This window comes from Procambarus clarkii, chromosome 23 (assembly GCF_040958095.1).
Source record: "Procambarus clarkii isolate CNS0578487 chromosome 23, FALCON_Pclarkii_2.0, whole genome shotgun sequence".
Classification (NCBI taxonomy): Eukaryota; Metazoa; Arthropoda; class Malacostraca; order Decapoda; family Cambaridae; genus Procambarus; species Procambarus clarkii.
The window spans coordinates 42624944-42691371 of record NC_091172.1 but is presented as its reverse complement, the minus strand read 5'-3'; the positions used below and the strand labels follow the sequence as shown (position 1 = coordinate 42691371).

At 41.3% G+C, this 66428-nt stretch overlaps 2 protein-coding genes and 1 long non-coding RNA gene across 3 annotated transcripts; 1 reads left to right on the top strand and 2 right to left on the bottom strand.

The window, feature by feature from the left end:
- Positions 1-82: 82 nt before the first annotated feature.
- On the bottom strand, positions 83-2440 carry LOC138367838 (uncharacterized). The gene is made up of 2 exons (XM_069329819.1): positions 2404-2440; positions 83-1299 (listed from the first exon to the last, which is right to left on the bottom strand). Exons 1-2 carry the CDS (start codon positions 2438-2440, stop codon positions 83-85), a joined length of 1254 nt encoding a protein of 417 aa, XP_069185920.1.
- Positions 2441-18823: 16383 nt separating this feature from the next.
- Positions 18824-55984, top strand: LOC138367726 (methyltransferase-like protein 27). The gene is made up of 3 exons (XM_069329677.1): positions 18824-19087; positions 42844-42956; positions 55790-55984. The coding sequence occupies exons 1-3, from the start codon at positions 18985-18987 to the stop codon at positions 55865-55867; spliced, it is 294 nt and encodes a 97-aa protein (XP_069185778.1). The 5' UTR covers positions 18824-18984; the 3' UTR covers positions 55868-55984.
- On the bottom strand, positions 38575-40816 carry LOC138367725 (uncharacterized). The gene is made up of 3 exons (XR_011229418.1): positions 40102-40816; positions 39165-39291; positions 38575-38784 (listed from the first exon to the last, which is right to left on the bottom strand). It is a non-coding gene; the product is annotated as an uncharacterized lncRNA (long non-coding RNA).
- Positions 55985-66428: the final 10444 nt, after the last annotated feature.

Below are 66428 nucleotides of genomic sequence, written 5' to 3'. Positions count from 1 at the left end.
GTACATTTATGTCTTGATGCACTTTGCAATACTGTACTGAAGTAAATTTTGTAATTTTCTTATGAGGATTGGTTGATCTTGATTAATCACTACCACACAAGGAGTAATGGTGTCTACCCTTGGGGCACATACGTAAGGAGACAGTACAGCTATTGGGGTCATGAGGACCTGTGCACCTTGTGCCTCTGTGTAACTCTTGCAAACGATGAACTCGGGTGTTATGGTCTGGGTAAGTACTACACTTATAAGTAAGATGTTCATTATTGCAGAACAAACACTTCTTCAGTGTAGGAGAAGTCGTAGGAGTGTTGCTCACTACGGGGTTTGATGGGTTCACTGTGTATGCACCTACATTTCCAGATTTCCATTTCGGAGATGATTTATTGAAATCTGGTTTTACTACAGTAGTTGCAGTACGTTGGGGTTTATGATGAGAGTTAGTAGAGAAGTTTGAAACACTCTTCCCATCTTGGTTGGCTCTTTGTCTTTCGACTAGGGTATATAAACCTTCTGTGATCTCGTTTATGGTCAGAGAGGTTTTATTGTACATAGTAGACAATTTATCTAATGTTTCTCTCGGTAATTTGCGCCTTACAACTACCTTTGTCATCCATTCAGCAGTCTGAATTTGGACTTTATGGCTTAAGGCCTTGAGTAGAGACTCTAGCTCTAGTCTGAAAGTTTGGAGAGAATCTGTAGAATTATTAGCAGTTGGTAAATCCAGCAATTTTTGGACTAAGATAGTAATAGTTCTTTCCTTGTTATCGTAGTTGCTCTTAAGCAATTGAACATCTAGGTCGTAACCATCACTGGTCAGTGTTATGTTATAGATTACCTTCAAGGCTTTATTTCGTAACAAGCGCTGTAAATAAGTGAACTTAGTTGTTTTGGGGATGTTAGTTTTAGAGTCTACTGCATCCACGAATAAACTCCAGAAATCATCCCAGATCTCATTCTCGTTACCAGAGAATGTGGGTATACTGATCTGAGGTAATTTGACATCAGGATCTGGATGTGCAGCAGAGGTTGTTGTTAATTTGCTTTTAGCGATCTGCTTTTTGAAGGGTTGAAGTTTAACCTGTACATCATCTTCGTGCTGGGCTAAATCATTTACAATGTCCTCAAGTTCAGTTTCGCTTATTGAGGTTTGGTAAAGTTCTGTCAAGTACAGATTCATATGTTGTTTAATATGCTTGAAATTACTTTCGGCAACTTGAAGCAAGTCCTCTAATTCAATGTAGTCAACAGGTGACTGTTGTAACAGATTTTGACACTTGGTAATCTGTCGGGTCAAGTGACCTGTCGGAAAATCCGACACCATTTAATATATCATACAGACAGATAATAATTTCTGCTGTATTACCAACAAGTTACCCATAGAAAACGTAACTTGTAGTGGAATTACCATCTAAAGAAAACGGGATATCATCACCACATACTATTATAATTCACCAGCTATTTTGCTGGGAATTATTCTTAAATACATTAGTCTTTGGACTTTACCATCATAAAAACATCATATATAAATTAACTTAATTATCAATATTAAAGTAGAGTAAATGTGACCCTTCTATCACTTTCTGAAATCTGGACAAAGTAGGCCAGGCGTCAGTGGGGAAGGAGGGCAGCCATTGTTGTGTCACCTCCGAGACGTGTGGAGCAAATTCGGCTCCTATCATTCTGGACAATGTCGGCCAGTAACGTCAATAGGATGGAGTGTTAAACAGCCATTGTTTATATTGAGACCAGAGGCTCACACGGGAGCAAATTCGGCTCCTGTTAATTTACTTGGACGTAGTGTTATGGAAACCAAAGGTACCATCTCCAACACGATGTCTACAATTCAAGTTAAGTCTATCCGAAACCCGTTTATCATTCATTTATGGCCATTAATGTCAGGATATAGGGTGACCCGGTTAGATCGCGAAATCGCCTCAAACTAAAGGTAATTAAGCCAGGTCTTCATGTTCCATGTAGTGTTTTCTCTGATATACTTGTCATATATAGGATTCTGGCTTCACAGCTAGCGCACTTTTGACAGGTCAAGACGAGGATGCAAGATTATGTGCACCAGTTACTGGGTGATATGGAAGCTACCTCAAAGAGGATAATTTGGTGTCTACACCCTAGTTATACCTGGTAGACTAACCTGCTGTACTATAAGATAAGGAACCTTTTCAATGTATGTAGTTACTGTAGTTTGATTGGCTGCATATATATAAATATAAACCCCCCCTAATGTGTAGAGGATCGATTTGTGAGATTAAGAGATTATTGCAGAAATACAGTCCACTTATCATTATACAAATTGCTATCGAAGTATATAAATTAACGTAAATATAAATTCATATAAATTAAATAAATATAAATCTCACAGGTCGGTTCCCACATGACCTTTCAGACCGATAAGGGTCTTTTTCATTTTGTCAGCCACTTCCATCTTGCTGGGTAAGGGCTGGTCTGATAGTAAATAGTTGTTACTAATGTAACTGGGATATTGGCTCATTCAATGGAGCTCAATATCAATATAATAGCCTAATGTATTTGAATAGACTATATTACTTCATTTAAAGGTTAATTTACCTACCTAACAATAGCTAGCTAATATTTTGAGTAGTACTCGAATGCCACTATTGGAATTTCGTCCAGTTAGCTTCTCAATTATCACCATTCGATCCAACAGTGAACATTCAGCAGTACTCAAAAACTTAATACACGATATAATATGTTAAATGCACAATAAATGTTTTGCTGATCCCACCCTAAATTAGGGTCAGCACAATCTAAATAATATGTATGTACACCAGCACTGTCTAGTACAGTACTCGCTAAAGAATTCCTATTTAGGAATGACTAAATGGTTTAGGCTGCATTTGTACAAACATCAGTACAATTACAGTCTAAATATCCTACCTCATCAGAGGTTGGCATATATGCAATGGTGCAGTAATACGAATATATGGTGCTATGTTTTTGGGAGTTTTGGTTTTGATATATATGTTTGTGCTTAGAAATACAAGTGAAAAATTATAAATATATAACACTAAGTTTGACTTGCTAGCCACAACCGTTTACGATGATTAATAGTATTGATATGGTCTGGCGGTGAAATGAATATAAGTGGCTTCCAATCTCACCCTTTTTCTCAGCCGAAAGTTTATGTATTTAGCAGAACGCTGATAATGTTCAGGACTCACTTCCCAACGGTTATCACTTCTCAGTTGGCGAGGTTCCACCAATGTGAATACCACAGAGTTGCTAACTTATTTAAAGGAACTGATAATAGTTTTTAAATGGTTAATTATTTTGGTTGGTTGACGAGTGGGATGGATATCATTGCCACCTAGATTAATTATGGTTAAATGGTGAGGCTATTCTAACGCAGTGGTTAATATGAAAATAGTTTTAATGTAAAAAAGCGGTTGTTGTAAAAATTGTGAGCAGTTGCTCCAGGTGACCTAAAAATTCTCACCTCGGTGTGAAGTATAGGTCTAAGGGTTGTGGGCAATTGGCTATGTCCCACTAAGGCTACTTTACACATAAGTATTAATAGAAATGTTAATGATAATTAATGAGTTTTAGACTGTAATATGGGCAGTCTGCTGACAGCAGTAAATAACGAAATATACTGGTAAATAGCCTACGAGTAATAACACATGATAAATAGTGTTAGTAAATGGTTAATTGTGTGGGGCCAGTAATTTGGGTGAATATACTGTACCCTAAATGATTAATGGTACATCCAGTTCGGTGAACCAAAATTTTGTTTTGGACTCTGAGAACCGGTATAGATTTTAATATTAGTTGTGACTGATCCAGTTCGTTAAGGACCAAAATTTTGTGTGGGAAAATCTAACTCCAATATTTTGTAATTAAATAAAATAATTCGATAGCTGTGAAGGACCACCACTTTTTGAGAAAAGTGGAAAACAAAATGAGACAATGGATTAAACTGATACCAAGAACTAGTGTACTATGGATCTTAGCGAGACTGTATTTCTTATATAAAGGGAGACTAATTAACCTGCACAAAATTGGGGGGTTACATGCTAAAAGATTAATGCATCCCTAGCATTATTCTGGTGCTGGTTCTTCACCAGAGTAAATAAATTATGAAAGTAAATAAGGTTGATTATATAATATTAATTAGAGGTAAATACACATCAATATATTATTGGATAGAATAGTACAGTATGTAGTAAATCAATGGGTTAGTATAATTTATCTCGGGGGATCACTAATATAACTACAGAGTTATTACTACGGATAACATGATCAGCTTAGCTGTAAAACTAGAGAGATGTAATCGGTTGTCACGTTCCACCGATGACGTGTTGCATAGGGCAAATTGTTGCACGTGAAGGTGGGGAAGCCTAGCACTTCGGTTGGCGTCGACCCGGAGCTGGAAGGCAATTACATTGTAGAATTCCACTAATGGTAACTACAATTACATCCTAAATTAGGGAAATCTTCCTAAAGGATTTGATAGTCATTGTAGAAATCTCCTGCTAATATCTATGTAATTTATGTTCAAGCATTGTAAATTTCTTCTACAGAAATTTGAATATAATCGCCAATTTAGATTATATAACTGTTAGAGAAGACACGTACGGGAATTTGTTATTTTATATACGGCATAACGAAAACTAGCCTAAATGTTAACTGTGGCCACATGGTAACAAAAAGGAAATAATAGTTGCCGAGCCGCGTGTCCGTGATGTAGAGAACTGTGCATTCCTTGTCCTCCAGCTGCTGCTTGAAGGGCGTTGACTATGGAATTGCAGATATGCTAGCTCTGTGACACGGCTGTGACGTGCCAAAGGACGTGGCACCGCTCTACTGTTAGTGGGAACGAAATATATATATATATATATATATATATATATATATATATATATATATATATATATATATATATATATATATTAATTATATATATAATTAACCATATATTAATTATGGTTAATTATTAACCATATATATATAATTAACCATATATATATATATATATATATATATATATATATATATATATATATATATATATATATATATATATATATATATATATATATATGTCGTACCTAGTAGCCAGAACTCACTTTTTGGCCTACTATTCAAGGCCCGATTTGCCTAATAAGCCAAGTTTTCCTGAATTAATATATTTTTTCTAATTTTTTTCTTATGAAATGATAAAGCTACCCATTTCATTATGTATGAGGTCAATTTTTTTTTATTGGAGTTAAAATTAACGTAGATATATGACCGAACCTAACCAACCCTACCTAACCTAACCTAACCTATCTTTATAGGTTAGGTTTGGTTAGGTAGCCGAAAAAGTTAGGTTTGGTTAGGTTAGGTAGGTTAGGTAGTCGAAAAACAATTAATTCATGAAAACTTGGCTTATTAGGCAAATCGGGCCTTGCATAGTAGGCTGAGAAGTGCGTTCTGGCTACTAGGTACGACATATATATATATATATATATATATATATATATATATATATATATATATATATATATATATATATCGTAATTAAGTATGGAAAGAAGAGATAGTGACGAGTATTGATGTCACATTTAATTCTTCTGTGATAAAATATAATTTTGCGTAACATAAATTGGTTTATTAAAGTCACGTAGCTAATCGAGGAAATCAAGGTGAAATCATTTACATTAAATTAATTTACTCTAGAATGTTTGATATCAACTAAATAAAGGTGTTCCAGTAAGCAGTAGTATACTACGAAATTAAACTTATTAGTAAGTAACTAATTTTAGTAAAAGAAATGATAAACTGGACTCTGTTATAAATCCAACTAAATGTGGAAAGAATTCATGTTTCTGCCTGTCGTTCCTCGCGTCGTCACTGACTAGGAAGAACCTGGCAATATGTTTAATATAAATCATGATGTTGATTAAATCTACACGTTAGTAATTTTAGTAACTACTTGTGGTTAATACAAAAGTTGTATAAAAATATAAAGATGTATTAAACTGTTGGTTATTTCCAACAATCCTTCCATCCTTATGTGCATCCTACCATACTCAAGTACATCCTACCATCCTCGAGTAAATCCTACCATTCTCATGTTCATCCTCCCATCCTCAAGTACATCCTACCATCCTCAAGTACATCCTACCTTCCTCAAATATTTTTTACCATACCCAAGTGAATCCTACAATCCTCAAGTACATCCAACCATCCTCAAATAAATTCTTCCATCTTCAAGTACATCCTACCATCCTCATTTACTTCCTAATATCCTGAGGTATGTACTTTCATCCTCAAGTATATAATACTAATCTCAAGTATATCTTACCATCGAAAAGAATATCCAATCATATTCAAGTACATTATAAAATGCTCAAATACATCATACCATCCTCAAGTACATCTTAACCTTTTCAAGTATATCTTACTATCATCAAGCTCATCCTAGTATTCTCAAGTACATCCTACTGTCCTCAAGTACATCCTACCATCCTCAACTACATCCTACTATCCTCTAGTACATCCTACCAAACTCAGGTACATCCCACCTTCCAAAAACGCATCCAACCATACTCAAGTACAGACTACGATCCTCATGTATTTCCTTCCATTCACAAAAATATCCTATCATCCTCAAATACATTCTACCATCCTCAAGTACATCCTACCATCCTCAGGTACATCCTACCATCCTCAAGTACATCCTACCATTCTCAAGTACATCCTACCATCCTCAAGTACATCCTACCATCCTCAAGTACATCCTACCATCCTCAAGTACATCCTACCATCCTCAAGTACATCCTACTATCCTCAAGTACATCCTACTATCCTCAAGTACATCCTACCATCCTCAAGTACATCCTACCAAACTCAGGTACAACCTACCATACAAAAGGTCATCCAAATATCCTCAAGAACATCCTACCATCCTCAAGTACACCATACCTTCCTCAAGTACATCCTACCATCCTCAAGTAAATCTTTCCATCCTCAAGAACGTCCTACTACCTCAAGTACAACCTACCATCCTCAAGTACAGCCTACCATACTCAAGTACATCCTGCTATTCTCAAGTTCATTATTCAATCCTCGAATACACCCTTCCATACTCAAGTACATCCTACCATTCTCAAGTATATCCTATTATCCTCAAGTACATTCTTCTCTCATTGAATACTTTCTTCTATCCTCAAGTACATCCTACCATCCTCAAGTCCACACTACCATCCTCAAGTACATCCTACAATCCCCATGTAAATCCTACCATCCTCAAGTAAATCCTTCGATCCTCAAGTGCATCCTACCATCCTCATGTGCATCCTACCATCCTCAAGTACATAGTACCATCCTTAAGTACATCCTACCATACTTAAGTACTTAGTATAATCCTCAAATTTCATTCTACTATACACAAGTACATCGTATTATCCTCAGGTACATCCTACCATTCTCAAGATCATCCTAAAATGCAAAAGATCATCATACCATCCTCAAGTACATCCTACCATCCTCAAGTACATCCTTCCATCCTCAAGTACATCATACCATCCTCAAGTTCATCCTATCTTCCTCAACAATGTCATGCCATCCTCATATATATATACTGGCAAACTCAAAAATACTCTACCATGCTTAAGTAGATCCTGCCATACTCAAGTACATTCTAACAATATCAACACATATTACTATTATCAAGTACATATTACTATCCTCAAGTACATCCTACAATCTTCAAGTATATCCTACCATCCCTAAGTACTTCCTATAATACTCAAGTAAATCCTAAAATACTCAATTACATCATACAATCTTCAAGTACATCCTACTCTCCTCAAGAATATCTTACCATTCTCAAGTTCATCCTAGCATCCTCAATTACATCATACCATCCTGAAGTGCAATCAACCAGCCTCAAGTACATCCTACCATTTTCAACACATGCTAAAAACTCAATTGCATGACACTATTCTCAAGTACATCTTACCATCCAAAAGTACATCCTAACATACTCAAGTACATTCTAAGGTACTCAAGTACATCCTACATTCTTCAAGTACATCCTACTATCCTTAAGTGCATCCTACCGTACTCAAGTACCTCGTACAATCCTCAAGGTTCATTCTACCATCCTCAAGTACATCCTTCCATCCTCAATACATCCTACTATCCTCAAGTACATCCTATAATCCTCAAGCACATCCTACCATCCTCATCACATCCAAAAATCTGAATTACATCATGCTATTCTCAATTACATCCTACAATCCTAAAGTACATCCTACAATCCTAAAGTACATTCTACCATATTCAAGTACATCCTTCCATCTTCGAGTGCATCCTACCATCCTCCAGTACATCCAATCATCTTCAGGTTCATCCTACCCACCTCAAGGACATCCTACCATCCTAAAGTATATCTTATCATCCTCAAATACTTTCTACCATCCTTAAATACATCCTAACATCCTCAATTATATCGTAATTTGCCAATGGTAGCAAAGCATTGACAAAGAATTATAGACCAGTTGCAATAACGTCCCACATAATAAAAGTATTTGAGAGAGTGATCAGGAGTCAGGTCACTAGATTCATGGAAACCAATGACCTCCACTATCCAGGCCAACATGGATTTAGAGCAGGAAGATCATGCCTCTCACAGCTACTTGACCACTATGACAAAATCACTGAGGCATTAGAGGAAAAACATACTGCAGATGTCGTATACACAGATTTTGCAAAGGCATTAGACAAATGTGACCATGGAGTGATTGCACACAAAATGACGTCAATGGGTATAACTGGTAAAGTAGGACGCTGGGTACTCAATTTCCTGTCGAATAGTAACAGTCAATCAAGTAAAATCGAGTCCGAGCGCAGTTAAAAGCTCTGTACCTCTAGTTACAGTCCTTGCACCGCTGCTGTTCCCTATTCTCATATCAGATATAGACAAATACACAAGTCACAGCTTCGTGTCATCCTTTGCAGGTGATACAAAAATCAGCATGAAAATTACCTCTGCTGAAGACATTGATAAGCTACTAACAGATATTAACAAAGTTTTCGCTTGGGGAGCAAAAAATAACATGATGTTTAACGGTGATAAATTCCAGGTACTCAGATACGGCAAAAATGAGGATCTTAAACATAATACAGGGTACAAAACAATCGAATCTGCCCATAGTAGGAAAACAGCATGTCAAGGATTTGGGAATAATGATGTCCAACGACCTAACGTTTCGGGAGCATAATCAAGCAAGTATTGCGACAGCCAAAAAAATGATAGGATGGATTACGAGAACCTTCAAGTCCAGAGATTCCATGACAATGGTTTTACTCTTCAAATCACTTGTGTTGTCCCGTCTTGAGTACTGCTTAGTACTCACTTCCCCCTTCAAAGCAGGAGAGATTGCTGTAATTGAGGGAATACAGAGAACATATACGGCACGCATAGACGAGATAAAGCACCTAAATTATTGGGATCGTCTCAAAGCTCTCCAAGTGTACTCACTAGAAAGGAGACGAGAGAGATATCAAATAATATACACATGGAAGATACTGGAGGGACAGGTCCCAAATCTGCAAAGTAAAATAACAACGTACTGGAGTGAACGATATGGAAGAAAATGCAGAATAGAACCAGTGAAGAGCAGAGGCGCCATGGGCACAATCAGAGAACACTGTATAAACATCAGAGGTCCGCGGTTGTTCAACGTCCTCCAAGCAAGCATAAGAAATATTGCCGGAACAACCGTGGACATCTTCAAGAGGAAACTAGATTGTTTCCTTCAAGGAGTGCCGGACCAACCGGGCTGTGGTGGGTATGTGGGCCTGCGGGCCGCTCCAAGCAACAGCCTGGTGGACCAAACTCTCACAAGTCATCTTGTGAGAGTTTGGGGAGTAGAAGAACTCCCAGAAACCCATCAACCAGGTAATATCCTCGAGTATATCTTACCCTCTTTAGGTACATCCTACAATTGACAAGTACATCCAAATATCCTCAAAGTACATCCTACCATCCTCAAGTACATCCTACCATCCTTAAATACATACTACTATCCTCAAGTGCATCCTACCATCGTCAATTACATCCTATTATCCTAAAGTACACCTTACCATCCTCAAGTACACCTTGCCATCCTCAAGTGTATCTTACCATCCTCAGGTACATCCTTCCATCGAAAAGTACATCCTACAATCCTCAATTACATCCTATTATCCTCAAGTACATCTTACCAACCTCAAGTATCCTACCATCCTCAAGTACATCCTACCATTCTCAAGTACATCCTGAAATACTCAAGTACATCATACCATCCTCAAGTACATCCTACCCTCCTCAAGTATATCTTACAATCCTTCATTTCATCCTTGCATCCTCAAGTACATCCTACCATCCTCAAGTATATCATTCCATACTCAAGTACATCCTACCATCCTCAAGTTCATCCTGTTATCCTCAAGTACATCCTAACATCCACAAGTACACCCTACCATCCTCAAGCACATCCTACCATCCTCAAGTACATCCTACCATCGACAAGTATATCTCACCATACTCAAGTAAATCCTATCATCCTCCAGCATATCCTACCATCCTTTAGTACATCCTAAAATCCTAAAGTAAATCCTACAATCTTCAAGTACATCTTTCCAACCCCAAGTACATCCTACCATCCTCAAGTACATCCTTCCATCCTCAAATACATTCTACTATCCTCAAGTACATCCTTCCCTCCTCAAATTACATACTAATATTCTCAAGTATGTCACACCTTCCTCAAGTATATCCAACCTTCCTAAAGTACATGTTACCATCGACAAGTACATCCTACCATCCTCATGTACAGCTTACCATCCTTAAGTACACACTAAAAAATTAAATTACATCATACCATCTTCAAGTACATCCTACCATCCTAAAGTACATATTACCATACTCAAGAACATCCTGTTATCTTCAAGTACATCCTTCCGTCCACAAGTACATCCAACCATCCTCAAGTAAATCATTCGATCCTAAAGTGCTTCTTACATCCTAAGTACATCCAAACTTCAAGTAAACACTACTTTCCTCAAGTACATCCTACCACACTCAGGTACATCCTTCCAGGCAAAAGTTTATCATTCCATCCTTAAGTACATCCTACCATCCTCAAGTACATCCTACTATCCACAAGAACACCCTAACATCCACACGTATATCCTACCATCCTCAAGTACATCCTACCATTCTCAAGAACTTCTTAATATCCTCAAGTACATCCTACCTTACTAAAGTACATCCTAAATTAATAAAGTACATCATACAACCCTCAAGTACATTTAACTGTCCTCAAGTACACCCTACAATCCTCAAGTACATCCTTCCATCCTCGAGTACATCCTACCATCCTCCAGTACATCCTATCATCTTCAAGGTCATCCTACCATCCTCAAGTACATCCTATCATCTTCAAATTCATCCTACCATCCTCAAGTACATCCTACGATCCTAAAGTATATCTTATCATCCTCAAATTCATTCTACCATATTTAAGTACATCCTAACATCCTCAATTACATCGTAATATCCTCAAGTATATCCTACCCTCCTCAAGTACATCCTACCATCGACAAGTACATCCTACCATCGACAAGTACATCCTAATATCCTCAATTACATCCTACCATCCTCAAGTACACCCTACCATCCTCAAATACATTCTACTATCTTCAAGTACATCCTACCATCGTCAATTACATCCTATTATCCTCAAGCATATCCTACCATCCTCAATTACATCCTATTATCCTCAAGAACACCCTACCATCCTCAAGTATATCCTACCATCCTCAAGTACATCCAACCATCGACAAGTACATTTTACCATCCTCAAGTACATCCTACCTTCCTCAAGTACATCCTACCTTCCTCAGTTACATCCTATTATCCTCAAGTACATTTTACCATCCTCAAGTACATACTGAAATACTCAAGTACATCATACCATCCTCAAGTACATCCTACCCTCCTCAAGTATATCTTACAATCCTTCATTTCATCTTAGCATCTTCAAGTACATCCTACCATCTTCAAGTACATCCTACCATTATCAACAAGTATACAACCCAGGCCAACATGGATTTCGAGCGGGAAAATCGTGCCTCTCACAGCTACTTGAGCACTACTACAAAGTCACTGAGGCATTAGAAGAAAAACAGAATGCTGATGTGATATACACGGACTTCGCAAAGGCTTTCGATAAATGTAACCATGACGTGATAGCACACAAAATGAAGTCAATGGGAATAACCGGTAAAGTAGGACGCTGGATACTCAGTTTTCTGTCACACAGGACTCAGCGAGTAACGGTCAACCATATAAAATCTAGTCCAAGTGCAGTTAAAAGCTCTGTACCTCAGGGTACAGTCCTTGCACCGCTTTTGAATTGTTGCCGCCGAAGGCGGCTAGTTTATTGTGCACCCCATACTCATCCTGTGAGCGGTAGCGCAAAAGCATTACAGAGGGCACAAAAGGTCTTTATCAGACCTCATCTTAGATTATTACATAAACAATTTCTTCAATCCTTCACACCTTATAGATACAATGTCAGCTAGTTACAGAGAAAGTGCTATTACAAGAGCTACATATTTACAGTAAGTCATCATACATTAATGGTAGGTCTTGTCGTTAATACATAATAGTTTGGCCAATGGGGATATTACAGAGTCATAGGGGAGCTTCTGTTTATTATTAGTCCTCACAATACACTACTTGTTTCTGAATCTCATATGTCGTTCATCTACTGGAAGCAAAATGTGGGTACAGTGCAAGGATTTCAGGTAATTTATCCATGGTAATAAGATAGGTTGCCATATCATACAGAGTGAACTTAGATTTATCTCTAAAAGGCTCAATTTTACAACAATCCAAGATATAGTGTTCGAGTGTGTGTCCCTGCCTATGTCCACACACTTTACACTTTACTTCATCTAGATCCCTATACAAGCCGAACTGCCAGAGATACTTGTAGCCAAGTCTTATACGAGCTGTGACAACATCTGTTAGTCTACTGACTTTGTTACTTGCCCCATACACATGTTTTACTTCACACATTTCATTGTGATGAACAATGGACCTACTAGTTCCAGTTTGCACTGTTCTACTTTCTTCAAATCCATCTAGGAGTTCTCGTCTAATGACACTTTTAAGGGACCTATTTGATAACTCACGATTCCATTCAATACTGTCTTTATTTACTGCAGCCTTAGCAAGGGCGTCAACTTTGTCATGTTCCTGCATGCCAATGTGAGAAGGAATCCACAACATTTTTATATTTACCCTCTTGCTAAGTATTCTTACATATCTACGTCTAGCTTCAAAGACAAGCACGTTATTACTTGATTGCAAACTGTTCATTGCTCGTAGTGAGGATAGGGGAGTCAGAAATAATTAAGCTGTCTACATCAGTGTTATCAATAATTTCGAGTGCTACCAGTATCGCTACCAACTCGGCTTGCATTGTGGACGCCCAGTTACTAATTCGAATATTTCTTTGAATTATTCTGCCATCGGGCTGATGAGCAATAACAGCACTTCCTGCCCTCCCTGTAGCTGTATTGAGTGATCCGTCAGTGTATATGGTCTGTGCAATGTTGTTTTCAGCTTGTATATTGTGAATGTGTTCTATGGTGCTTAATTTAGCAGCAAGCTGAGCATGAGGGTTGCTTGTGATTAGTTTCTTGGTGGGGTATGCAGGGGTCAGGATGTCAAAAGGTACTACCTGCCAGGGTGGAAGGAAGTGCTGTACTCTTTCATCTGTATATACATCGTGCAGTCCCATCATTTTAATATGAGTGGCAGTTCTTTGAATCCATTTAGACTCGCTAGTTCCATTTCGTATGTGTTCTAACAGTGCAACTGACACAATGTTGTTTTTGTTATCACGCAGCAGCTTTAGTCCCATCATAAGATTAATTTCAAATATTCTATCTCGAATGCTAAGTATATTTAATTCTTTCCGCATGTTGAGAACTTTGGTAGTTATAGGACAGCCAAGTATAATTCTGAGTGCTTCATTTTGCATTTTTTCCAGTCTATCAATACTTTTGCCATTCTGCAGGACCAAAGCTGGTGCATGATAGTCTATCAGAGACCTTATATACGCTAAATACATCATTCTTGCTATTCTAATATTAACACCATATTTCGGGCTGTACCCCACTACAGTTCTGAGAGCCTTGAGTCTGTCTCTACATTGTTGATGTAACTTATTGACTGCAGTTGAGGTACAAGGGACAGAGACTCCAAGGTATTTGAAAGAAGAGACATAGTCTATTGGTATGTTGTCTATCTTAAGTTTTCGTGGTCCACTTTTGCGGTTGCCAATTTGTCTGTTAAATACCTTAGTTTTAGCAGCGTTGATTACAAGACCAAGGCTCTCACAAGCTGTATGTATACAATTTAAGACTGTTTGCATTTCGCGGTGGGTTTTAGTATGCACAAGGATGTCATCTGCATAGCTGATAGTGATGTTTGCCGGACTAGTTGGGATTGATTTTAGTAAAGCATTAATTAGAACATTAAACAAGGTAGGACTAAGTACTCCTCCTTGTGGGGTGCCTAGTTGCATTACTTTAGTTTCACTCTTGTAGCCTTGGAACAGTGCAGAGGACTTCCGGTTGGTAAGATAGCCTCGTATCCATTGTAATAAATGTCCCCCTATATCCATTCTCGCTAATTCATACATAATCACTTCCCTATTAGCAATATCAAAGGCATTTTTTAAATCAAGAAATGTTGTGTACTTGTGCCTTTTATCTCCATGAACAGTAAGAAAGATTGTGATACAGTCGCTTTTCCTTATTCTCATATCAGATATAGACAAAAATACAAGTCACAGCTTTGTATCATCCTTTGCAGATTACACATAAATCAGTATGAAAATTATCTCGGCTGAAGACACTGAAAAATTTCAAGCTGATATTAATAAAGTTTTCGACTGGGCATCAGAAAATAACATGATGTTTAACAGTGATAAATTCCAGGTACTCAGGTACGGTAAAAATGAGGACTTTAAACATAATACAGAGCACAAAACACAATCAAATGTACCCATAGTAGGAAAACAGCATGTAAAGGATTTGGGAATAATAATGTCTGACGACCTAACGTTTAAGGAGCATAACCAAGCAAATATTGCGACAGCCAGAAAAATGATAGGATGTATTACGAGAACTTTCAAATCTAGGGATCCCATCTCAATGGTTGTACTCTTCAAGTCACTTGTGTTGTCCCGTCTTGAGTACTGCTCAGTACTCACTTCCCCCTTCAGAGCAGGAGAGATTGCTGAAATAGAGGGAATACAGAGAACATATACGGCACGCATAGATGCAATAAAGCACCTAAATTATTGGGATCGTCTCAAAGCCCTCCAAATGTACTTACTAGAAAGAAGACAAGAGAAATATCAATAATATACACCTGGAAGATACTGGAGGGCCAAGTACCAAATCTACACAGTAAAATAACAACGTACTGGAGTGAACGATATGGAAGCAAATGCAGAATAGAACCAGTGAAGAGCAGAGGTGCCATAGGCACAATCAGAGAACACTGTAGGCATACAGTGTAGGCAACATGTAGGCAACATAGGCACACAGAGAACACATCAGAGGTCCGCGGTTGTTCAACGTCCTCCCAGCAAGCATAAGAAATATTGCCGGAACAACCGTGGACATCTTCAAGAGGAAACTAGATTTATTCCTCCAAGGAGTGCCGGACCAACCGGGCTGTGGTGGGTATGTGGGCCTGCGGGCCGCTCCAAGCAACAGTCTAGTGGACCAAACTCTCACAAGTCAAGCCTGGCCTCGGGCCGGGCTTGGAGAGTAGAAGAACTCCCAGAACCCCATCAACCAGGTATCAACCAGGTATATCCTGCCATCCTTGAGTACATCCTACCATCCTCCAGTACATCCTATCATCTTCAAGGTCATCCTACCATCCTCAAGTACATCCTATCATCTTCAAATTCATCCTACCATCCTCAAGTACATCCTACGATCCTAAAGTATATCTCATCATCCTCAAATTCATTCTACCATATTTAAGTACATCCTAACATCCTCAATTACATCGTAATATCCTCATGTATATCCTACCCTCCTCAATTACATCCTACCATCGACAAGTACATCCTAATATCCTCAATTATATCCTACCATCCTCAAGTACATCCTACCATCCTCAATTACATCCTATTATCCTCAAGTACATTTTACCATCCTCAAGTACATCCTGAAATACTCAAGTACATCATACCATCCTCAAGTACATCCTACCCTCCTCAAGTATATCTTACAATCCTTCATTTCATCTTAGCATCTTCAAGTACATCCTACCATCTTCAAGTACATCCTACCATTATCAACAAGTATACAACCCAGGCCAACATGGATTTCGAGCGGGAAAATCGTGCCTCTCACAGCTACTTGAGCACTACGACAAAGTCACTGAGGCATTAGAAGAAAAACAGAATGCTGATGTGATATAAACGGACTTCGCAAAGGCTTTCGATAAATGTGACCATGGCGTGATAGCACACAAAATGAAGTCAATGGGAATAACCTGTAAAGTAGGACGTGGATACTCAATTTTCTGTCAAACAGGACTCAGCGAGTAACGGTCAACCATATAAAATCTAGTCCAAGTGCAGTTAAAAGCTCTGTACCTCAGGGTACAGTCCTTGCACCGCTGCTTTTCCTTATTCTCATATCAGAAATAGACAAAAACACAAGTCACAGCTTTGTATCATCCTTTGCAGATTACACAAAAATCAGTATGAAAATTATCTCGGCTGAAGACACTGAAAAACTTCAAGCTGATATTAATAAAGTTTTCGACTGGGCATCAGAAAATAACATGATGTTTAACAGTGATAAATTCCAGGTACTCAGGTACGGTAAAAATGAGGACTTTAAACATAATACAGAGTACAAAACACAATCAAATGTACCCATACGAGGAAAACAGCATGTAAAGGATTTGGGAATAATAATGTCTGACGACCTAACGTTTAAGGAGCATAACCAAGCAAATATTGCGACAGCCAGAAAAATGATAGGATGGATTACGAGAACTTTCAAATCTAGGGATCCCATCTCAATGGTTGTACTCTTCAAGTCACTTGTGTTGTCCCGTCTTGAGTACTGCTCAGTACTCACTTCCCCCTTCAGAGCAGGAGAGATTGCTGAAATAGAGGGAATACAGAGAACATATACGGCACGCATAGACGCAATAAAGCACCTAATTTATTGGGATCGTATCAAAGCCCTCCAAATGTACTCACTAGAAAGAAGACGAGAGAGATATCAAATAATATACACCTGGAAGATACTGGAGAGCCAAGTACCAAATCTACACAGTAAAATAACAACGTACTGGAGTGAACGATATGGAAGAAAATGCAGAATACAACCAGTGAAGAGCAGAGGTGCCTTAGGCACAATCAGAGTACACTGTATAAACATCAGAGGTCCGCGGTTGTTCAACGTCCTCCCAGCAAGCATTAGAAATATTGCCGGAACAACCGTGGACATCTTCAAGAGGAAACTAGATTTATTCCTCCAAGGAGTGCCGGACCAACCGGGCTGTGGTGGGTATGTGGGCCTGCGGGCCGCTCCAAGCAACAGCCTAGTGGACCAAACTCTCACAAGTCAAGCCTGGCCTCGGGCCGGGCTTGGGGAGTAGAAGAACTCCCAGAACCCCATCAACCAGGTATCAACCAGGTATATCCTGCCATCCTTAAGTATATCATACCATACTCAAGAACATCGTACCATCCTCAAGTTCATCCTGCCATCCTCAAGTACATCCTACCATCCTCAAGTACAAGGAGCCGACCGAGGGAGTCGGTCGGCCGAGCGGACAGCACGCGGGACTTGTGATTCTATGGTCCTGGGTTCGATCCCAGGCGCCGGTGAGAAACAATGGGCAGAGTTTCTTTCACCCTATGCCCCTGTTACCTAGCAGTAAAATAGGTACCTGGGTGTTAGTCAGCTGTCACAGGCTGCTTCCTGGGGGTGGAGGCCTGGTCGAGGACCGGGCCGCGGGCCACTAAAAGCCCCGAAATCATCTCAAGGTTACATACTTCCTACCACCATCGACAAGAACATCGTACTATATTCAAGTACATTCTAAAATACTCAAGTACATCCTACTATCCTCAAGTGCATCCTACCATTCTGTAGTACTTTCAGCCATTCTCAAGTACATCTGTAAATACTCAATTACATCATACCATCCTCAAGTACATCCTACCCTCCTCAAGTATATCTTACCTTTTTCAAGTTCATCCTAGAATCCTCAAATACATCCTAGAATCCTCAAGTACATCCTATCATCTTCAAGTATATTCTAGCATCATCAAGTATACGCCTACCATCCTCAGGTACATCCTACAATACTCATGTACATCCTAAATTTCTCAAGTACATCCTACAATCCTCAAGTACATCCCTCCATATTTAAGTGAATCCTCCCATACTTAACTACATCCTACCAACCTTTAGTACATCCCACATACTTTCTACCATCTTCAAGTACATCCTACAATCCTCAAGTACATCCTACCATCCTCATGTACATCATACACTCTCCAAATACATCCTACCATCCTCAAGTACATCCTACCTTACACAAGTACGTCCTTTCTCAAAATATACTTTAATGTTAAAATGTAATAATTTGACAAATTGAATATAATAACGATGTTTTGAGTACTTTGTCAAGGGTAGAAATGTCCACTTATATATAATAAGCTGACTGAAAAATTCTGTATAATTATTATATTTATATTAAATATGATGTTTTATTTAAATGTCTCCTGTTTGATTTATATTTTTTTTATTTTTTAGGATTTCAGTGCAAATCATGTAATGACATCATGTGTGATCATGTCGCAATACTTGTGTTGATAATGTTGCTGCTGATTATGTTTATCTTGTGTGATGTTGCCAGACACATATGATGTGGTGGTGACCACTGGCAGCTTGGCTGAGAACCATATGCCTGTTCAATCCATCGATGAATTTATCCGGATCTCCAAGCCAGGTGAGAAGCCTTAAACTGTATTCCCAACCCACCCAATAACCATTACATAATACAGTGTCAGTGTCAGATAATAAATAAATAGTTGCAGTACCACAACACTGAGATATCGCTCCTTGTTTGTAATTTTTTATCGCCTTTACGTGACCGTAAGGCGGATAAAGTTCACTGTCCATCTACGGTGTTTCATTAATTTTATGTGAAATGATTGATAACTGTGGATAAATCTTTCATATGCGCCCACTTCACCTCGGGGCTCCCTGAGTGGGTTATACCTCAGGGGCTCCCTGAGTGTGACTAGACACCAGGGCTCACTGATTGGGTTCTAGACATCAGGGCTCATTGAGGGTGGTCACACACCAGGGTTCACTGAGTGGGACTAGACATCAGGGCTCACTGAGTGGGACTAGACATCAGGGCTCACTGAGTGGGACTAGACATCAGGGCTCACTGAGTGGGACTAGACACCAGTGCTCACATGAGTGGGACTAGACACCAGTGCTCACATGAGTGGGACTAGACACCAGTGCTCACTGAGTGGGACTAGACACCAGTGCTCACATGAGTGGGACTAGACACCAGTGCTTACATGAGTGGGACTAGACACCAGTGCTTACTGAGTGGGACTAGACACCAGTGCTCACTGAGTGGGACTAGACACCAGTGCTCACTGAGTGGGACTAGACATCAGTGCTCACTGAGTGGAGACTAGACATCAGGGCTCACTGAGTGAGACTACACACCAGTGCTCACTGAGTGGGACTACACACCAGTGCTCACTGAGTGGGACTACACACCAGTGCTCACTGAGTAGGACTACACACCAGTGCTCACTGAGTGGGACTAGACATCAGGGCTCACTGAGTGGGACTAGACATCAGGGTTCACTGAGTGGGACTACACACCAGTCCTCACTGAGTGGGACTACACACCAGTGCTCACTGAGTGGGACTACACACCAGTGCTCACTGAGTGGGACTACACACCAGTGCTCACTGAGTGGGACTACACACCAGTGTTCACTGAGTGGGACTAGACATCAGGATTCACTGAGTGGAACTACACCTCAGGATTCAGTGAGTGCAAACAGACATTAGAGCTCCCTGAGTGGCGCTATTCATCAGGGTTTTGTGTGTGTGTGTATGGGACTACACATCAGGGCTCCCTAAGGATGCTTATTGTTACGTGGACCATCATGCTCCGAATATTAACCACTGCTCTGTGCAGGGCGCCTTATGGCGCTGGATCGAGGCTGCACAGAGCGCCATAAGGCGATCTTAGGCATATTTTTAGGATTCAAAACTAGCACATGGAATCTTGGGTAACGAGATAGAGGCATCAGGCCTCCAGTGAGCCTCCGACATTTTTTTCTATTCCCAGCAAGCCCCACAGCAGTGTGGAGTCTCAGTTTCAAAGTAGCAACCATGTCTGACTCATCAGATATGGAAATACAGGACATATTGTTTGATGATGACCATATCAGTGATACTGAAGACTAGAAAAAAGACCTAACACAGGCGTCGGACACTAGTGATACAGACATTGAACTGGACAATGTGGGAGAGTGTGGGCACAGCCCGGCCTGCCGCACCGAACTGGGTCAACACCAGTGTTGGTACCATCCTCCTAGTAAAGTGCGACTAGAACCGCGCGCACCACCTGCGCAGGTGAGCCCAAAGGGTTCACCTGCACAGGTAGCTAGTCGCACGGTGTTTTGGGTGGTTCCCAGGGTGTTTGGCACGTGTCGGTGCATGGCGTGTGGGTGCACAGGGCCTTTGACCGAGGGTTGTGTTGGAGTGGGGGCGGGAGGCTATGTGGTTGTATGTGGTCATGAAGGGAGAGTAAAGGAAGAGGAGGAGAAAAGGAGAGGAATAGTAGTAGATGAATATGTATGAGTAAGTGCCATAGAGTTAATCCTGTGTGTAGATAGATAGATGGGAGTATGTAGGTTATGTAGAGGAGGGAGGGGCCCCCCTACCTGGCAAGGATATGTTGAGGAGGGAGGAGGTCCCACCCCCCTGAGAGGGCAGGAGATCAGGCTCTTAAGATGGGTAAGGGGTGGGAGAAGTAGGGGAAAGGGAAGGGAACAGGTGGCGGCGGCTTTGACTGATAGCGCGGGTCTCTGTTTTATGTAGTATAAATATTTCTTACCAATTCTTTGCCTGTGGTGGGGGTCTCCAATATCTTCATGTTGCAGTCAAGAGGTGTACACGGATGGAGGTCACAGTAACAAATGAGGGTGTGAATTTACCCATACTGTTTTTGTAATCAGGGTGGGTGGGGCATCCCTCTCCCTCCACTCCCTGACTTTCTAGAGTGGTAAGAAGCAGGACCACATACCGCCACATAGACCTGAGAAGTGTCACCACATGGCACATGGATGAGTGCAGAAGTCAATGTTTTGAACCGTTCTCCTCTTGAAGAGTGAGACGCATCTGCCGGAAATGACAGCAATACGGTGCACCATACTCACTCCTGTCACAGCTCTCTCTGCCACATAGCAGCAGCGGCACATAGGCCATGAGGCAGCCCACATACCTCAATATAGGAGAACTGTACTGGTGTGTGGTCTTTGATGCCCCGCGCGTTAAAGTGGTGTTATATGTCGCACCCTCCCACCACCCCCCTCCCGTGCAGGTGACAGTTATCGATTCCCCACTTCAGATTTTCCCAGGCTGGCATAAACGAGGTAAACACACACACACACATATATATATATATATATATATATATATATATATATATATATATATATATATATATATATATTATTAAATATGACCGAAAAAGTAAGATTAATAATTCTAACACGAATTTTCTCAATCTTTCGTACATTTCTTTTCACTGTTGGAGGTAATTCAAAAATCAATTCTGCAAAATTCATTTTTATTTCTAGTCTGACGCGACACTTGAGCGCGTTTCGTGAAACTTATTACATTTTCAAAGACTTTAGTTAACAAATACACAACTCAATAGAACTTACACATCTCCGATTTTGTTTATATCTACATTTGAGTGAGGTGGATGGGGTGAGGTGGTATTTAATAAGGTATTAATTTCATCAACACAAGCCAGAACATGAAACAATGGGTATTGAATAGAAGTGATTGTAGAAAGCCTATTGGTCCATATTTCTTGATGCTTCTATATTGGAGCAGAGTCTTGAGGTGGGTAGAATAAAGTTGTGCATTAATTGGCTGTTGATTGCTGGTGTTGACTTCTTGATGTGTAATGCCTCGCAAACGTCAAGCCGCCTGCTATCGCTGTATCTATCGATGATTTCTGTGTTGTTTACTAGGATTTCTCTGGCGATGGTTTGGTTGTGGGAAGAGATTATATGTTCCTTAATGGAGCCCTGTTGCTTATGCATCGTTAAACGCCTAGAAAGAGATGTTGTTGTCTTGCCTATATACTGGTTTTTTGGAGCTTACAGTCCCCAAGAGGGCATTTGAAGGCATAGACGACGTTAGTCTCTTTTAAAGCGTTCTGTTTTGTGTCTGGAGAGTTTCTCATGAGTAGGCTGGCCGTTTTTCTGGTTTTATAGTAAATCGTCAGTTGTATCCTCTGATTTTTGTCTGTAGGGATAACGTTTCTATTAACAATATCTTTCAGGACCCTTTCCTCCGTTTTATGAGCTGTGGAAAAGAAGTTCCTGTAAAATAGTCTAATAGGGGGTATAGGTGTTGTGTTAGTTGTCTCTTCAGAGGTTGCATGGCGTTTCACTTTCCTTCTTATGATGTCTTCGACGAAACCATTGGAGAAGCCGTTGTTGACTAGGACCTGCCTTACCCTACAGAGTTCTTCGTCGACTTGCTTCCATTCTGAGCTGTGGCTGAGAGCACGGTCGACATATGCGTTAACAACACTCCTCTTGTACCTATCTGGGCAGTCGCTTTTGGCATCTAGGCACATTCCTATGTTCGTTTCCTTAGTGTAGACTGCAGTGTGGAAACCTCCGCTCTTTTCCATGACTGTTACATCTAGAAAGGGCAGCTTCCCATCCTTTTCCATCTCGTAAGTGAAACGCAGCACGGAACTCCGCTCAAATGCCTCCTTCAACTCCTGCAGATGTCTGACATCAGGTACCTGTGTAAAAATGTCGTCAACATACCTGCAGTATATGGCCGGTTTCATGTTCATGTCGACTAAGACTTTTTGCTCGATGGTACCCATGTAGAAGTTTGCAAACAGGACACCTAGGGGAGAACCCATGGCGACCCCATCTACTTGCTTATACATGTGCCCATCCGGGCTCAAGAAGAGTGCCTCTTTAGTACAAGCTTGGAGTAGTTTCCTTAGGATATTTTCTGGTATGTCAAGAGGAGTACATGCTGGATCACGATACACTCTGTCGGCTATCATCCCGATTGTCTCGTCCACTGGTACGTTAGTGAACAGCGATTCTACGTCCAACGAGGCTCTTATCCCTGTGGCCCGTGTGCCCCACAGTAAGTCAACAAATTCCTTTGGAGACTTCAGGCTGAAAGCGCAAGGAACATAAGGAGTCAGCAGGCCGTTAAGTCGCTTCGCCAGTCTGTACGTGGGTGTGGGTATCTGGCTAATGATTGGCCGAAGTGGGTTTCCAGGCTTGTGTGTCTTGACATTTCCATACGCATATCCAGGTTTATATTCCCCAATGATCTTTGGCAGGTGGAGTCCGGATTTCTTGGCGTTCACAGTTTCGATTAGTTTGTTGACCTTTGCTTTCAATTCGGCTGTAGTGTCCTTCGTTACCCTTTGGAACTTAGTTTGGTCAGAGAGTATGACGTTCATTTTCGCCAGATATTCGTCTTTTTTAAGAATGACATATATTGGCGACTTGTCACCTCTCCTGACAACTATCTCCTTGTTCTCACGAAGGCTTTTAGCTGCCGCTTTGAGCTCGGGGGACAGTATGGTGCTTCTGTAATTGCCTCGATTCTTTCCTCCTTCTGCAATAAGTTCTGCTTGTAAGGTATCTTTGGTAGTGACCTTCTTTTGTGTCTCGAGGTTGAATATGTCGTCCAACAGAATTTCCAACTCTACTTTCCGGGCCATCTCACTCGGTCTGGACATAACGTGACAGTTTATGCCCAGATTTAGGAGAGTGACTTGGTCCTCAGTGAGGTTAATTCCTGCAAGGTTCAGGAAGCCATCTCTTGGTCGTGGAATTGCCATAGGTCCTCCATATAATGTTGTTAGTTTCTTGATAATCCTTGTTTCAGTGCTGAGGTGATGTCGGTCTGTGAGGATGTCGAGGTGTTGTTCAATGCGGGTACGGATACTTTCGTCGATGTTGCTATTTCTCCACTCGTTTGTAGCATGAAGTAGTTGCGTTTTGTTGTCTTTGATTTCATTCTCTGCCTTGTATATCTGATCACGAATCAGATCCTGGCGATATTTTATCGTAAAGGCTTGATTCCTTGCTGCTGGGTCGTGCGCTTTAATATTAGTATATTTTGGTAGCAGTCTTTCCTGTAGACATATATTATTAAATATGACCGAAAAAGTAAGATTAATAATTCTAACACGAATTTTCTCAATCTTTCGTACATTTCTTTTCACTGTTGGAGGTAATTCAAAAATCAATTCTCCAAAATTCATTTTTATTTCTAGTCTGACGCGACACTTGAGCGCGTTTCGTAAAACTTATTACATTTTCAAAGACTTTAGCTAACAAATACACAACTGAATAGAACTTACACCATCGAGCAAAAAGTCTTAGTCGACATGAACATGAAACCGGCCATATACTGCAGGTATGTTGACGACATTTTTACACAGGTACCTGATGTCAGACATCTGCAGGAGTTGAAGGAGGCATTTGAGCGGAGTTCCGTGCTGCGTTTCACTTACGAGATGGAAAAGGATGGGAAGCTGCCCTTTCTAGATGTAACAGTCATGGAAAAGAGCGGAGGTTTCCACACTGCAGTCTACACTAAGGAAACGAACATAGGAATGTGCCTAGATGCCAAAAGCGACTGCCCAGATAGGTACAAGAGGAGTGTTGTTAACGCATATGTCGACCGTGCTCTCAGCCACAGCTCAGAATGGAAGCAAGTCGATGAAGAACTCTGTAGGGTAAGGCAGGTCCTAGTCAACAACGGCTTCTCCAATGGTTTCGTCGAAGACATCATAAGAAGGAAAGTGAAACGCCATGCAACCTCTGAAGAGACAACCAACACAACACCTATACCCCCCTATTAGGCTATTTTACAGGAACTTCTTTTCCACAGCTCATAAAACGGAGGAAAGGGTCCTGAAAGATATTGTTAATAGAAACGTTATCCCTACAGACAAAAATCAGAGGATACAACTGACGATTTACTATAAAACCAGAAAAACGGCCAGCCTACTCATGAGAAACTCTCCAGACACAAAACAGAACGCTTTAAAAGAGACTAACGTCGTCTATGCCTTCAAATGCCCTCTTGGGGACTGTAAGCTCCAAAAAACCCAGTATATAGGCAAGACAACAACATCTCTTTCTAGGCGTTTAACGATGCATAAGCAACAGGGCTCCATTAAGGAACATATAATCTCTTCCCACAACCAAACCATCACCAGAGAAATCCTAGTAAACAACACAGAAATCATCGATAGATACAGCGATAGCAGGCGGCTTGACGTTTGCGAGGCATTACACATCAAGAAGTCAACACCAGCAATCAACAGCCAATTAATGCACAACTTTATTCTACCCACCTCAAGACTCCGCTCCAATATAGAAGCATCAAGAAATATGGACCAATAGGCTTTCTACAATCACTTCTATTCAATACCCATTGTTTCATGTTCTGGCTTGTGTTGATGAAATTAATACCTTATTAAATACCACCTCACCCCATCCACCTCACTCAAATGTAGATATAAACAAAATCGGAGATGTGTAAGTTCTATTCAGTTGTGTATTTGTTAAGTAAAGTCTTTGAAAATGTAATAAGTTTCACGAAACGCGCTCAAGTGTCGCGTCAGACTAGAAATAAAAATGAATTTTGGAGAATTGATTTTTGAATTACCTCCAACAGTGAAAAGAAATATACGAAAGATTGAGAAAATTCGTGTTAGAATTATTAATCTTACTTTTTCGGTCATATTTAATAATATATGTCTACAGGAAAGACTGCTACCAAAATATACTAATTACATATATATATATATATATATATATATATATATATATATATATATATATATATATATATATATATATATATATAATTAGTATATTTTGGTAGCAGTCTTTCCTGTAGACATATATTATTAAATATGACCGAAAAAGTAAGATTAATAATTCTAACACGAATTTTCTCAATCTTTCGTACGTTTCTTTTCACTGTTGGAGGTAATTCAAAAATCAATTCTCCAAAATTCATTTTTATTTCTAGTCTAACGCGACACTTGAACGCGTTTTGTAACAACTTATTACATTTTCAAAGACTTTAGTTTACACACACACAACTATAACCTGCAAACAGATTTCTTACTATGCTACAATTCAAACGGTTTTTCATTTTATATACCTGCATTTGGGTGAGGTGATATGTTACAACAGTTTTGGATGAAGTGAAAACAAACTTTCAACACAAGATAGAACACGAAATATTGGGTAATACTGGATAAAGTTAAAAGGGGAAGAATGGAAGTAAATGCAAAGGGCCTATTGGACCATATTTCTTGATGCTTCTATATTGGTGAGGAGTCTTGAAGTGGGTAGAATATAGTTATGAAATAATTGGCTGTTGATTGCTGGTGTTGACTTCTTAATGTGTAGTGCCTCGCAGATATCAAGCCGCCTGCTTTCGCTGTATATATCGATGATTTCCGTGTTTTTTGTTAAGACTTCTCAGGTGATGGTCTGGTTGTGGGAAGAGATTATATGTTCCTTAATGGAGCCCTGTTGCATAAGCATATATATGCAACAGCCCTGTTGCATAAGCAACAGGGCTACAGCAACAGCATCATGAGCAACAGGGCTCAAGTCGAGGACATTCTCATCGACTTGAGAATGGTCCAGGACGGACCGAAACGTCGTCGTCCCTTCAACTTCTAGTGTGTGGTCTGGTCAATATATATATATATATATATGTCGTACCTAGTAGCCAGAACGCACTTCTCAGCCTACTATGCAAGGCCCGATTTGCCTAATAAGCCAAGTTTTCCTGAATTAATATATTTTCTCTAATTTTTTTCTTATGAAATGATAAAGCTATCTATTTCATTATTTATGACGTCAATTTTTTTTTATTGGAGTTAAAATTAACGTAGATATACGACCGAACCTAACCAACCCTACCTAACCTAACCTAACCTATCTTTATAGGTTAGGTTAGGTTAGGTACCAGAAAAAGTTAGGTTAGGTTAGGTTAGGTGGGTTAGGTAGTCGAAAAACAATTAATTCATGAAAACTTGGCCTATTGGGCAAATCGGGCCTTGCATAGTAGGCTGAGAAGTGCGTTCTGGCTATTAGGTACGACATATATATATATATATATATATATATATATATATATATATATATATATATATGTATATATATATATGTCGTACCTAATAGCCAGAACGCACTTTTTGGCCTACTATGCAAGGCCCGATTTGCCTAATAAGCCAAGTTTTCCTGAATTATTATTTTTTCTCTAATTTTTTTCTTTTGAAATGATAAAGCTTCCCATTTCATTATGTATGAGGTCAACTTTTTTTTATTGGAGATAAAATTAACGTAGATATATGACCGAACCTAACCAACCCTACCTAACCTAACCTAACCTATCTTTATAGGTTAGGTTAGGTTAGGTAGCCGAAAAAGTTAGGTTAGGTTAGGTTAGGTAGGTTAGGTAGCCGAAAAACAATTAATTCATGAAAACTTGGCTTATTAGGCAAATCGGGCCTTGCATAGTAGGCTGAGAAGTGCGTTCTGGCTATTAGGTACGACATATATATATATATATATATATATATATATATATATATATATATATATATATATATATATATATATATATATATATGTGTCTTTGTATTCATATCAAATGAAGTTTATAGCCTGAGGTAGAGATCTTTTTTGAGTCTCGCTTATAATTTTGCTTGGACTCTGAGTAACGAACCTCCTCGTAGCATTGAGTGTGTCATTGTTCTTTCTCAAAGGTGAGCCATGACCTCAACATACAAATTCCAAATGCAGGCCTGGGCGGAGAGAGAGCCTTTGTGGGCGGCTCCCCTCTTAGGAGTTAGACACATAACTGGGGGTAAATGAGGTAATACCGCTCACCCAACCCATGCTCCAGCAGGCCCCCCACCCCTCTCCCTCTACACCTAGTACTCAAGTCTGTTTACTTTCCCCCTCAGAGGTTAAGGGGGGCTTACATGCATGTCTCTAAGTAAACTCAGTCAAAGTCAGTAGGTTAGCGTTTAATGAATTTTCTTCTATCTATCAAAATACTGCCCCCATTTAGCATCACTCAGTAAACTCAGTCAAACAAAGTCTGTAGGTTAGCGTTTACTGAATGAGGGAACCATTTTTAAAAGATGTCTACCTCTCTATCTCTCTCTCAGTGGTGTATCTCTCTCTCTCTCAGTGGATCGGAGATCTGCTAAGAGGGTTGACATTAGTTCATGTCTTAAAACACCCGTTCCTTTCCAATGACCCGTGAGCTCTCTCCCATAGGTGAGCCATCTTCCCCACATACAAAGTCCAACCATTTTTTTTTATCTTAAAGGTGACTACCAGTCTTCAATTTTCTTATAACAAATCCTACATGCTTTTCTCTCTCTCTATTCGTCAAAGTCAGTAGGTAGCCGTTTACTGAATGAATGAGGGAAACATTTTTAGTGGGGTTTGAGGTGTAGTGAGATGGGCGAGGTCGGCAAACACATCGCTGTCTGACCTCCGCTATACCTCAAACGCGCCAATCATTCTCTCTCTCTCTCTCTCCCATAGGTGAGCAATGTTACCCACACAAATTCCAAGCATGCGCTGTTAGCAAGTAAGCATATATATGACTAATGTGGAAAAACGCAGACAGAAGGGGAGAGTCATTCATCCACTCCATCGAACCATCTTGTCATCCTAGTCAACCATCCAATCTGTAGAAAGGGTTTAGCTAGTACACAGATGGGGGAGTTATCTCCATTTCATCTCTCTTACCAAATAAATATTACTGTGTTCACCATTACACACATCTAGGGCGGTTGTTTGAGGTGTACTGAGATGAGCGAGGTATTTGGGTGACCTTACCCTTGTTACCTATCGTTCGTTACGGCTCGTGACCCTACAGCAGCCAAGCTTTAGTTACGTCTAGGGATACGAGAAAACTGCTGTTCTCAAGAGCGGGTCACCAGTATAACCCCTTGATAAGTAATGAGCACATAAATAAAAATCTTCCTTTAGGACTGAAGAATAGATGCAAAATATTATATAGATATATATTCAAGACAGTATAATATAAAAACACAGATGGTAAAGTTAACTTATACAACAAACCAAAGTATTGTCATTTCACTTAATATAATATAATAAAATATGGCACAACAAGAAGTAACAGACTTATCTCCCACATGTTACTCCTCCTGGTTCCCCGAAGCTACTGAACTCACGCTCTGTCGCCACCCACATTCTCACCTCCCGTCTGCCTCATCCCAGGATGAGGGATGGAAACTAAAGACTTTTTAATATTTAAAACTAATTGAACAACCACTTGTTCTCAAAACACATAAGAATGTAAATTACAGATAATAGTTACTTACAAAATATATAAGTACAATGCCACCTGTTTAATTACAGAAAATAAACAATTACCTAAACTAAATAAAAGTGACATCTGGAACTTCCAAACTGAACAGGTCCAGCTTTCCCGTATCAGACAGGTACTAGACGTGTGCAACGCAACCGCGCTCCTGTCTCCACTAACGCTGCCACACCACACGATAATTTACAACCCAATATGTGTACATATACAGGCAATGATATAATGGAACATAAAAGTTTTTTTAAATTTATATACGTATTCTGCTAGGAGTACGTAACACTTCCACCTCCAAGAAAAAAAATGCAATAGATTGAAGATCAATGGCATTTTTTCAAAGGAAAATGTATGACACTTGAGATTTATGGTAGTAATTACACCAAACATGTGAAAGTAATTAGAACACATTTCTGGACAAAAATGAAAACACGCCATATATAGTCTTACAGGAAACTCAGAAATTTCAGTCTTATGACTATGTTCTACATATGTGTCACTGGAGTATGCAAATTTATCTCTCCAAGGTACTATCTCATTTATTTCACTTTGTTTCTGATCATATTTCACACTCCTATCTACATTATTATTATTAGCATGAATAGAATTGTCAATAAAGGTAGCTGCTTTCACACAGTTATCATGGCAATTTAGCTTTTCATATGTTTCTACTATTTCTCCAAGATCAGTTCCATTTTTCCATGTGATTCCTTTTCCACATGGTGAATTTTTCCAAAACAGACTCCATTTTCCATTTCTCCCCTTTTCTGGAGCTGAACTGCTTAAGTGAAGCTGACTGGATGTTGAGTAGATTTGGGACTTCTCCTGGGTATGCTCTGACACAGACATCTGCTCTTCATCACTCTGGATCCTCTGTGGAACACATACTCTCGCCCAATGGATACTAAAATTAGAGAAATTAGCATTAAACCTCACAATTATGCATAAAACTTTCCCATTCATAGAACCTTCCGAAACACAAGACACCGACTTAGCACACCGTTGACCTTCAAACCAAGAAATACAACCCAAGATAAGTGCAAAGACTACCTGATCGAACTGACTCAGATGATCCATAAGGAACACAGAAATCAATTGCCTCATAACTCTGTCATAACGATCAGTGAAAGAAAACAGGCATATGCCTAGGCACCATATCTCAATCATAACTCTCAAGACAAGTTCACACCTCCTGATGGTGAACTTGAACACAACACACACTATCATCAACCGTCTAGTCTTCCAAAAGACTAAATAAATCATGCCGAAAACTTTACAACCCTCACCATCACTTCCCAAGTGATTTACGTCTGATGACAACCAATCAACCAAGAGGTTTAAGGGTCTTAACATCTTGAAGATGCACAGCAGATTACCTGAGAAATGCCCAAGGACAATCTGAAACCCTTCACAATGATTAACACTAGGTAGGATAACCTTTTCCTCCAACTTGAAATACACACCTGGAGCCTCAAACATCTGCTCCCCAGTATGATTTAATCCTTCACCCACAATATGACTCTGAAAGTCAACACCACACTTAAGTGGAACATACACTTTTATCACTCGTGCATCAAAATAACCTGGATCTGAATATAGAGACACTGCTCTAGCATGACTCACCACTTCCTCAGAACTGGATGCACAACCTACTTGAGTAAACTCTCTCTGCTCAACCACAAGGCTTGACAAAGATGTCCCACAGTCCATTACTTCACAAGAAAATGGCTCCTGCAGAATAAAAGTAGATTTCAACATCCTACACACACTCTGACTCAATGTACCCAATGAGAAATACTTACTCCACATGGAATAAGAATCACAACTCCGCAACTTAGATCCAATTGCTACTTTACCACTCTCAATGATTTTGCCAAAATTTCCTCCCATGACTTCTGGAGCTGCTTGGAGTACTGTCTGCTCACAATCAATAATATCACTACCAAGCTGGGTCACATCCTCACAGACAACTGAAGAGGGAGGGTCAATGGGTCTCCATCTACTCAACAGAAGCTGATCCTCTGGCTGCTTTCCCACACTCTCCAAAACTGGATCTACAGTACAGACTGTCTCCTTGCTTCTCTCTGAAATCTTAGGGTCAGTTCTACTCAATGCACATAAATTAAGGGAATCTGAAACGAGCGGGCAAGTAACAGGTAGTTTGACCTCCTCCCCTATTATATCACCTTGACTAGGGTGAGGCGGGGCCTCTACAACAGACTTACTCTCGACAACTGATTCTAAACTTGGAGTGAGCGGGAATACTTCTGCCAACCCGACATCTGGTCCTAAACCATTCACTTGGCTGGAATACAATAGAGTCGTGGCTTTTAAGTTTCTCTCAACTCCTGGCACAAAGTTCGTAGTGAGCGGGCAAGACAATGGTACATGGACATCCTTTCCCAATTTATTGGAATAAAGCAGAGTCATAGTATCAGGCTTACTCTCAACAACTAAATCGGCTACACAGGAATCTGGAACAACCACATCCCACTTCTCCACTGAAGGGGTACTGGTTACTGGAACAAATGCTTGAGTAACATCAGAACTGACAACTGGATTTATAATAGTACTGACATCAGCACAGGTAGAATGGACAAAACCATCTTCTACAACAGGTTCATTCATAGAACTAACTTCAGCACAGGCAGAATAAACATGGTCTGCAACTGGCTGTTTACACAAACGGGGATCAATCTCACCCACAACATGATTTATGGCCACATCATTACCCAATATAACATCCACACCTGGGATGGGCAACTGTGTACTAACACCCACAGTGCATAAACTAGGTGTAATGGTGGATCTGAAATTAATGTCTATTAGAGGTACAGTTTTACATCCTGCAACACTCTGAAGAACAACAAACTTTCCAGTATCTCTCTTTTCAACATCAGAAAGAATACTGGATGAAATTATGGTTTGGGAAGCACCTGTATCACGAAGAATAACCACTGGCTTCCACTTCCCATTAATACACAAAACTTCACCTGAAGACATATATGGTGAATACTGTTTCACCCAATTGGGGTTTACAGTTACATGTTTATTAGTAAGTTTATTTTGCACACCTCTGCAATAAATGAGACCAGTTAGTCGTAACTCAGGGTGCAATATAAAACATGAATTAATTCCATGGCCTTTTCTCTTACAATGGGACCAGAACCTTACAGTGGACACACTGGTAGAACCAACTGTAGGTTTAGAAATAACCTTATTATTATTTGACATTCCTGACAAGGAAGTAGCAGGGTTAGGTTTTGTAAGAGGAGAGCTCATGGGAGTAACTGAAGCACTAGGACGGGATGGATTCTGATAAGGAGTTCGGGGAGCATTATAATTTACTCTACGACTAGGCTTAGGTGAAGTGGCCGTAAACTGGGCCCTAGTCAACAACTCATGCTCATCCGCGAGCTTTGACAGCTCATAAATGTCTGTTACATTCTTTTGTTCTGCCATAAAAGTAGACAACTGGTCTGGGAGACATGACAATACTTCTTCCATTATAAGAAGATTCTTTAGAGCATCAAAGTCAGTGACTGAAAGTGACTTTAACCATCTGTTGCAAAAATTCGTCTTCTGACGAGTAAAATCTGCTATTGTCTGATCACTTATCCTCCTTAGATTCCTAAACTTTTGCCTGTGTGCCTCTGGATTTAACTGATAAGCATTTAAGATGCTTTTCTTTACAAATTCGTAATCAAAACTATGAGCGTCAGGTAGGGATGTAAAAACCTCCTGACTACGCCCCTTAAATTGAGACTGCATAATGGCTACCCACTGATCCCTTGGCCAGTTCATACTGATGGCAATTTTATAAAAATGTGCAAAGAAAACCTCAGGATCCTCCTCATTGAACTTTGGTAACTCTATATACTTATGCGTCCTGATGGGATTATTATCACTATTTATTGAAACATTACTAGTATTTCCATGCCCAGCTGCCATACGCTGTGTTTCAAGCCTGAAGTTAGTGTCAGCCATTTGTTGTTGAATCTCTAATTGTTGCCTTTTTGTGGATTCTATTTGCAACTGTGCCTCAATTTCTAAACGTCTAGTCTCAAGCTCCCTCTGCTGAGCTTCAGCCTCTAATATTTGCTGTTGCTGTTGATCTTCAATCTCTCTTTGACGAGCTTCAGCCTCTAATATTTTCTGTTGCTGTTGAGCTTCAATCTCTCTTTGACGAGCTTCAACCTCTAATATTTTCTGTTCTTTTTGAGCTTCAAGTTCTAATATTCTCTGTTCTTTTTGAGCTTCAAGCTTAGCATTGGCTATTTGCGCTTCTAACTCAAGACGCTTTAACGTCATCTGATCACTCGACTCCTCTTTTAACTCTTCTAGAATTTCTTCATCTAACTCTCCATTCTCAACAAAATGTGTCACAATGACTTTCAATATTTGGGCTTTAACCATTCTATTGTTGGCTGTCAAATCCAACTGATTTGCCATTTGTATTAACTCAGTCTTTTTAAGGCTCTGAATCCCTTCAAAGTCTGGGTGAGCCACCAACGCTGCAACTTTCTCCTCCATCGTTACTAACGCTTGGCACTTGATTCACAACAATAATTAAAAACAATGGCACTGCACTACACTTCACTGTAAAATTGTCACCACACTGAAAATTCGCTTGGCCTCACTGCACAAACAAAATATATAGGATGACTTACCTCAAAATCGTGAAACGTTGTTACTTGACACACAGGAAGGCTTGCTTGGCACATGGAATAGTTCTTATAAAACACACAGACACTTAACACACTGGTACCTAGGAAGGCAAGGTTAGATTAGCATAGTTAAGATTAAGTGGGAACAATATATCCCGGACAGGCCCCCATAACTCTTTGTTACCTATCGTTCGTTACGGCTCGTGACCCTACAGCAGCCAAGCTTTAGTTACGTCTAGGGATACGAGAAAACTTCTGTTCTCAAGAGCGGGTCACCAGTATAACCCCTTGATAAGTAATGAGCACATAAATAAAACTCTTCCTTTAGGACTGAAGAATAGATGCAAAATATTATATAGATATATATTCAAGACAGTATAATATAAAAACACAGATGGTAAAGTTAACTTATACAACAAAGCAAAGTATTGTCATTTCACTTAATATAATATAATAAAATATGGCACAACAAGAAGTAACAGACTTATCTCCCACATGTTACTCCTCCTGGTTCCCCGAAGCTACTGAACTCACGCTCTGTCGCCACCCACATTCTCACCTCCCGTCTGCCTCATCCCAGGATGAGGGATGGAAACTAAAGACTTTTTAATATTTAAAACTAATTGAACAACCACTTGTTCTCAAAACACATAAGAATGCAAATTACAGATAATAGTTACTTACAAAATATATAAGTACAATGCCACCTGTTTAATTACAGAAAATAAACAATTACCTAAACTAAATAAAAGTGACATCTGGAACTTCCAAACTGAACAGGTCCAGCTTTCCCGTATCTGACAGGTACTAGACGTGTGCAACGCAACCGCGCTCCTGTCTCCACTAACGCTGCCACACCACACGATAATTTACAACCCAATATGTGTACATATACAGGCAATGATATAATGGAACATAAAAGTTTTTTTAAATTTATATACGTATTCTGCTAGGAGTACGTAACAACCTTCACCCCCATCCACCCACACCACAACCCCCCACCCCAGCCCAAACCATCAAGCATCACTTCACTCTTCCCAGACCGGATGTTCAATGCAAAGCCTTTAGTAGTAGTATTATTTCTGTTCATATGTAGAGTAGTGACCCAGTTCACAAACACACAGATGCCATCCCAATCCACACGTGCTCACCAGAGGACATACCACGCTGGAAGACAGAAGAGTTTGGGGAGACGTGATCACTACCTACAAACTCTAATATTTTTTGTTAACTGTGTGATTACCACATATACCTTACGAATCTTAGTCTAGATATTATTATTATTATTATTATTATTATTATTATTATTACTATATTTTAAAACCATCCCTCAGTAACTCAGTAAGTCAAACAGCAACAGTGGACTGAAGACTCTAATATGTTATGGGATAGACTGCTTCTCTCTCGAGTTGAGCCATTAATGAAATACCCGGCTTCAATTTGGTAGAACATAGGATCTACAGTTTCGTCAAGTTGACCTTATGCCATTAGCACTTTATGATAGTTTAGTTCACTTATTATGCACCCCATACCCATCTTGCGGGCGGTATTGGAAAGGGTTACAGAGGCACATAATGGGCTCAAGGACTGAACACCACAATTCATTTAGCTAAGCAAGTTACAATCTTAATGAGCTAGTTACAAAATTCAATATAAGTCGGCGCATCGACAATGGGTTCGAGATCGACCGCCCTCGACCCACCACAAGTACAGTTTCTAAATTAAGCAGTGTCAATTTCACTTTGCCTCAGATCTACAGGATCTTGGTGAAGTTCTCGGTGTACTGCTGCTCTCAGATTGCTCATTGACAGTCCAAGGTTACACTCAACGACTCCTCCTTTAAAGGCAGATTCTTTGGCTAACTTATCAGCTCTATCATGCATTCGGAGGCCAACATGAGATGGAGACCACATGAAATGGACTCTGTTACCATCGTTAATAATTTTGTTGTATTTTGTGTCTAGCTTCGGACACGATCATGTTACAGTTATGTCTTAAAGAGTTGAGAGCATTTAAGGATGATAAGGAGTCACTTACAATTAATGTATCAAGTTTGGAGACTTGTACACATTTCAGTGCAAGGAGCAAGGCAAATAGTTCAGTCTGAAGGGTAGAGGCCCAGTTGTTTATACGGACTCCCCATTCAAAGTACAAGCCATCGCCCATTGTCAGAACAACTGCACTTCCAGCTGCACCCGTGGTGCGGTGTAGGGAACCATCAGTGTATATGATTTGAGAGAGAGAGTGCTCTGTGGACAGAGCATCAATATGGCTTAAGGCGTTGAGCTTTGCCTCAAGACACAGCTTGGGCTCATCTCTAATTTGCTTCTTGGGTGGAAAGGGTGTAATCTCCCACGGTGCAGGAAAGTGCTGTTGTTGTTTCTCTTGGTGCAAATCATGAACCTGATACATTCTGAGTCGAGTTCCAGTTTTTTGTTATCCATTTGGAACAATGCTGATCTTCAATAAAGAAATTCTGGAGGGCTTCTATACAAGGGTTAGGATGAGTTAGCCTAAGCATTTTTTTATACCAATTTGACATAAGTTCCTTTCTCATACTAAGTATCTTTGTGGTACGAGACCACCCAAGGCTTTTCCTCAAGGCTTCGTTCTGCAATTTTTCAAACCCTCCAAGCTTTCTTACAGACATCAAACAAGCAGAGGTGCAGCATAATCCACTAAACATCTGATGTATGCAAGGTACATCATTTTGACAATTCTGACACCGACCCGCCTTAGCAAGAGGACTATGGGCAACAGTAGCCCCAGCGAAAACGTAGACTTTTAATATCGTAGCAAGACAATGACACAGAATGTTCACCACTCTTAATATTTTTATTCAAGCACTGATAACATAGCATAATTTGAGATTTTTTCTCATTTCATATCGCGTGTGTAGATTTAGTTTAAACAAAAAGTGAAACACGGGAACATGAACTAATAGGGTTGAGATAGGAGGAAAGACTGCGGAAGATAAAAGAGCTGAGGAGACATGTTCGCTACCTACATTTCTTCATGTGAGTTCATTTTAGTTTAATTTTTTCAATCGTAAAATAAAATACTACTGTCATAAACCTTGTATTGGGTGGCTCAGACATTCAGTTTGCAACTCAGTGTTTACTGAACGTGGAAATCACTTCATGTGTAATTATTTAGTTTAGTTTAAAGTTTGCCAATCTTAAAATATTACTATCAACAACAACAACGTATTGGGTGTCTTAGACATTCAGTTTACAACTCAGTAAGTGTTTACTGAACGTGGGAATCACTTCGTGTGTGGTCATTTTTGTTTAGTTTTAAGTATTTCCATCGTAAAATAAAATACTACTTGCATCAGCCCTGTATTGGGTGGCTCAGACATTCAGTTTACAACTCAGTAAATGTTCACTGAACGTGGAAAATCACTTCATGTGTGCTCATTTACTTTAGTTTAAAGTTTCCCAATCTTAAAATATTACTATCATCATCAACCATGTATTGGGTGACTTAGACATTCAGTTTACAACTCAGTAAGTGTTTACTGAACGTGGGAATCACTTCATGTGGGTTCATTTCTGTTTAGTTTAAAGCTTTTCCATCTTAAATTAAATACAACCATCATCACCCATGCATTGGGTTTCTGAGTCATTCAGTTATCATCATCTCAGCAAGTGTTTACTGAATGGGGAAATCACTTCTCGCGAGTTCATTTTTAGTTTAGTTTAAAGTTTTCCATCGTAAAATAAAATACTACTAACATCAACCATGTATTGGGGTCTCAGGCATTCGGTTAACCGCTCAGTAAGTGCTTACTGAACATCGAAATCATTTCATGTGAGCCCATTTTTAGTTGAACCCGTCTCCACTCCAAACCGGACCGGAGGTCCGAGTCTGGACCTACAGTCCTGACTGGTTTGGAGTGGAGAAGCAAAATTATAAGTGAGATTAAAAAAAGATCTCTACCTCGGGCTATAAACTTTATTTGATATAAATACAGAGACATTATATATATATATATATATATATATATATATATATATATATATATATATATATATATATATATATTATGCATATATATATATATATATATAAATATATATATATAAATATATATATAATGTGTTTACCTCGTTTATGCCAGCCTGGGAAAATCTGAAGTGGGGAATTAATAACTGTCACCTGCACGGGAGGGGGGTGGTGGGAGGATGCGACATATAACACCACTTGGGGGCATATCAAAACGCAAATTACAAATGTTCCGATTTTTTTGAAAATTTATTCATGGAATGGGTATAGAAGGGGCTGCCACGAGTCCAAGTTTCAGCATCACACCCTAAATAGAAATGGAGAAAGGAAATACAGAACGTATTATGCAACGAATTTTCAACATTTTCAAAAAATTTCAGGGAACACATGTGTCAACTAAAATCATTTCTATAACACTCAGATGTTAAAATTAGCATATAATAAAGGATTGATGTGAGCAGTTTTATCAAAGAAGTGTTTAGTGCAATAATATAATTATTCAAAGTTACCCTTCCAAAAATATGCAGTATATGATTATAAATTTTTATAAAATCAACAAATGGACTTTTGACTAAAATGTCTACATAGGGCTGTAGAAGCACAAACTCTACATATTAGGAGTAATTTGCATGTAAATTGATTAATAAATGAAAGCTGTGAAACACCTTGAAGTTGTAAATTACTTACCTGAGTAAAATAAGATCAAAGTTCGGCCACCTGTAGCTGAGTTTGACATCGACCTATTTCGTTCATAATTGGCACCCTTGCAGATAGGCATCCATTGAGCAAGGTATGCAAGTTCCAGGCAGATCCCCTGATAACAAACGAAAAAAAAAAATTGAAAAAAATTGTAAAAATATATATATATATATATATATATATATATATATATATATATATATATATATATATATATATATATATATATATTCTATTTTATTTTATTTTTTATTCTATTTTATTTCTATTTTACACAGAAGACAATGTCCAACATAATAGGCCAATTACACTGGATTAATCTTTGTGTTTAGATAGGAGCTGCCTCGTATGGGCCAATAAGCCTTCTGCAGTTACCCCTATGTATATATATATGCGAACAAGCCTGAATGGTCCCCAGGACAATATGCAACTGAAAACTCACACCCCAGAAGTGACTCGAACCCATACTCCCAGAAGCAACGCAACTGGTATGTACAAGACGCCTTAATCCACTTGACCATCACGACCGGACATAATGAGGGACCATTCAGGCTTGTTCGCATTTGTGTTCCTCACGTGTGCCCCAAAGAATGAGGTGATTTGGTAAAATGCTATGCCCAAGATTACTATCCGAGTGCCGGCGGTGGGGTGGTTCAAATAGCCTCAGCTATCACCTCATTATGTCCGGTCGTGATGGTCAAGTGGATTAAGGCGTCTTGTACATACCAGTTGCATTGCTTCTGGGAGTATGGGTTCGAGTCACTTCTGGGGTGTGAGTTTTCAGTTATATATATATATATATATATATATATATATATATATATATATATATATATATATATATATATATATATATATATGTATCCTGCACATACATATTACAATTATTACAAAATACCAAATTATAACACTAAAACATACTAACCTATTGACATTGGTCCGAATTGTGGGTCCTCAAGGTGGCACTGCATTGGGCACTAGTAGGCACCTGCATGATTGCTGGATCACCTTCCTCAGGAGCCTGTCTCGGCTTGTTGGAGGGAGGGAGGTCTAGGAAGGTGTGTGAGGAGGGTCTAGGAGGGTTGAGGAAGGTGTGTGAGGAAGGTTGAGAAGGTGTGTGAGGAAGGTTGAGGTGGTGTGTGAGGAAGGTTGAGGTGTGTGAGGAAGGTTGAGGTGGTGTGTGAGGAAGGTTGAGGAGGTGTCGGTGCGCCACCATCTCTCACTGGATATTACTCTTCGCGCTAAAGCGGCTTTCTTTCACTGATAAAGACGGCGACCGAGTGCCAGATTTGTTGCTCTTATCTTCTGGCACTATCTCTTTATAAGAGTTTGTGCAGTAGACGCAACAATGCGCTATTCCAGGAACGTTAATGGAGCGCGCGTCAGAACAGTGCGCACTCTATCGGACACACGAGGTGACTGGGGGCTGGGAGCTCCCTATAGCCCAACAAGGGATGAGAAGGTTGCCAATGAGTGTATATTTACTCCTTATGCATACATCGATATTTACGACGTTATTACGAAAATTTTGACGTTTAGAACGTACGACGCAATACTCTTGGCGCGCCACAGCCGCGGGGCACCGGATTCTGCACAATTAAGCATGCAAATGTACCATAAATACTTTAATTTATATCATAACATTATCCGGTTTGCGCCAAAGTGTTGCTAGAACGTTGTAGTCTTTTTATAAATATTTCAGAAATATTAGATTTTTTTCCGAATTTTTGCGTTTGATATGCCCCCTTCGCGCGGGGCATTAAAGACCACACACCAGTACAGTTCTCCTACATTAAGGTATGTGGGCTGCCTCATGGCCTATGTGCCGCTGCTGCTATGTGGCAGAGAGAGCTGTGACAGGAGTGAGTATGGTGCACCGTATTGCTGTCATTTCCGGCAGATGCGTCTCACTCTTCAAGAGGAGAACGGTTCAAAACATTGACTTCTGCACTCATCCTTGTGCCATGTGGTGACACTTCTCAGGTCTATGTGGCGGTATGTGGTCCTGCTTCTTACCACTCTAGAAAGTCAGGGAGTGGAGGGAGAGGGATGCCCCACCCACCCTGATTACAAAAACAGTATGGGTAAATTCACACCCTCATTTGTTACTGTGACCTCCATCCGTGTACACCTCTTGCCTGCAACATGAAGATATTGGAGACCCCCACCACAGGCAAAGAATTGGTAAGAAATATTTACACTACATAAAACAGAGACCCGCGCTATCAGTCAAAGCCGCCGCCACCTGTTCCCTTCCCTTTCCCCTCCTTCTCCCACCCCTTACCCATCTTAAGAGCCTGATCTCCTGCCCTCTCAGGGGGGTGGGACCTCCTCCCTCCTCAACATATCCTTGCCAGGTAGGGGGGCCCCTCCCTCCTCTACATAACCTACATACTCCCATCTATCTATCTACACACAGGATTAACTCTATGGCACTTACTCATACATATTCATCTACTACTATTCCTCTCCTTTTCTCCTCCTCTTCCTTTACTCTCCCTTCATGACCACATACAACCACATAGCCTCCCGCCCCCACTCCAACACAACCCTCGGTCAAAGGCCCTGTGCACCCACACGCCATGCACCGACACGTGCCAAACACCCTGGGAACCCCCCAAAACACCGTGCGACTAGCTACCTGTGCATCACCTGTGCAGGTGAACCCTTTGGGCTCACCTGCGCAGGTGGTGCGAGCGGTTCTAGTCGCACTTTACTCTACTCCTAACACAGCGTCATATGACTTGGTGGCCCGTCCCCCTAACACAGCGTCACATGACAAGGTGGCCCGTCCCCCTAACACAGCGTCACATGACTAGGTGGCCCGTCCCCCTAACACAGCGTCACATGACTAGGTGGCCCGTCCCCCTAACACAGCCTCACATGACTGGGTGACCCGTCCCCCTAACACAGCATCACATGACTTGGTGACCCATCCTCCTAACAGAGCGTCACATGACTGGGTGACCCATCCCCCCTAACACAGCGTCACATAACTGGGTGACCCGCCCTCCTAACACAGCGTCACATGACTGGGTGACCCGCCCTCCTAACACAGCGTCACATGACTAGGTGGCCCGCCCTCCTAACACAGCGTCACATGACTGGGTGACCCGTCCTCCTAACACAGCGTCACATGACTGGGTGACCCGTCCTCCTAACACAGCGTCACATGACTGGGTGACCCGTCTTCCTAACACAGCGTCACATGACTGGGTGACCCGTCCTCCTAACACAGCGTCACATGACTGGGTGACCCGTCCTCCTAACACAGCGTCACATGACTGGGTGACCCGTCTTCCTAACACAGCATCACATGTTGATGTATACTCTGTTAAAACCAAAAATTGTTGTTAGAGAAAATGGAAGCGGCTCGCAATATTGACATATTATCTCGTTTTCTTTTTTGGGTCCTGTGGTAGGTTAGGATAAGACACCTCAGTATGACAGTTCCTTGACGTTGGGAACGCCCACAAGAACGGGCGGGACCACCACCCGAAATGATTGAGAATTGTTGGACAGCATCTTCCACACTCACCAGTGGTGGTGGACAACACCGTCCACGCTCACGAACACTGTCAGGCAGGTCTAGTGCGCAGCGCCTACTAGCACTGGGTATTGAAAGGCAACACCTTTTTTAGGTACTAATACTCATCCTGTCCCGCAGGTGGTCTGGTGATAATTGTGACGGATGTGAAGTACCTGACGACAGTGGAGGCTTACAAGGACAAGCTGGAGCCATACATGGAGCGCCTCGAACAACAGGGATTGTGGCACAAGGTAATATTTCCTCTAGTGTTGTTGTAGTTGTTGCTGGTTGAGGGCGACGACCTAGGGGTCAGAGGCGCCCCGGTTGCCCGGGACCCGGAATATCCTCAAATGTTGTGGTCTTATTAGGAACAAAATGTACCATTCGTGAAAGATGGCAAGACGTAAACAAGCTAAATACATTTTATTATTCTGCATATATATATATATATATATATATATATATATATATATATATATATATATATATATATATATATAATAAAATATATAGTGAGGGTACCACCACTGGTGCCAATGTGGGGACCCATAAGTAAGTAAGTAATTATCAAAAGAAGGCACCAAACCGGGAAGGCTATGTAGCACCATCAAATACGCAAAATAATCAGAGGGCGCTAAATATCACCAAGGATGCCAATACGAGAACAAAAACGCATAAGGCGAACGATATCAAAAGTATCCGAGTCACCAAGAATTCTATCGAGGGACAGGTGACCGCGAGGGGCGGTCGGAAAGCAAGACACACGCTCGTCCTGGAAGTCAGGACATTCAAGAAGGACATGCACGACCGTAAGAGGGACAATGCAACTAGGACAATAAGGAGCAGGGCGGCGCTCCATCAAGTGACCATGGGTTAAGCGAGTATGGCCAATACGCAACCTCGCTAGAGCTGTTTCCCACCGCCGGTTACGGTGGAAGGAGGACGGCCACGAGGAAACACAACATTTAAGAGTACGTAGCTTGTTACCAGTAACAGACAACCAAGAAGCCTGCCAACGGGTAAGGACTGAGGAATGGATAACCGGGTAAAAGTCGGAATACGGAATGCCTTTACGAGAGATGGGACAAGAGCGGACAGCTTCCTTAGCGGCAGCATCCGCACGCTCATTTAAAGACACGCCAATATGGCTGGGAACCCAACAAAACTCAACCGACTTAAATTTACTGTGAACGAGAAACAGCCAATGCTGGATCTCGACAACTACCGGATGAACTGGATTAAAGCACCCGAGAGCCATGAGGGCACTACGAGAGTCAACAACAACCACAAAGGAAGACTGACAACGAGAAAGCAGGAGACGAAGAGCATAGAGAATAGCATAAAGTTCCGCTGTAAAGATGCTAGTCTCCGGAGGCAAGCGACACATATAAGTGCGATCAGGAAAAACAACAGAGTAGCCAACACCGTCCGCTGACTTAGACCCATCGGTGAAGACAGAAACGGAGCGGGAGTGAGAAGAAAAGTGCTCGAGGAAAAGGCGTTTTAGAACTGTAGGAGGGGTAAAAGCTTTAGTGATACGAGTCAAGGATGTACAAAACCGCGGAAGAGGGACCCTCCACGGGGGCAAAGAAGGAACAACACGAGGAGAAACATCAGAAATACGAACGGAAAGAGAATCCTGCAGGCGAGATAACCGGACAGAAAGAGGGAGGTGGTGAAGAGGAACAGGAACCGCAGGAGGGGTAAAAGTTAAAGCACGACAGAGACGAGAGGAAGGATGTTGCAAGGACCGCGCAAGATAGCGAAGACAGTAGCGATCACGGCGGTCCTGGAGAGACAGGAAGCCAGTGTCAACATACAAGCTAAGGACGGGAGTCGAACGAAAGGCACCAGAACTGAGGCGCAACCCAGTATGGTGCAAAGCATCAAGACGGCGAAGAGTAGAAGGAGAAGCAGACGAGTAAGCAGGGCAACCATAATCGAGCTTAGACAGGACGAGAGAGGAATGTAAAGCAAGGAGAGTGCGCCTATCTGCCCCCCCAAGAAGTATGGGACAAGACCCGAAGGAGGGTAAGGGACTTAGAGCACTCAACACGGAGGTAAGAGATATGGGGAGACCAAGACAAACGAGTGTCAAGGAATAACCCCAAAAGCTTCGCGGAATCTTTGTATTCAAGGGGATGACCATAAAGTGACAAAGAGGGACGAAGAACAACCCGTTTCCGCGTAAAAGTCATGGCACAAGTCTTAGAAGTAGAGAACTTGAAGCCATGACCTGCGGCCCAAGACGACACGGCATCAATCGCAAGTTGAAGCCGGCGTTGAAGGAGAGGCGAATCATCACCCTGACAACAAAGGGTAAGATCATCGACATAGAGAGCGGAGAAGACACCAGAAGGAAGAGAGGAAAGAAGACCATTGAGGGCAACCAGAAAAAGAGTAGTGCTCAGAACACTACCCTGGGGCACACCTTCGTATTGCTGAAAAGAGGGAGAGAGAGCGGTACCAAGGCGCACCCGAAAGGAACGACGAGAGAGGAAGCTGCGGAGAAAGAGAGGGAGATGACCACGAAGGCCAAAAGAATGAAGTTGAGATAGGATATGATTACGCCAAGTGGTGTCGTAAGCCTTTTCTAGGTCAAAAAGGACGGCAACAACGGAGGTCTTCGCAGCAAAAGCAGTACGTATATAGACCTCCAAGTTCACCAGGACATCTGTCGTGCTGCGGCACTTGCGGAAACCAAATTGAGAAGGGGAGAGGAGGTGATGGTGTTCCAGGAACCACATCAGACGAACGTTAACCATACGTTCAAAGAGTTTGCAGACACAACTTGTGAGAGCAATAGGGCGAAAGTCCTTAGGGGAAGTACCCAGAGACCCCGGTTTGCGAACAGGGAGGACAACGGCATCGAGCCAGTCCTCAGGGACTGACGACGACTCCCAAATCCGATTATACAGACTCAGTAAATACTGAGACGTGCTCGGAGGGAGATGGCGAAGCATCTCATAATGAATACCATCGGAGCCCGCCGCCGTAGAACCGCAGAGGGCCAGGGCAGAACGAAGTTCAGAGAGAGAGAAGGGATCATTATAGGGAAGCTGAAGATGAGTGCAGAAATCTAAAGGACGAGACTCAAGGACAGGTTTACGAAGAAGGAAAGATTGGGGAAGATGAAGACCAGAGCTAACAGAAGAAAAGTGGGAACCCAGTTCGGAAGCGACCTGCAACGGGTCCGCCACAAGAGTATCATGGAGGTGAAGGACCGGTGAAACATCGGGAACGAACTTACCCGCTATCTTGCGGATACGCTTCCAGATCTGGGCCAGAGGGGTTTCGGACGTAATTGTCGAGACATAAGATGCCCAACAGTCACGTTTAGCCGTACGGATGGCCCTACGGGCCACCGCACTCGCTTTCCGAAAGAAAAGAAAAGAATCGGTCGTCTGCCTACGGCGGTGCTTCTTCCAGGCTGCACGCTTACAGCGGACAGCCCGAGCACAGTCCGCATTCCACCAGGGAACGCACTTCCGTGGACCCCGAGAGGAAGAGCGAGGAATAGAGCGGAGGGCAGCGTCGAAGACAGTGTCATGAAAAAGGAGGAGAGCGCGAGAGAGGGGCAGAAGGGAGAGGTCAGAGAGAGTAGCACTGAGGGAAAATAGGGTGCAGTCCGCCTTAGCAAACTACCACCTAGGGAAAGAGAGGGAAGGGCGAAAAGAGAAAAAGGAAACAAGGATGGGGAAATGATCACTTCCATGGAGGTCATCAAGAACCTGCCATGTGAAATCTAAGTAAAGAGAAGAAGAGCAGAGAGAAAGATCAAGACAAGAAAGGGTACGAGTTCGAGAGTCCAAATGAGTGGGCTCACCAGAATTCAGAAGAGACAGGGAAGAAGAGAGGAGAAACGGCTCAAGGAGGCGACCCCGGGTATTCGTCAGAACGTCACCCCAAAGAGAATGACGACAATTGAAGTCACCCAGCAGGAGCACAGGCTCCGGCAAGGAGTCTAGGAGGTGTTTCAAATCAGGAAGAGAGAGCAGGACACTCGGGGGGAGATAAATGGAACAAACTGTGTACCATTTCCCCACAAAGATACGAGCAGCAGAACAATGGAGAGGCGAAGGAAAAAGTAAAGGAACAAAGGGAACATCAGCCCGAATCAAGAAAGCAGAAGAATTAGAAGCCCCAGCAATGGCTGGCGGGGGGGGAGAGAAAGGAATAGCCACGAAAACGACCAGGACGAGCACCAAGCATCGGCTCCTGGAGACAGACACAAAGGGGCGAAAACCGCGAAACCAGAAGTTGGAGTTCGAGGAAATTGGCGTAATAACCTCGAACGTTCCATTGAAGAATGGACAACGACGAGAAGAGAAAGGACAAAAACAGAGAACAAGGAAGAAACAGGCGAAAGACCAACAGAGCACGTTAAAGAATATCAGGGTCGGGATCAGGGTCAACAAAGTCAGGGTTAGGGGGCATGGGTAAACTGAGCAAAGACGGAGGGAAGGAAACGGGAGAACAGATCAGAGGTGGGCAGGCAGGGTCCGGAGGAGGAGGAGGAGGAGGAGACAACGGAGAGGAGCAGTCAAGGACAGCAGCAGGAAGAGGGGGAGTAGAAAGAGAGGAGCGCACCCCAGCAAGAGCAGCAACCGAAAGGGAAGCAGGGGCCAAAGAAACCTCCATAGCGGGAACAGGGGGCGCAAGCACTGAAACGGGAGTGGAAGGAGCAACAGAGCCAGGAGGAGGAGCTGAGGAAGAAAGCGAAGCCTTCTTACCCGCCGGGGAAGAGGAAGGAGAGGAGCCAGGCTTACGCTTCTGACTTAAAGAGACCGGTGTCCCAGCAACTACGTACCGGGCAACGGATTCCAGTGTCTCAACAGGAGAAGCCGAATGAGAGCACACACGACGGCCGTTAGGAGAGCGATGGACATCCGCCCGCACCGACAGGCGGTGGGGAGAGCCGATAGATGGAGGAAGAGGATGGGAAGGAGGATCGGAGGGGGACGAGGAAGGAGACACAGAAGACACGACAGACCGGGTAGAAGGAAGGGGAATCCCAGACAGAGGACCAGGAGGAGGATCCTTCGGGAGAGAACCCAAAGGGACAGAGGAGGGGGCAGTGGGCGCAGCAGGGTCCAAGGCCTGGAAACGGTTGTGAGTCTGAGGAAGGCGGGAAGGACGAGGAGAGGAAGAGCGCAACACGCGAGCATAAGAGATATTAGCATAAGGCGGGAGCCGGCGAACCTGGCGCCTCGCCTCAGGAAAAGATAAACGCTCCCGGTGCTTCAAGTTGAGGACGGCTGCCTCAAGCTTGTAATGGACACACGCACGGGAGAAGGTAGGATGGGCCTCACCGCAGTTGAGGCAACGAGCCTGGGGAGAAGCGCACTCCGACTTAGAGTGACCTTCGCCACCACACAAAGGACAGAGAGAGACAGTCCCGGAGCAGCGGAGGGCACCATGCCCAAACCTCCAGCACTTGTTGCAGAGCCGAGGAGAAGGAATGTACTCCTGGACAGAGCACCTGGCACCAGCAAGAATGACAGAGGGTGGAAGGGTCCTACCATCAAAGGTAATCTTCACAACCCGGAGGGGTTGATGGCGACTACCACGAGGGGGACGAGTAAACGTGTCCACCTGGAGAATAGAATGGCCCTGGGCAGCGAGGATATGTCGAATATCGTCGTGGCAGTCGCGTAGGTCCCGAACACCGGTCGCAACATGGGGCGGGAGCAAAATAGTGCCAACACTGGCATTCAACTGAACGTTCTTCGAGACCCGAACGGGGGTCTCGCCAAGGCAGGATAAGGCAGCCAAGCGGGAAGCAGCATCCTGAGAAGGAGCAGCAACGACACGTGTACCGAGACGAGTGGGGTTAAAAGTAATGGAGGCATCCACGGAATCAATGAGATGTCGATGAAGGGAGAAATCGTCAGGAGGCGCAGAATCAAGAGGGAGGAGATCAAAATATTTGGCCCACGAAGCGGGACCAAACAAGGCTTGATAGGTAGCAGAACTGGAAGGAATCGAGCGAGGGCGGCCGTGACGAGAACGGCGGTGAGAACCCCCAGAGAGAGAGGGGTTAAAAGGCGCAGTAGTTACAACTAGAGAAGGAGCCGCGCCAGGGGACGAGGTAGTCACCACTGGGGGCCTGGGGCTCGACCCAACCACAGAGGAGGGAGGGGAGCCAGGGGAAGGAGTCAGAGAGGCCAAAGGAGGAGCAAGGTCGGGGCCCAATGCAGCGGAGGCTACAGAGCCCGGTCTTCCAATACGGACCGACTCGGGGGCTTGGTCGCCCACCCCACGAGCCTGAAAAGGTAAGCCAGAAGCAGCCGAAACAGGGGTTATCATCTTGACGAAATTACGAATTCACTCACGAATGTGCCCCCACACCCACCATGGAGCCACAATTAGAGGCAGGACACCCAACAAGAAGCTATCGCCGATCTCGTCGGGGCCTCCTAGGGGTGCGTCGTGAGTATACGCCCCACAAACGCCACCTTAAGAAACCGACAGTCCGTCGAGATCGGGTTCAGTGACGAAGTGGGGATTGACAATAAAAGGTTCCCCTCGCTCTCGACGTCGGGTACTGCAGTTCTACGGGTGCAAGAGTATGCCTCCTCAAGCACCCGGGCGTCAAAGTAGAAGAAGTCCAAGGGAAGAACCAGAACGAGCAAAAGGTCGGCAGGAAACGGCAAGCAGATAGGAGAAGAGGGGGGAGAAAAACGAAACAGAAGGAAAAGGAAAAGATGCCCAGCAGAATTGGAGAGGACGGCAGCAGGAGCACAAGGCTAGAAAAGGACAGAGGACTGTCCCAAGGAGCATCACACTCCGGCAGCCGCCCACTAAGCCCCCAGACGGCGACAACGAGCTGAGCGGGGAGGGGGTGGGGACCCATAGCCTCGGAGAAGAAAATAAAAAGTATTCAGAGGAGACCTTGTGGTTTCTCACCGAACGCTAATATTATCTTCTCCTACCACCCCCATTCTTTTGTATGTACACATATATATTTGCTTTATTTGAACTTTGTTACAAAAAAGGAGTTACATATAGGTTACAAAGATGGTTATCATAGGTTGTCGAGTTCCTCCAGCTCCTCAGATGGCGGGCAGGAACCCTGGATGCAGTGCGCATTTCCCCTCTGTATCGCCACGCTGAGGCGCTGGAAAAGAAAGCTGGCAGCTCTAGGGTCCCTTGTTTCAATGAGCCTAGAACCCAGTTCCTTCAAAAAACTGGTAGCACTTTTACCCCAGGAGCCGAGTGTCTCAGAAGCAATGGGGACAAAATTGTAGTGGTGATCCAGTTCTCTATACTTACGGGATTTGGCTGCTTCCCTGTGGGTGGCAGCGCCACCTGGTTGTGCAACACTGAGGTCAATGTAGGTGTTAGCCAGGGTTGATACGCACGTGTAGTCTCATACCAACTGCTTGCCATTCTTCCAAGGGTTCACTGTGATACCATCCGGGCAACCAATATGAGCATCAGAGTTACGGGGCGTTAGGTAACGGGGCTCTCTTTCAGCTGGGCATCCAGCTGTGGTGAGGCTCCTCTTGATGATGTCATTAACTTCACTGTGCCTCGAGTGCCATCCCCCTGTGCTTTGGCAGAGTAGGCCATGGTGGCCGTACCTATCAGCCACCACCTCGCCGCAAATACACCTATATCTGGTGTGGATTGGGGCAGCAAGGCGGAGGGCCGCAGCAATTCTGAGGGCGTGTGGTGTGAGACGCGTGCCAGTGGCCGACATTGGGGTTGCTAACAGGAAATCCCCTGCATGTGAGGCTGCTACTGCTGTGAGGCGAGCAATGTCGTGTTGTGTTGTCGCCGCACCCAGGCACTCTGCAGCAACTTGGTCTACAATGGAGCCATCCCAGCTGGATTGCTTGTGGGCTTTTGGGGATGGTGGTTGTGGTGATGGCCCTGCACGAGAGGCCCACTCTGTGGCACAGCGTGTAAAATTGAGATCATGTACACCTGCCAGCTGATGTAAGTGTATATATATATATATATATATATATATATATATATATATATATATATATATATATATATATATATACTAGCAGTACCCACCACGCGTTAATGTGGCTCAGTCTGGGTAAGTGGGAAAGAAAGAAAAAGGAAAGCGCAACTTTCTAATATGTTTAATTTTACAATGTTTGTGGGTATACAATATTTTTTGTTGTTCCGTTATCTGTAGAAATATAGAAACTGTCTGGTTTGCCAACTCTAGAACACATGAAATATAATTTTCTATGTGAGAAGCAATCCGTGTCTAAATATAAACTGCACAATTCTGAAGATTGGCCCTAAGCTTTGTTGATGGTGATTGCAAACGCCAATCGAATTGGAAATTACAATATCTTAAATTGAAATGGCATATCTGTTGGAATCATAAGAATGCGAGGAATAAGGACATCTCCACTTGTGAAAAGTCCTGTCAAGATTGTTGCTTCTACGACGTCGCTGATCAATTTTTTACAGCAAGCCGCGTGGCGTTGCGAAGTTTTGGCTGGTTGATATTTCGCAACATGATAATTGGCACGCCGATTTTCAATTGAAAAAAATTTCAAAGCAATCGGAAAAGAACTTTCAGAGTTTACAGCATGTGTTGCTCTTCCATCCTACAGATGGTGCTGATTTTCCAAAAAATCCTATTTTTCCTATCACTGGTAAAGCATGTATAGTAGGTAAATAAAAACGCTCCTCTATTCGAATGCAACGTTGCGTCAAAATTTCAAAGCAATCGGTAAAGAGGATTCGAAGATTTCCCTCACATGAAAAACACATTAAAATTAAAGTTTTAAAGCGGATTAAGGCGCCCTGTAGTTACCAGTTGCGTTGCTCCTGGGAGTATGGGTTCGAGTCACTTCTGGGGTGTGAGTTTTCAGTCGCATATAGTCCTGGGGACCATTCAGGCTTGTTCGCATTTGTGTTCCTCACGTGTGCCCCAAAGAATGAGGTGATTTGGTGAAATGCTATGCCCAAGATTACCATCCGAGTTGCCGGCGCGGAAGTGGTTCAAATAGCTTCGGCTATCACTTTCTTTTGTCCGGCCGTGATGGTCAAGCGGATTAAGGCACCTTGTAGTTACCAGTTGCGTTGCTCCTGGGAGTATGGGTTCGAGTCACTTCTGGGGTGTGAGTTTTCAGTCGCATATAGTCCTGGGGACCATTCAGGCTTGTTCGCATTTGTGTTCCTCACGTGTGCCCCAAAGAATGAGGTGATTTGGTGAAATGCTATGCCCAAGATTACCATCCGAGTTGCCGGCGGGGAAGTGGTTCAAATAGCTTCGGCTATCACTTCCTTTTGTCCGGCCGTGATGGTCAAGCGGATTAAGGCGCCCTGTAGTTACCAGTTGTGTTGCTCCTGGGAGTATGGGTTCGAGTCACTTCGGGGGTGTGAGTTTTCAGTCGCATATAGTCCTGGGGACCATTCAGGCTTGTTCGCATTTGTGTTCCTCACGTGTGCCCCAAAGAATGAGGTGATTTGGTGAAATGCTATGCCCAAGATTACCATCCGAATTGCCGGCGGGGAATTGGCTCAAATACCTTCGGCTATCACTTCCTTTTGTCCGGCCGTGATGGTCAAGTGGATTAAGGCGCCCTGTAGTTACCAGTTGCGTTGCTCCTGGGAGTATGGGTTCGAGTCACTTCTGGGGTGTGAGTTTTCAGTCGCATATAGTCCTGGGGACCATTCAGGCTTGTTCGCATTTGTGTTCCTCACGTGTGCCCCAAAGAATGAGGTGATTTGGTGAAATGCTATGCCCAAGATTACCATCCGAGTTGCCGGCGGGGAAGTGGTTCAAATAGCTTCGGCTATCACTTCCTTTTGTCCGGCCGTGATGGTCAAGCGGATTAAGGCACCCTGTAGTTACCAGTTGCGTTGCTCCTGGGAGTATGGGTTCGAGTCACTTCTGGGGTGTGAGTTTTCAGTCGCATATAGTCCTGGGGACCATTCAGGCTTGTTCGCATTTGTGTTCCTCACGTGTGCCCCAAAGAATGAGGTGATTTGGTGAAATGCTATGCCCAAGATTACCATCCGAGTTGCTGGCGGGGAAGTGGTTCAAATACCTTCGGCTATCACTTCCTTTTGTCCGGCCGTGATGGTCAAGCGGATTAAGGCGCCCTGTAGTTACCAGTTGCGTTGCTCCTGGGAGTATGGGTTCGAGTCACTTCTGGGGTGTGAGTTTTCAGTCTATATATATATATATATATATATATATATATATATATATATATATATATATATATATATATATATATATATATGTATATTGTTAAATATGACCGAAAAAGCAAGATTAATAATTCTAACACGAATTTTCTCTATGTTTCTTATATTTCTTTTCACTGTTGATGGTAACTGAAAAATCAATTCTCCATAATTCATTTTTTTTTCTAGTCTGATGCGACACTTGAACGCGTTTCGTAAAACATATTACATTTTCAAAGACTTTAGTTTACACACACACAACTGTAACTGAACAAAGTTCAAACAGCTTCGATTTTATATCTGCATTTGGGTGAGGTGATATGTTACAACAGTTTTGGATGAGGTGAAAACAAACTTTCAACACAAGACAGAACACGAAACAATGGGTATAATATTTTATAAGTTAACGGGAAGAATGAAAGTAACTGCAAAGGGCCTATTGGCCCATATTTCTTGATGTTTCTATATTGGTGCGGAGTCTTGAAGTGGGTAGGATATAGTTGTGCATTAATTAGCTGTTGATTGCTGGTGTCGACTTCTTAATGTGTAGTGCCTTGCAGATATCAAGCCGCCTGCTATTGCTGTATCTATCGATGATTTCTGTGTTTTTTGTTAAGACTTCTCTGGTGATGGACTGGGTGTGGGAAGAGATTATATGTTCTCTTTTAAAGCGTTCTGCTTTGTGTCTGGAGAGTTTCTCATGAGTAGGTTGGCCGTTTTTTTGGTTTTATAGTAAATCGTCAATTGTTACTTCTGATTTTTGTCTGTAGGGATAACGTTTCTATTAACAATATCTTTCAGGACCCCTTCCTCCGTTTTATGAGCTGTGGAAAAGAGGTTCCTGTAAAATAGTCTAATAGGGGGTACAGGTGTTGTGTTTGTTGTCTCCTCAGTGGTTGCATGGCGTTTAACCTTCCTTCTTATGATGTCTTCAACGAAACCATTGGAGAAGCCTTTGTTAACTAGGACCTGCCTTACGCTGCAGAGTTCTTCATCGACTTGCTTCCATCCTGAGCTGTGGCTGAGAGCACGGTCGACGTAAGCATTAACAACACTCCTCTTGTACCTGTCAGGGCAGTCACTGTTGGCATTGAGGCACATTCCTATGTTTGTTTCCTTAGTGTAGACTGCAGTGTGGAAACCTCCATGACATGTCCATACTCGTATCCAGGATTATATTCCCCAATAATTTTTGGCAGGTGGTGTCCGGATCTGTGAACGCCAAGAAATCCGGACTCCACCTGCCAAAGATTATTGGGGAATATAAACCTGGATACGCGTATGGAAATGTCAAGACACATAAGCCTGGAAACCTACTTCGGCCAATCATCAGCCAGATACCCACACCCACGTACAGACTGGCGAAACGACTCAACGGCTTGCTGACTCCTTATGTCACTTGCGCCTTCAGCCTGAAGTCTCCAAAGGAATTTGTTGACTTACTGCGGGAAACACGGGCCACAGGAATAAGAGCCTCATTGGACGTAGAATCACTGTTTACCAACGTACCTGTGGATGAAACAATCGGGATGATAGCGGACAGAGTGTATCGTGATCCGTCCTCTACTCCTCTTGAGATACCAGAAAACATTCTAAGGAAACTACTCCAAGCTTGATGGGGTCGCCATGGGTTCTCCCTTAAGTGTCCTGTTTGCAAACTTCTACTTGAGTACCATTGAGCAAAAAGTCTTAGTCAACATGAACTTGAAACCGGCCATATACTGCAGGTATGTTGACGACATTTTTACTCAGGTACCTGATGTCAAACATCTGCAGGAGCTGAAGGAGGCATTTGAGCAGAATTGTGTGTTGTGTTTCACTTACGAGATGGAGAAAGATGGGAAGCTGCCCTTTCTAGATGTAACAGTCATGGAAAAGAGTGGAGGTTTCCACACTGCAGTCTACACTAAGGAAACAAACATAGAAATGTACCTAAATGCCAACAGTGACTGCCCAGACAGGTACAAGAGGAGTGTTGTTAACGCTTATGTCGACCGTGCTCTCAGCCACAGCTCAGGATGGAAGCAAGCCGACGAAGAACTCTTTAGGGTAAGGCAGGTCCTATTCAACAACAGCTTCTCCAATGGTTTCATTGAAGACATCATAAGAAGGAAAGTGAAACGCCATGCAACCTCTGAAGAGACAACTAACACAACACCTGTACCCCCTATTAGACTATTTTACAGGAACTTCTTTTCCATAGCTCATAAAACAGAGGAAAGGGTCCTGAAAGATATTGTTAATAGAAACGTTATCCCTACAGACAAAAATCAGAGGATACAACTGACGATTTTCTATAAAACCAGAAAAACGGCCAGCCTACTCATGAGAAACTCTCCAGACACTAAACAAACGCTTTATAAGAGACTAACGTCGTCTATGCCTTCAAATGCCCTCTTGGGGACTGTAAGCTCCAAAAAACCCAGTATATAGGCAAGACAACATCTCTTTCTAGGCGTTTAACGATGCATAAGCAACAGGGCTCCATTAAGGAACATATAATCTCTTCCCACAACCAAACCATCGCCAGAGAAATCCTAGTAAACAACACAGAAATCATCGATAGATACAGCGATGGCAGGCGGCTTGACGTTTGCGAGGCACTACACATCAAGAAGTCAACACCAGCAATCAAAAGCCAATTAATGCACAACTATATTCTACCCACCTCAAGACTCCGCTCCAATATAGAAGCATCAAGAAATATGGACCAATAGGCTTTCTACAAACACTTCTATTCAATACCCATTCTTTCGTGTTCTGTCTTGTGTTGATGAAATTAGAACATTCAGGTTCAGGTATAAGTTTTCCCTTAACACTCTACCTCTATCCAATTGACTTTGTTACCAGAGTAATGTTCTCATATCATTTACTGTCAAAAGGTAAACTTTTGCGTTTTTGTGTTCAACAGGAAGTAAGGACGGTGGTGCCAAACTATGGCAATACGTGTGATGCAGTGGTGTACATCTATCGTGTTGTGAGGAACTAGGTCCCAGCCAACAGCTGCGACGTTTACTGTGTTCCTCAAGACTAACTTCAATACTATATTCAGTAATTGTTTCAAGCAACTTCCCCACTATGGACATTTAACTAACTGGTCGATAGGTGGTGGATGTGACCTTCATCCAACTGTACCAGAAGTATCACCACGTTGTCAGAGGCCAGGTCACAGACCGAGCCGCAAGGACAGTGATCCCCGGAATCCCAGTAGTCACGTTTGCAGCCCTCCATGATTCAGGCGGCCTGCATGCCACTAGTGACTTATTAATATTTGACTGGGCTTACTATGCTAATGTCAAACCTTTTCTGAATGTTTATAAATACTCCAACTGGTACTGGAGTTCCTGTTTTTCTTGTGAGTTTAAAAATATTCTGAGTTATGTTTAACTTTGTAAGTTATATTTTTGGTTTATAGATATCCTGAGTTATGCTTAACTTTTTCAGTTACATCTTTTTTGCTTATAGAAATCCTGAGTTATGCCTAACTTTGCCAGTTATATCTTTTTCAATGCATCTGCAAATTTATTGAATCAAATCTTCAACTGTAAAGACTAAAATAAAAAAAATCAATTTATTTTTGCCTCCATTACACCTTTATGATATCTTAAGGCTATATTTTATTTTAGGAAAACTCTATATGAATGGAATAAAAACCATCAGAGTTCTCATTTCCACATTCAGAGAGTTTAGTACAAATTTTAAATTTATGTTCATTATCACATGATTTAGTTAAACAAGTAGGAACAGTTGGCTCATGAATCGAATATATAACGCAGGTACAAATGTTGTATGTTGAATCTAGAGAATGGAATAATGTAGCGAGAGGTTGAGTGCGCCCAGTTGATCTCGCCGAAATCCTTCCCCAGTCGTATGTAATAAGCTCAACGAATATCTTGAACGCCAACGGATTTCTACTTCGTATATTATGTCAAAAGAACATTTACAATGTGTCAAAAAGAACAACATATACAATTTAATCGTAATCACACGATGAAATCATGTAAATAACTATTATTCCCAGCGACACCAGGATGTGGCGTTATCAGTAATTATCCCAAGTATCACCAGGGTGTGGTGTTTTCAACCATTATTCCCAGTATCACCAGGGTGTGGTGTTATCAACCATTGTTCCCAGTATCACCAGGATGTAGTGTTATCAACCATTGTTCCCAGTATCACCAGGGTGTAGTGTTATCAACCAGTGTTCCCAGTATCACGAGGGTGTGGTTTTATCAACCATTGTTCTCAGTATCACCAGGGTGTGGTGTTATCAACCATTGTTCCCAGTATCACCAGGGTGTGGTGTTATCAACCATTGTCCCAGTATCACCAGGGTGTGGTGTAATCAACCATTGCTCCCTTTATCACTAGGGTGTGGTAAAGGGAACACTCAAGATAGCATTTACGCACAAAGCATTTCCACACTAAATTCATTTACACAGAAAATACAACATTTACACAACAAATATGCCCTTTATGCACAAAATGTATTATTTTCACTCATAATATGCCATTCACACAAAATGTGTCGTTTATAGATATAGTATGTCATATACATACAAAATACACACACAAAAATATACCATTTACACAAATATTACATGAACGCTCAAAGTATAACATTTACACAAAGTATGATATTTGCACAAATAAAGTAATTGTTTTTACATTTAGACAATCAAAATGCGCTTTCACTAAAATTACACAATTTCACAATTTTCACAAAATACCCACACATTCTCTGATAAACCAAAATACTCTTCCACACGTGCACATGAAGATTTATTTTTTTCAGATTACATATATATAACTTACACAATTACTCAATTTTGTATATATATATATATATATATATATATATATATATATATATATATATATATATATATATATATTGGAAGGGAGTACCACCTCTAGCTGGAAGAAGGGGAACCCATAGCCTCGGAGGAAACCACGCATAACGCATTAGAGGGAATGTTTAGATCCCCTCCAATACAGTTTCTGTGTGCATTTCTCCTACCACCCCCTTCCTTTTTTTATTTTTTGTGCTTTATTATGCATATTATTATGCATATATATATATATATATATATATATATATATATATATATATATATATATATATATATCATATGTATAGCACAAAAATACAGTTGCACCAGTTCCACTTCAGCAAATTAAAAACACGACTTGCGTAGATACACTCTTCACACAAAACATTATAAAACATGGACAATTATTACTCAAATTGTGTAATTATTACATATCTTTGCACAATTAATGCAAGCAAACTTGCTATATAATTACATATCTTGTGCATTGACAATCAATGCACAACAGGTGTAAATACACACTTCGTCCACATACATAACATGCGCAATTATTACATAAATTGCACAAATATTTTACATCTTTCATAATTATTATTACACAGCTTGCATAAATACAATCAAATACGTATCCAGTACTAATACGTACAAATACGTAACTGGCCAAAATATGTAAATTCGCAATTATCACAAATACCCAAATCACAAAAATATAATTACAACAAGTACACAATTAATACACAACTTGCACAAAATATAATCAATACACAGCTAGGCGAAATATTAACAATACATAACTAGTGCATATACATTAAATAAACAACTACACAATTCCACAAATACACATACAAAACATGTATAATTAATACACAACTTGCACAAACAATACACAATTTGGATGAATTTAATGAATACATAAGTGCAATCATCATACAGCTTATGCAAAATACATAACATGCACAATTAATACACAAATTGCACATTAAAATAATTGTGCTATATGTACAAATATAATCACACCCAACTTTGTCAAACAATACTCAATTTGCATAAAATTTGTCTAGGTATGATTAGTACGTCATTTACAATATGCTGAGCTTAATCAACTCCCCAAAAGTCAGTATTTCACATATATGAATGGTACATCTGACTTCCTATGAGCTCAGTATAAAACACACATACATTTTCCATCAATGTTTCAACATTATTAGTGCTAAATTATTCATCTGGCGCTTGTTCATTGTGTTTAATACCTTATTAATACCCCCTTGTTACATCCTCTCCTATCATGTCATCCATATTAAATTTAAGCAAACCATCCAACTTACTTATTGGTTCTAGACTTAGTTATGATAGGGCAGGTGGGGGTTAGATGAAGGCAGAAATTTCTAAGAAAATTTAAGCAAATTTACTATAACCCATCAAAATGCATCCTAATAAAATCTAAATTCATATAAATCTATCACAAATTGTACTTATACTACACAAATTTAACCAAATTCAATCTAGTAAAAGGTAAACTAACTAAATATGAGCATCTCATATCCTCACATACAAACCTATGTCACCTCTGTCCATGCTTTACATGATTTGGCTATAGCTCAAACACCCAAATAGGTATTTTTACACTGTTTATGAACGTGCTAGTTCATTACCTCTAAGATATTACATATCCTACCCTACATAACCTCACCTAACCTGGCCTAGCATATTCAAAGCTAGATTTGATTAAAGTTGGCGAAATTTGAACTATCCCACCTAAATTCAACCTAATTTAAGACAATTTCGATAAAATATACCAATAATTTTATGTAACATAGCACAGACAAAGCCCATTTTACCAACATTTTCACCTATTCCAACCTACCCTACACAACCTTACCTAACCTGACCTAGCAGATCCTCAGCTAGATTTGATTAAAGTTGGTGAAATTTAAGTTATCCCACCTAATTTAAGACAATTTCCACCAAATATACCAAAATGTTTTGTATCATAGCAAAGCCAAAGCCCATTTTTAGCCAAGTTTTCACCTATTGCATCCTACCCTAGACAACCTCACCTAACCTAATCTGACCCAACATATCCAAAACTAGATTTCATTAAAGTGGTTATGTGTTAAAGATCTTTGCACAGCTCGGGGAATACCCTTAGCGGTGATGGAATTTTTATTGTCAAGCAAAAGCACACTATACATTTTGGGCTTGAGTGCCACAACTTGAAGGATGTGTTTATCTGATACCTCTGACTTTAACAGCCCTAAAACACCCTTTTTAGAAGGATCATACAAGGGGTGAGTTTCAGGAAAATTACTCGTATCCATCCACAAACTAAGGGGTTCTTTCCCCATCTCATTAAAGACATCTTCAGCTAGTAAGCTGAAAATGAAACTGTCGGTATCACTATGCAGCAGTTGTACCCTATCTGAATAGTGGTTCTTAAGTACCCTGTACCAAAAATGGTACAAACTGTATTTTGCTAGCTCAAGAATCTGGAACCCAATGTAATTAGGATGAGTAATTTTAATGAATGGTCTGGAACTGACAGACAATAATTTATTGTCACCTAAATGCACCATACGTTTAAAGCATGGATTCTTCACCTCTCGTAAAAAGACCCTAGCTGAAGTCACTAGTTTGGTGTCAATGGCATAACGGGCTGGGTTCAGTAGTGTTTTACCAAAAACACTGTTCGTCAGTAATTTGAAGAGTGTTTTCCTATCGTTACTGATGGAGGCATTTCTATTGTTAACGTTTGTGTTAACAAATTCTGCCATAAAATCTGACTGACTGAACTCGTAAATTGCATGTATAGTTTCCACTTCAAGTCCTATCTCAATAAATAGTTGTAAAAGGTGAAGAGATATGAAATAATGTTTCTTGGGGAGATGATCTCCAACCAGTTTAATATTTTTTTTAGGGAGATTTGTAATGTTATTTGTTTCCAGAAGTCCCCTACTAAATGGTGAGATATCCTCTATACTTATCCCCCTATGGTGTAAACAAAGGGGTAGATCGTCTGTTAGTCTAGCTATTTCAGGTCTTGTGTGTTTGGTGTCAATTAAGAGCCAGTACCCTTTGTTAGAAGATAATGGCTGTTCTGTCATTATCTTCCCTCCACTAATGAAGGAGTTCATCTCATCAGATGATAGTCTCCTTAGTCCCCCATAGGGCAATTTCTTAGTAATACAACTCCCGTAGAGGGAGTTGAAATCTAGATAGAGTAAGAATGAAGACCTATCCTCCTGGGGGTTAAAAGATGGATTGACATAGCGGTTGTTAGCTCTGACATAACTCCTAACTGCAGTTGTAAAACCCCCTCGTATGTTTTGTGATAAGAGATTGTGCAACGTCACATCTGCACTTAACTCCAATGATATTTTGCTACTTTTCAGGAAGCAGTCGTAGGAGTATCCTGGGAGGCTACAATAGTGTGTCAATTCTAAAGAATATATATCATTTAGAATTGCCCTGTGGTGTGTAAAAATGTCAGCCAGTAATCCTACATCACACCTCAAATAAATGAGGATGTAGTCTTTTAATGTCCTACACCCTGTAGCCTCCCATACTAATTTAGAATGAATATATTCTTCCAAAGTTATATCTGATTTGTTTAGGGAGCTGTAGAACATTTCAATAGGAGGGAGTGTTGTGTCATTAAAGCAGCTGATTTTTGTGGTATATTCATAAGGGAAAAACTGCTTACCCTTTAAGAGTAGGTGGTGACTCTTTTTGGGTAAACCTTCTATCATTGAGTGAGTGAATGTTAAGGGGCTGGCTGAATCAATGTGGGTCTTTGCTAGGGATGAAAGACTACCTGTAATAAAAGCCAGTGAATAAAGAAATTTAAGCTTCCCTATTTCTACCTTAAGATATTTCGTCCCGTCTCATGAGGATATTGCTCTTAATATTTGAACCCATGGCAAACTCCCTCAAAATTAAGCCCATGTCATAAGACATATTGTGAGCAATTAGGACTAAAGTCTCTAGAGCGTTCTTGTGGCGGAGGTTGCAGTAATTACATTGAGCTCCAATATAATTGAGTTTTTCCCTAAGGTGATCATGATGTTGAACCTTGAAATTGGAGGGTGTAAATACCTCCTCACAAAACTGGTAGTGAGTGTCTCCTAAAATGAACCATATCCTCAAGAGACATGTCTAATTCATAATGGGGGAGAGTGGATCTGATAATTTCCCATTTGGTAGCAACTCGCTGCATGAAATGAGTGACTGTCCCCCCCAAAATAAGTAAATTTATCAATGACAGTGTGGTTCCTATCAACAATTATATAGCTGTATGCTATAGGTCTATGTATGACTGTAACAGAACCTAGACAATCCTCAGTGCTTAGGACACACTCGAAATCAAAATAGCCCACATGGGAAGGGGCGTAACCTTTCCCAGTATTTTTAAAATGGAGTGTGTCCCCAGGCTGAGGGTAAATAATTTTCTGAGTGATGTCGCAGGAAGATGAGTGATTTGTTAGCTCAGACGAATTTTGATATTCTGAGAGACAGTTTCTACAGAAGACTGTCTTTCGTCTGTGGCTGCGAGTAAAGTTCCGTAGGAACTTATCGAACTCTTTAATTAGGGCCAAATGAGATTCCCCCAATAACAATAAAGGAACTATGACCGAGTACTGTCTGCTACCACGAAGACGAAGAGAGACGTGATAGACACCGTCTGTATGTTTGTGTATTTAATACAAAAAAATGGATAGTTTATTTCTATTCTCCAATTTAGAGATATCCTCCCAAGACAGAGGGGAGGATAAATTGTCGTATTTGACCATTTTCCTAATCCTAGAGTGAGACTCTACAAGTCTCCCTATACGTCTCCACTTCCACCCTTGTTGTGATGCCAGAAAAGCAGCAATGCATTGAATAATGCATGTTTTATTGTTACCAGCAGGGTTTGGGTTGAAATCTCATACCGCCCCCTTAGAAAGGGGGGATAAGGGACATAATCCCCCAAAACTGACCTTACACTTGCATTACAGATGACGATATATATATATATATATATATATTATATATAAAATATATATATATATATATATACACAACCCGTTCTCGCAAATTCGTAAAGTCAATATTGACTTATTAACTACGTGCATAGGTGATATACTAAACATAATAGATACCCTTAAAAAGATTCATAGAAAACACCAACCTTACGTAACCTTGTTAGTATCTTAAGATAAGCATCTTATTGCTTCGTAATTACAATTATTACTTAACCTATACCTATTATAGGTTAGGTAATAATTGTAATTACGAAGCAATAAGCTGCTTATCTTAACATACTAAGTAGGTTAGGTAAGGTCGGTGTTTTCTATGAATCTTTTTAAGGGTATCTATTATGTTAAGTATGTCACCTATGCACATATTTAATAAGTCAATATTGACTTATTAAATTTGTGAGAACGGGTTGATATATATAAATAAATATATATATATATATATATATATATATATATATATATATGTAAATAAATAAATATATATATATAAATAAATGTGTATATATCAGGCATTTCCAGGCAACAGGCATTTCCCCTCTGAATCGCAACACTGAGGCGCTGTAACAAGAAACTTTTTGCTCTCTGGTCTTTTGTAGCGCTGATCAATTTGTCCCCCAATTCCTTCAGGAACTTCAATGCACATTTTCCCCACGAACCGAGGGTCTCCGAGCCGATCGGAACAAAGCTGTAGCAGTGTGCTAGACCTCTGTATTTAATAATTTTCTGCGATTCCCTGAAAGAAGCAGCACCACTGCATTCACGTGTGCTGTAGTGGAGGTAGGTACTGGCCAGTGTGTGGCAGCACAGGTGTAGTCCCATACCACTTGCTTACCATCCTTCCAAGGTAGCAAGGTGACCCCATCAGGGCGCTTCTGAGGGTCGTTAGGTCTGGATAAGTGTGGTTCTCTTTGTGCCGGGCAGTGGGCTGTGGCGAGGCTTCTCTTGATGATGTCGTTGACTTCTTCATGTCTTGCAATTTTACCCTGTGATTTACGACATACCAGACCATGACGACCATATTGGTCTGCCATCGCAGTTCCGCAGATGCACCTATGTTCGGTGAGGATGGGGGCGGCAAGGCGAAGGGCAACTCCTATGCGGAGAGCGTCATGACTGAGGCGAGTTCCCAGGGCTGCATTGGGCACAGCAAATAAAAAATCCCCGGCGTGGGGTGCTGTTACCGCTAGGAGGCGGGCTTTGTTTTCAGCATCAGCGTTGTCAATCATTGCTGTGACAGTCTTTTCCATTATGGGGCTATCCCAGTGGGCCTGCTTGTGGTCTTTTGGGACTTGTGGTCGGGGTTGAGGGTGTGCAATGGTGTCCCATTGTCTGGCTGCTTCGATGAACGTTTGATCATGAGTTCCCGCTGTCTCTCTCATACGCTCTGGTAGGATCTGCCCTACCAATTCGTTGGCTGCTGTACATGAGGATAAGAATGCTGGAAGTGCTACCTCAGTTGCCTTTCGTATGCCTATCCCTCCAAATCTCACTGGTAGTGTTGCTTGGTCCCACTGACTGTCATCTAAATCTAGGTTGAGCGCCTTCCTGAATATTGACCTGAGGAGCTCATCATATTGATTTAGAAAAGGGTTGCCAAAAGTTGGTGCACACCTTAAGAAGTATGTTAGCCTGGGCAAGGTAAGGCACTTTGTGAGAAGGTAGAGGGCATCGTGGGAGTCCAAGTCCCCAATTCTCTCTTCCATCCTCTATATTTATATATATATATATATTATTTATATATATATATTATTTATATATATATATTATTTATATATATATATATATATATATATATATATATATATATATATATATATATATATATATATAATGTATATATATATATAATAAATATATATATATATATATATATATATATATATGTCGTACCTAGTAGCCAGAACGCACTTCTCAGCCTACTATACAAGGCCAAATTTGCCTAATAAGCCAAGTTTTCCTGAATTAATATATTTTCTCTAATTTTTTTCTTAAGAAATGATAAAGCTACCCATTTCTTTATGTATGAGGTCAATTTTTTTTTATTGGAGTTAAAATTAACGTAGATATATGACCGAACCTAACCAACCCTACCTAACCTAACCTAACCTATCTCTATAGGTTAGGTTAGGTTAGGTAGCCGAAAAAGTTAGGTTAGGTAGGTTAGGTAGTCGAAAAACAATTAATTCATGAAAACGTGGCTTATTAGGCAAACTTGGCCTTGCATAGTAGGCTGAGAAGTGCGTTCTGGCTATTAGGTACGACATATTATATATAATATATATAATATATATATATATTATATATATATATATATATATTGTGAAGATAATCTCCTTCAAGAGATTGAGCCTGCTCTTCCCTAAAAAAATACGTCGCTACCAATATATAAAACTACTATGGAAGAAATGTCCAACAACGACAACAACATCTCCAAGGTTTGCCAGAGCGCAAAACGTATGCAGCCAGGAACACCTGCTCCACCTCAAACCGCCAAACTACCTGTCTTGTTGCCGGCTCCTCGCTGATTGGCCGCCGGTCTAGCTGCAACTGCACTCCACCCACCATACTACTTGATGTCTGGGGCCGCCACGACCTCAGTCTTCAGAATATTCAGTGCTTTCATACGGTTAACACGTCTTCTTGGTAGACTGAGCTGTGGCTTACGTGTACTAAGAGAGGTGATAGCTTAAAGCCAATATTCCTGCACCTCTCATTTTATTGTATATTGCACAGCTTGTTATTGCTCACTTGTCTTAACGTAACTTTTCATTTTGTCATTTAATTATTCTTATTATTTTGATTGATTGATTTTATTATACGAATTTGTGTGTCCATTTTATTCATGTTTTGTTTTTCTAACGTAATTAAAATTGCATTGTTAAAATTTACTTGTGTTTTGTGTGTCTTCTCCTTACCTTACCACAGACGAAGTTCCAGATTTTCTATTTTTTTTTATTCTATGTGACGAGGCCATACCCCTAGCTTTGAACAGCCGAACACCAACGCGTTACCGTCACAATATATAATAATATATATATGGCCTGCACTGTGGAAAATCGGGTGGTTGGCACACTAGACACAACGAAGTCAACGACATCATTAAAAGATTCCTTGCCTCTGCTCAGTGTCCAGTGGAGAGAGAGCCCCGCAACCTACTGAACCGTGACTCTGTTAGCTTTGCCGGCCGACCAGACGGAATCACACTGCGTCCGCGGTAGGGTGGCAGGCAGTTAGCATGGGACTATACTTGCATATCCACCCTGGCAACGACATACATCACCCTTTCTGCCAGCACAGCAGGATCCGCAGCAACACAGAGAAAAACAAAAGTCAGTCAAGTACAAGCAATTAGATCAACGGTACAACTTCGTTCCAATAGGGTCTGAAACCCTAGGCTCATGGGGTGAGAGTGCAAGAAGGTTTCTTAAGGATCTTGGTTCCAAGCTCATTGACACCACAAGAGACCCTATAGCAGCAAGTTCTCTCTTGCAGCGCCTCAGTGTCGCGATCCAGAGGGGGAATGCCCGCTGCATCCTCGGGTTCATGCCCGGCGTCGGAGGAGTTTGAGAAAATCTACAGCCTCTAGGAAGCGAACTTTTTCTTGTGTCCTCTTAATGTTCATTTTTTGTATAAAATCAGATATGTAACTGTATAACCTTGCATAATAAAGTGTACATCATAATAAAAAAAAGGGGGGTGG

Bases quoted from the DNA above. Each gene is read 5' to 3' on its own strand.
- LOC138367838 (XM_069329819.1), bottom strand. From the start codon at position 2,440: ATGGAAGTGGCTGACAAAATGAAAAAGACCCTTATCG. The intron at 1,300-2,403 runs GTCTGAAAGGTC...ATTTTCCGACAG, and splicing joins AATGAAAAAGACCCTTATCG to GTCACTTGACCCGACAGATT.
- LOC138367726 (XM_069329677.1), top strand. From the start codon at position 18,985: ATGTTGCCAGACACATATGATGTGGTGGTGACCACTGGCAGCTTGGCT. The intron at 19,088-42,843 runs GTGAGAAGCCTT...CCTGTCCCGCAG, and splicing joins TATCCGGATCTCCAAGCCAG to GTGGTCTGGTGATAATTGTG. The intron at 42,957-55,789 runs GTAATATTTCCT...TGTGTTCAACAG, and splicing joins AACAGGGATTGTGGCACAAG to GAAGTAAGGACGGTGGTGCC.